Genomic DNA, 72,089 nt, shown 5'->3' on the forward strand with positions numbered 1-72,089 from the left:
GTTTGATGCTGTTCAACACTGTTACTGCTGATTTTCTGAGGTTAAGAAACATCAGACTGTTTGCACCACTTTTGAGGGCTGCCAAAGTGAAGATCTCACATGGGTTCCAAACTTCTGGCTGCTGTGTTACAGCACAAGCCCTTAGGCAAGAGTTCGTGCCAAGGCTGAACAAGTTTCACATATTAAATGCTCATTTGAGGATCTTCAAGGTGAGGTGAAACTGCTCTTTCTTCAAATGACTGCACATGTGCAGTAACGTTGATTTAATTGCATTTCTAGATTGTATTTGAAAATCATCAATGAAATCTTTTCCCCTCTTGGACCTGCTGTTAACTATCAGTGTCTGCTCCCAAAGGGGAATTCTTGACCTTCAATGTAGGCAGAATAATTTTGTGGATAATAATTTGCCATTATAACACAGTATTTCACTAAGGATTGACATGCACTTTACAAGACCTATTTTATCTAACAGTGCATCGGTGCTTTGCTTCCCTGCAATTTGCTGAGGTCTAAGCAGAAACCAAGAATGCTCACTGCCATTGCCCTGCCTTTTTCAGTAAACCATGCTTTCTTCTGCTTGACCTGTAACCATGTTTACCTTTCAGTTCTTCCTTCCAGCCTTTCCTGTATGGAGTCAACTGAGTTTTGTTCCCTGACCTCTTCTCCATTTGTTCTAAGTCTGTTCAAACAAAATCAGTCTCACGAAGACTTACATTACAAAATGAATCTTTGCCTCTTTACTACTTTTACTTCCTTTCACACTCCTGAAAATTACAGAGCTGATAAAGTCTGAGTCACTTTTATCACTTACCAGGGGTTAAAAAATTTCACACTTAATAAGCTTCTACCACCTCCTTTGGTTTCCTATTTCTCTCCCTTTACTCAAGCTGTCTTTGTATTAACTCTGAAGCTGTCCTTTATGTCTACCAGATTCTATTATGCCTACATACAAGGGCAAAACTTCAGTGGATCTGAATCTCTTCCCTTCCTGTTCAAGGTCTGCTCTACCGTTGTTACTGAATTTGGTACATTATCATTGTACACACACGTACAGGAGTGATTTCCAGCTGGGAAAGGCTTATCACTTCTCTTCCAGCATAGTCAGCGGAAGGTTTTTCTTTAGCACACCTTTATGAAGGATTTGCCTGCAAGGCCCCGAGGATCCTAACTTCACTTTTGTAATGGCTGCACATGTAGCTAATTAGGGCAATGACATCTGTACAGTGTCCAGCCACCATTCTGTCAGAAACACATCTGAACACAATCTACTAAACTTCACCAGTGCCTTCAGCTCCCATGCCAAGAAAAGTCTGGCTCTCCTGATAGCTAGTAGCAGACTTTCTTTATCCCTTAACCTTTCCTTTGCACAAATTTATACAACACACTCTGTTAACAGATCAGCTTTCAAGTATCTGCTCATCCCTGCTCACAGGCACCGCATTTCCTATTTTAGCACCCGTGATTCAGCAACTCTTTGATCCATAGTCATCTTCAGCACCTAAATGTTAAGTGGCATTAAGAGATTGAGTCAGAAACATCAGTCTGCGATGACTATGTGACCAGCTGGTCTCAGATGTCTCATATTTTTCTGAAGAGAATTTTTAGTTCATGGTTTCCTCTTTCTGCTTGCTCTGATCAACTAGAAAAAACAAACAAACAAACAAAAGAAAAACCAAAAAACAAAACCCAGGACATGGCTTAGCATGTAGGCATAGGTTACTGTGATTCACCAGATCTATTTATCTTATCACTCCTTTTTATGCATACCTGGGAAATAAAGGTATTTTGTGATGAGATAGGTATTATCACAGTTATTTATACTGACACAAATAAAATGCTACATGAAACACCATAGACCCCCCATGAATACATGCTGATTTCACACACATTTTCCACACGTTTCTATTGGCTCTGCTCGAGACCACATATTAAAACCCACCAATCTTCCCAGTACAGACTGATGAAAGCCTCAGCAGAAACAGCTGCATTTCACATGTGGTTTAAGTTAACGTCTCATCCTGAATATTTAACTCTATCTGGCCATGGTGCTTTTCAATATTCACAGTCCTCTTTAGCTTCACATTACAAGCAAGGCATTTCCCCCTGAAAAACATGGAAGAGTACAATGAGGCTGGCAGCACTTCATTTCAGGACTGTTCAAAATAACTTTATTTTTGTGCTTAATATGAAGAGTAGTTCATTTTTGATATCCTGTAAGCACATAAAACACCTGCATAGCACTGTTAAACAGTGTAAACAATAAAATCTGTCAACAATAAAACGTCTTTTCTATAAAAAATGAAGCATTACTAAAAGTAAGTAGCACTGCATATTTTTCGGCTTAAGTCTATTATTAAAAAGAAGAAAAGTAACATAAAATGCATCTTTTTCTACTCACTCTTCCTGGCTGGGCCAGAAAACAGAATCACAACTGTTTACTAGGAGCTAGAACATGCCTAAAACACAATAGCCCTATTTCCACTTATTTCATTAGGTGGGAAATATAAGTGTAGAAGACCCTTCTTTTTTTTTTTCCCCTCTTGAATCTAGAATTAGGTTAAAAGTCAGTAATAATCTTACACCAGCAAGCCTACACTTAAATGTATGTGTCTGCCACATGAATGACTGTCCCAGATAGAGACATCAATGCTACCATATTTTTCCAGCAATACACACTTCAGATGAGGGGATTCTTCTCTGCAGGTGACTTCATTGCAGGTTGTGCTAGCATCCTACAGATTGAAAGGTAACAACTTATAGTGATGACATCAGTTTATGTGTGTGGCACATACATGACACATTCTGGTCTGGTAAACGCATTGAACACATCAAGGAAAGAGATTATTTTCTTGTACACACTAATTGTTTAGGTTACTATGGCAGTGTTAAACAGGCTTTCAGGAGAATCCATCCTCCACCAAAACCAATGGCAAGAGTCCCTGAGTCAGGATTATTGACTCCAGTTTCTTCAGCTTTAAGACACTAATAACTTCATCTGCTTAGCAGGAAGCCCTCCTACTCTCTATTTACTTGCAAGAGCAGGAACAGAAACCATCAAATGCCTTTCACAATTCTAGATATTTTATCGTCAATCTGACATGACAGGCCTTATCACCTGAGAGGTTCACTTTTCAGTGAACACTACATGCCCATTACACCTAATGGATAAGACCCTTTCATTTCAAGAGAGCTGCAAAATCCTTTTCCCTAATATCACCAGCAAAATAGTAAAACAGCCTAGACTGTGTGCAGCTGAGAGTAGTGTAGAATAAGATGATAAGAAAGTACTTTCCAACTTTACAAAGTCAGCAGAAGTTAGTGGCACCAGCCCACAGCACCTATGTCAAACACGTTCTGCGGAACAGGACTTGGCTGAGACAAGAATGTGTTTCATTGCACATTACGCTATGGTAAATATAACACAGGCACCCGTTACTACTAGAGCTCTTCTATCTCAACATTTGTAGATAGCCAGCCAGCTTACATGAGTGCTTTGCAAATCCTAAGATAGAAGCAACTTCAAACTAAATGCTATACAAACTGCTAACAAAAAAAACCAAATGACGAAAGCACAAGGAAGGCCTCATTTTGAACTTTTATGTTAAAACAGTTTTGAGTAGGAGTAATGCCTAATTACGTGGGGCTTGGTTCTTTACCCTTACTTTCCCAAGTAACCGGTGTGAGCCATACCAGCAAAGCCCTGTTTGTGTATACTGTGCCCCTGCTAGAAAAGTCTAGCAATGCAGTGATTCCAGAAAGCCTCTTGCAGTGCAGACTGAGCCCTTCATAACATCAAAAGCCACTCTGAAATGGATCAGTCATAGACAGTAGTTACAGTTCTCCAGGTTCCCTGGGTGTTTTCAGATGTTGTTGACACTAAAGCAGAAAACACTTAGCAAAAAGGTGATTTCAGCTACAAGCTCTTATACCTTCCCTTTTCTTTCCTGTTTTTTTTTCTTTATTCTTTGCTTCAGTATGTGTCTGTTCTAGTCTATCTTCTTTTTAAAGGGGAACAGAAGGCCAGCATGTTTGCATGGGTGGGATTCCTCAGTCATTTTCACCCATGCCATTCTCATACCTCACACAGGAGAGGCTGCCTCAGTCCCCCTGCACAAGTCTCCAGGCATGGACAGCAAGGGAAGCACAGGATAACTATGGAGTACTTCCCCAGGACATGCCAGAAGCTCCCGATGCTGCAGTTTGGCAATTTCCTGATAAAGCTGCCAACTGCCTTTGATTGCCTTGATGCTTTTTTATTCCATTAATTTGCCTAATTTTTTTTGAATGTGTTGCAATCAACGAAGTGAATGGACAACAGGAGTAGCAAAAGATCACAGCTGATGACTAACTGACTCCTTCATGGGCAGAGGGAAAGAATTTAAGATTTTCCCTCTGTCCCTACTTCCCATGTATAAGAATAGATTAGGTCAGGTTCATTGCATCTTCCCCTTTTCCCTTCCTGTAAAGGTGTGTAATAACTAAAGGCAGTCAACCTTAAAGCCCAGGAAAACAGTGTGTCTGATTCTCAACTGATGTGTACTTATGCATACTAAAACTAACTCTGTTGTGCACAGTGGAATTATATAAGGATTAAACCAGCAGAGTCCCAAGGTCAGAGTTGCCAGCCAGTACCACTAAACTATGAAACCCATTTCCATGGAAACCAAAAATAGGAGAGGTCATTCCCTTAGCTGTCAAAATCTACTTTATTGTCATTTTAACAGCCAAAACAAAAAAGTGGCAGAGAACAAAAGAGAAAAAGAAAGAAGTGACATGGCCCTCCCAATGGACCTTTTCAAGCAAAAGAAGAAAGGCAGAAAGAGTAAGAGGTCACAAGGTACATGTAATTATCATAATCAGTGTAAGAGTGGTGTTAGCAAATTAAAAATAGAGTCCATAACACCCAGGAAATGCCATGAAGAGCAAGAAAATACGCAATATAAGCACTTTGGAATGAAGATGAGGTGAAAGGATTCCTAGTCACTGAAGAATGTATACACAGAATGTATGAAAAAATCCTGGATTTTAGTCATTAATAGTCAACCTCAACATCTTGCACACATTTATGGTATGCAAAGATAAATTCTAAAGACATTCAATGCTCCCTCCCTTTTCCTTCACCTTCCATGCACACTTCTCTTTCTAGGGAAAACGGTGCCCTTCCATGGGAAATTCTTTCAGAGAAGTCTTTAAAGTCAGGGGCTAAATTCCCACTTCTTCAATGGGAGCAGGATTCTCTCAATCCATTTGGTGAAGTAAAACTTTGGGTTGAAGGGCAATCCTTGGCTTGGAAAAAAATTATTTACCAGCACATAGAAGCACATAGATATATCATGCGAAGTAATTTTTAATTTTCAAGATATTTGGGATCAAGCAGGTTGTCCATTGATTTATTTGCCTTTCTTATCTATTTCTACCTAGCTACCATTGAGTCATCTGAGGAAGACACTAGTACATATTATTTTGTTCAGAGACTTAAATCTAAGATTAAAATTCTAAGAACATGTGAAACAGCCCTATCTCTGGTGCTCTTCTCCCTCATCCCTTCTTGGGTAGCAAATCAAAAACCTTTGTCTAAGAGGAAAAAGAAGAGTAGTATGTATGCACAAAAAGTAATTAGATGTCTTCACAGAACTCATGATGATCAAGGGTTACTGAGAAAGGTAAGTTTCAGGCAATTTCATATTTTCCAGAAGCTGGCAATATGAACAATTTTATATTCAGTGGGGGAGAATCAATTGAGCAGTTTACTTCAGCTCCTTTAACTTTGGCTGTAGAATTGACTCCACCTGCAGACCCTATGTGTGTTGGTCCAGGAGCCCCATTAAACTCATGGCCAGGCCCAGTTCCAGTTCAGAACTACACTGTACTTGTATACCTGCAGATATCTGTTAAATTCGGACCTGTCAAGTGCTCGGCTATGACAGGGCAAAGATGGATCAGTCTGAGCCACTGTCTGTTCCCTGGAAGTTGTGATCTCCACAAAAGGATGGCTGAGTAGGATGTAAAACAACCTGTGAATGCTGTGGCTTGATTTGCCGTATTAAGAATAAATTAAATTAGCAACTCAATAAACTCAGCTGTAAAATGTACCTGTTAAACCATTCTTGCCATAGGGACAGCAGCCTCAGGGAGAGCCAGCTTAGTAGTGCTTCAGCCCTTTCCACTGATACCTCTGCACCCAGCACACATAGGAAATATTCCCTCCATGGAGAATATGAAACCATTTCCCTCTACCCATTTTACTCATAGAAAGAGTAGAAAAAGCTGTCCTTATGCAGTGTTGGCCAATCCCCTAAAATTTCTCCTCTGCATTTTCAATGTTTCTTATTCTAAACATACTCTTGCAATATTACAGGTATTGCTACTTATGTTTCCTATTGTTTTTACCTGAAAAGTCACCTTTAAACTTCTGTCATAGTTTTCTCTCAGCCACACAAAAGCTTTCTACTCAATCTTCTCATACATCCTTAATGTGTTAACAAGACACAAAGAATCAAAACCTAAACATACCACCTTGAACAACAACATTTTGGATTTTCCAAGTTTCTGGAGTTTGGGAAATAAGCCAACAAAAGATTAAAAGTGACACAAGTTTCTTTATTAGCCTGACTTTTAAAACAAATAGTAAGTCTCCTGCACTGCCAGGGTACTCAGTGCCAGAATGTGCATGGTGCCTGGAATGGTTGTCCTAACTAACTGTATGCTCACAGCTTGTGCATGATGCCCTTTATCCTGTCCCCCAGCACAGCAGAAACAACAAACAACTCTCTCCCACTCTGCATATTCCAATCTACCATTTCAAACAGAGCTCTTTGCTTTTAATCGTAAAGTGGTACTTGTTAAAGGAGCTGTGACCACTCAGGCTATTTCCTTTGAGGGTGATAACACTGCTGCAGAAGCTTCATTATTATGCTAATCAAGCACAGTCTGAGCAGCTTTCATAACTGCCACATTAAATCATTCACCAAGGGGAGGCCTCAAGAGCCATTTACATTGCACTGTATGCATATTAATGAAGGCAGCAGCAGCAGAATTGTTTTTGAAGCAGTAGTCAGGTAAGAAGGAAAAAAAAAGACATTATTTTGAACGGTGTTAAAACTAGTGATGGCTAAACTTAACAAAGATTTTCCAAGTTCAGTACTGAGGCTCAGTTCTGTTGTCTGTAATTAAGACCAAATAACACAACAGAGCAGAAACCTGAAGCCACAGGAACCGTGATAGAGGTCTCTGTGACAGACTGCAACAGCTCCAAAATATCTGTGCTGTACAATACACAATCTCAGTCCTCCACCAAATGTATAGAGGAGTCCCTTTTTCCTCAATCTTCAGAAAGGACAAGAATGAAGACCTATGAAACTACAGGCCAGTCAGCCTCACCTCCATCCCTGGAAAGGTGATGGAACAGCTCATCCTGAATGCAGAGGAAAAGATGGCTATCAGGAGTAGTCAACATGGCTTCACCAAGGGGAAATCATGCTTGACCAATCTGATGGAATGACTGGCTGTGTAGATGGAAGGGAGAGCAGTGGATGTTGTCTACCTTGACTTTACCAAGGCTTTTTACAGTCTCCCACAGTACCCTCATAGGTAAGCTTAGGAAGTGTGGGTTAGATGAATGGACAGCAAGGCAGATAAAGTACTGGCTGAATGGAAGAGCTCAAAGGGTTGTGATCAGTGGTGCAGAGTCTAGTTGGAAGCCTGTAGCCACTGGTGTTACCCAGGGTTGGTACTAGGTCGAGACTTGTTCAACTTATTCATCAATGAGCTGGCTGAAAGTTTGCTGATGAGACAAAACTAGGAGGAGCGACAACAGGCACAAACTGGAACACAGGAAGTTCCATCTGAATATGAGGAAAAACTTCTTTGAAGGTGGCAGAGTCCTGCAACAGGCTGCCCAGAGAGGTTATGGAGTCTCATTCTGTGAAGATAATCAAAGCCTGCCTGGACATGACCCTGTGCAACCTGCTCTAGGTGAACCTGCTGGGGGGGGGGCTAGATGGTCTCCAGAGGTCCCTTCCAACCACAGCCATTCTGTGATTCTGTGATCCTGTCCTCTTAATGTCCCAGCTCCCTTCCTCTTGTCCCAAGTCACACAACCTGTGGTGCACCTACAGAAGCTAATGCCACTCTAAAATGAGATAAAGAACAGTACCTGATAGCATGCCCTCAGAATAATTCTAACGCATCTTTCAAGACCAAAGACATAAAAGCAAACAAGTGACATTTAGAGTGATCTTGGGCTGACAAGTGAATATAGATATATTTTTCCCAAAAGATAAACCACGTAGAAGCCACCACAGATGAAGGTCAATGATACAGACAGACAGGTTTGTTTGAAGAAATTGCAGGAGCAATAATCATGGCAACTCACCTGCCCAGTGTCACACTGCTTTATTTCACATATGTTCTAGAAAATGTGTATTATCAAGAGACAGTTTAAGGGCAGAGCAGTAGCATTCGTGACAGGAACTGTGAACTTTCCCCAGTTATATAAGAGTGCATAAAGGAAAGATCTCTATGTAAAATGCAGATGACATTGGCATTGTTATTGAAGCAGTCAGGACCTTTTTATCAGATCACAGTGTGTTTAGACAGTTAGGAATATTTTTAAATTATTTATAGGTGAATATTATGTGCTTTGTGAAAAGAGCATACACTTTAGAAATCTGGCATCTCAGGAAATGTTTTATTTTATGATTCAAGCCATGCACTCTTCCATCACCATATTCTATAATATCAACAATCCACTTCCCTATCTCCCTCCTGCTGCTCTCCTCCTCTCCTCTCTTGACATCTACCCTCCAGACACAAATAGTGCTTGGCAGCAATTCTTCATGTCCTCAAGACATCACCTTCTAATGCTCCCTCCTTCTCCACACCTCTTTATTCCAAAGGGATTCGATAAGCGCATTTGCAAGAGCAAGAATTCACCTGGAACCAGTAAAGAATTACTTTTCTGTGTGGTTAAGAAGTGTTTATCCACAATCTCAGCTGAAACCCATGAACATAACAACATTATCATTATGAATGAAGAGACTTTTCCCATACTATTGCTGCAAATGCCACAGTAAACCTTGCATATTGCGTATGTGCAAAAGATTGATACAAAGCCAGTCACACAACCTTCTGATTAAGCAAGTCTTTATGTGCCAAAAAAAAACTAGAATAACAAAAGTCTGCAATAATTTTCTCAATCTTATGAGCAACGAATAACTTGGGATAGAATAGGCCTTCAGAATAGTGACACTAGCCAAAAGGAAAAGCTCTGTATCGACTTGCCACAGTGCTGCAGAAAAGCATACACTTTGCGGCAGATGGCTTACCCCATCTTCCCCAACCTAAAAGAAGTTATTCTGTACTCCAATCTTTAACTGACTTCTGAAGATCCACAAATTGACTTCTGAAGCACCTTCCTAGTCTTATTTTCCAGTCATTTAAAAATATTTCCTGCCCAATTGATTTTTTTGACAACATATCACTCAACAAATAATGCTCACGTTCTCATAATAACTGCCCTCCCTACTGAAAGCTGGGAAGTTTCAGTTTTCCATTTTTGAGACTTTTCCTTCAAATGCCACTTTTTATATCTCAACTGAGCTGCCTGCATTGAAGGATAACCATATCATCACATAGAACTATACACATCTAAGTTTAATTGGACTCTCTTGAATATTTCAGTGCTGATTTTGATTCTGGGTCTCAATAACTTAAACAAAATAAATTAAAGGTAAGGTATAATCTTAAAAGAGATTAATTTGTGATTTGTCAGCCCCAGTCTGCTATAGAGGCTTTCCTAAACTAATTAGGTGTATAAACTGACACATACAGATATAATGTTTATCATGCGTGACTCATGAGATATTTCAAAATACCTAACTTCAAAGGGAATCTAACATATTTCACCCTTGAAAAGGAAATAAAGCATTTGCAATTATCTTATAACAACAAGCAATATTAACCTGATAATGCTGTGATAGAACAATGTAATACAATTTCATAAATACTCCCACAAAACCAGTGGTAATATAACCTTAATTTTGAGACAGAATACATACATAAAAGTAGATTTTTGTACTCCTAAAATTTACCAGCAACACATACAAAATATTTTGAATGACTGCCAAAGACCTTGGTTTAGCAAAAGGATAAAATATGTAGCATTTCAAGTATCTAATAGAAAATAAAGTACACACACTGTATTTGATTTGCTGTTTTGCATACCTTTCTCCTATTTTTGTCCAATAATCTGTTCAGCTTCAAAGCTTTGGGATGCACACTGATTTCTTCTGTATGTTTAGATAGTATCTCTCAACAGCACAACAGGGCTCACTCCTAAATGAGGTCTTAGCATACTACTACAATGCAATTATTGCTGCTGTTAATGATTATAGAAATTATTTTAATGTAACAATGTAAGAGGCACCAATAAACACTGGATACATGCATACCTTGCATGCATTCTGAGTTATAATTTCATTACCTAAGCAAGGCAAGTATGTCTTAAAAATGTGTTTGCTTGGCAGTTCTATGAAAGGGATTGGCTTGTGTTGTAAGAAAATTAATGAATCTTAACCTTTGAAATAGATACATATGGCAGAAGAGACTGAAATTCCATTGGCTAATAAGATAAAAAGTCTACTCAGCGAGGTAAAGTTCATATTCAAGAATCTAGTCATGTATATACACATAGAGCTCAGAAGATACCCAGAGAGCTCTGAATGGTTTTGATTTGTATGAAAGTCCCACAAATCTTCATTCCTAATCTCTGAAAGCCTGACATCAAATTAAAGCCTATATATGTGGTTTTACAGAGGGGTGGGATGACACTGGAACAACTACATGTATTTGTTAAGGTATTATCAACAGAGGGGATGCTTCCCACTGTTGATACCCAAGGATTCAACTTCATTGCTAGTCTGTGAATCACAAGTTCCTAAACCACTGCCTGTTTCATTTTAAGCACTATTTTAGCCAAGCCATTTAATGTCTACTAGATCACTGCAACATGCTGGGTTTGCCCTGTGTAACTTCTGATGTCTCTTCTAGAAATTATTTATTCTCTTTCACTTCCCCAGAGCTGTTCTGCACCCAATTACTGTGTCTTCATGAAGGTATTTTTCTGCAAAGTGGAGTTACAAGAGATTTCAGTGTTGCCACTGCAGAGTTGCTTTGTCAAGTACCACAGCCACTTGGGTCAGCTCAGCTAGCTGGAACACCATTAGAGGAATCAGGAGGGCTTCAAAAGAACATTCAAAAGAATGAACAAGATGCATAAGCATAACAGATGTGCCTGTGATACCAGCACTGCAACCCACCCAGCAGACTGGTTACTAAAGTGCAAGACAGCATCTGAGTCTGCAGGTAAGTCTGAACCACTTCTGGGTCCTGCTTTCCTTCATGAGAGTACATAAAACCAAAAGGACCAAAATGCTTTGTGGAAGCAGCTTCTGATTTTCAGATAGATTCATCACTCAGTAGTTAAGAAAAAAAAAACAGCCAAAACTCTACCCTTCATTACAGAATAACTGTCAAATCTTTTCTACACTGTAGGTGACAGTTTTGCAGCTTCAAACTCCATAAGAGGTCATATTTTGGATATCAGCCATCCTTATTTCTGTCTGGCAGGCAATGGCCTGCCAAAGAAGAGATGATAAACCTTCTCTTTCAGACTGGGGACACCAGCTATCATAAGCCAGCAGGGATGCTGTCCAGAGACCCTTAAAGCTGAAAACATGCAAGTTGCTCTTCTCTGACAGAGGCTGCTAGGAATGCCACAGGCAGGCAGACAGCCTAGGAAAGGGATTTTGCTCCCCTCCTTTCTTTCTTATCTTAATTCAAGGCCATCAGCTAGACATATTGGAATAAATATGTAGCCTGTGTTTATCTTAAAATACAACACTTGTAGCTCTTAGTTTGTTACCTCCAGTCAGACTATTTTTTAAAATTATATAGTTCAATTTGACTGTTTCCTTGTATTGCTAATTAACTATCAGAGCAAATCAGCTGGCACCTGGACTTCTTTGTTAGCTGAGCTAACAAATTGGCAATGTTCAAAGGAAAATCTATATTTACGAATGGACAGAATAAAACATATACCCAGGTTAGAGGAGCATGCACATGCGCAACACTTCCGAATTTTGAAAAGTGAGTTATTTCTCTGCAGGGGCAGCTTAATACAATAGAGTGCATAGACCTGGGCCTCTACCAGCACCTGTCTGTTCAGGAATTTCATATACTTTAATAAGCTGCTGCTCTCTGGATCAAAATTAACCAGACAAGCTGGTGCAATTGTAGAGAACTCAAAAATAAAAGAGGAGGTTTCACAGATTCTCCATCTGTAAGCATGACACATACAAACAGAACTTAATATTGTAGGTGACATCCTTAAAATTATGAATTACAGCAAGGCAATGAGAAGCTAGTAGAGAAACATCAGCATGAGGCCCCAGAACAAATGTTATTTTTCATGGCTTACTTCAATCATTGTCAACAGAAGTCAGCATCTATACTAACCACCTTATTGATACCACTGCTGTAGTGGAATCTGAGATCTGCCAGAGCTGCTAACTGCTCCATGAATAAAACTTAGCTCCAAGTAGGCAGAAGGGTTCACCAGCATGAATCTTATTACAGCACTGAGCCCGTATTTACACAATGACAATTTAACTACCATAATAATAATACATCAAAAGGCTTGAATAGCATAGTAAACCATGAGAACTTAAATTTCACTTTCTAAGAGTCTCACACTACTGTAAAGGAATGGAACCAATAGATTCCTAAAGAAATTACAATAAAATCCCATAATGTTTGCTAGGTAATTGTATCCTGTCCACACATAGTGTAACCTTAATATAGAGTTCCAGAGCAGGAATAAAAGTTTCCAGCAAATTATTTTTGCTTGCACGTATAGCCCAGAGATTCCTACTATAAATGTTATTAGATTGCTCACATGCACTTTATTTTTTAATAATAACATAAAATGCTGCTATGCTGCCCCATAAAGCAGCCTGTCATGTACTAGGCTCTATCTGTCTATTGGTATTGCATGCTCTTATGATGGGATCTTTCAGTGTTTATTGGTACTTTGCACAATATAGTTTTAACCAAGTTGCGGTGCTAAGATTTCATCATAATAATGCAGATTTTAACATTTCTTTATAGGGTATTATAGACAAGTTTTCTCCAAAATGTACCTTGTTGAATAGAGCTAGCAAAACTGTGATAAAAATCTTGTAATAGGAGATGTTTCTTCTATTCTAATGCAGGGCACATCAGAAGTACAAGTTATATTTATTTAAAACATTTGAGAAAGGGCAGGATGGACTGTGGATTAAAAGAAATGGAAATCAGCATGTTATACACCTTTTTTTTCAAAGCAAGTTACTGCAAATAGGAATCACAACATGTCTGGTGATTTACACTACTCATAAAACAATTCACTTCATCTCTACTACACCATCCTATGCATCACTTTCCAAAGTACTTAGAACATTATTAGAGATGATATAACCAGGTGTCAATTTACTGGTAAAATAACCAGAAGATACATATAAGCCAGGACCTGTTGCTACTCTCAGGGGTGTTCAGTCAACTTCTGCTGATTTCTTAGAATCTTATCTGTAGGCAACCTCAAACCATAAAAGACAGCTGAAAGTGGAAGATATGACCAATGTGTAAGGTAGGCAAATAAACATCAATGCTAAACTGGCATATGACAAGAAAACCACCAGACTGAAGATGGCAAGACAAAACATGTACAGATTTCATACCCCAATATCTTACTATTCAACAGGTCTATTCATATCCCAAGATTTTAATCAAGGCAACTTTCTCTGATGTGCTGTCTAATACAAAATGGATGCTGAAAAGAAAATAGACATACATGATACTACACAGAACACAGATTTTTAATTTACAAAACACTATTAACTACTTTCCAGAAGCTAGTCCAGTTCTGATCTTGGCCCAGATTTAACATCTATACCCCAAGGGGCTGAATATGAAAATTTGGCCTAAGGAAGAAATTCAGCAGGCAAACTTCAAGTCAAAACAAATAAAAGTTAACATAAGTTTTTAAGTAACTGACAGAGTTCCTTGTGATAGAAACTAGGGGCAATCTCACTCATGGGCAGGGCTGAGCCCCACCCTCATACTAACACAGGTTTTAAGATTCTAAGAAGACAAGTAGCAGAAGCCTTTAAACAGACGTGAACTTCCTTCAAGAAGAGTCTCTTATGGATGTACCACTATTCTTAATACAAACCAACCCATTTTTCTTCATTTCTTTTTCTCTTTTCCAAGTGTTAGAGGTTCAGCAATATGCATGTCTCCTGCCAATGTAGTAACAAATCTCAGATTGACAGAAAAATCATGGGCTCTCCTTTCAGCTGATCTTTATACTGTTTCACACTAAGTATACCTCTACTAATACACCATGGCCATATAATACTTACAGTCATCCCATAGAGCTGTGCCTCATTAGATTATCATACTCAATGACATAACATAACCTGATTCACACTGTAGATATTCAGTAGTAGACTGAAGTCAGGGTAAAATAAATTGCATCAGTGTTATTTGTGGGATCAATTGATTGCAAGGTCTAATATGGCTAAGTCTAAGAGAATATGTGAATGCTCCAGACAGGGCATTTTTTTGAAATCAATGACTGCTTGAAAGGCTTGGTAACTGGAGGCTTTGGACTATAAACACCAGCTGGTCACTAAATCCACACAAACTGTTACAGCTTTTACAACCTTTTCTTATGCAAAGAAAACAATTAAACATTTTAATTACATTACAAGGATGACAGAAGGTAATTGGAGTTATCAGGAAACTGTGTAGTCCTGTTAATGTACATTGAGTTACTATGTCATTTCCATTGCTTACCAATGTATTTGCCATATAGACAAAATAAAAGTATCTGCTCAATTAGGTCCATATTCAAACCACAAGGATGGAAGAATACAAAATAAGTAATACAAAACCAAAAAAGTTATCATATTAAGCTGGTATTGTTAGAAAAAGAGTGAAATTTCACGTTAAAATGATTATATAGAGCAAGAGAAATTACTATATTTGAAAAGTTTTAGAATCAGTAGTAGACTTCTGTATATTAAAAGAATGCTGTAACTTTGCTGTGGTAGCCTCAGCAGTAGAAACTAACATAACAACGAGAAGGATACAAGGTGCCTGGCCTAAGACCTTGTAGTTTAGAACAGGGAAGCCTTGTCTAACTGTGCATCTTGATAATACAGATGTTCATAATTTTTGTATTACTTACAAGAAAGCTTTGTCTAGAAATGGAAACCATGTATCTTAAGCAGCAGAAAGTTTCATCTCTGCAATATTGGTAGCTTTGTGAAATCATTGCAACATAGAAGGACAAGCCAAGCAAGAAAGTGAGAATGCTGGCATCCACATAACGGTTGGGGCCTGTCCAAAGAGCAGAAAGGTGAAAAGAATAAGGGGAGGAAGACTCCTTACTTCACCTGAGGAAGACTCCTTACTTTATTGGGACGACCACCAGAGGGGGGCTGCGCAAGCGTAGAAGAGGCTGATGTCGTAATGGACTAATGAAATAATCCTTGATGCATATGTATTAGTTATGAAATTTTAGTGTATAAATTGTGAACTTGATGTGACGGGGTCGAAGCCAGATTTGGGTGAGTGCCCCTGGTTTCCCAGCGCTGCAGTAAAGCACCTCATATAACCATTCCGGTGGTTATGTGTCAGTTCTTACGCTAACAGTATCATCTAATCTTCTAAGTATAGTTCTGGAGACAGGATATAATGAGGGAGCCTGAATTTAAACAGTGCAATTTCATCTGTGGAAACTATTTACTTTTTATACATACCTTTATTCTAAAACTTTGAAGTCCACAGAAGGATAAGAAAATTCTATGTCTATTATTGTTTCTGTGAACTATCGTGCCCCATTTACTTAAAAAATAATACTAATAGAGGACCACCTGCCAATAGGTGCACTTTGTATTACTTAATAAAGTGTTGGCCTCTTTAGACCTATTTTGCATAGGTGAGCCTTACAAAGCTCCTATTTCTGAAATATCAGGAGCTTTGCCCTGTATTTCAGTATATCACTTCTTCACTGGGATCAGGTTTTCATAGTGAGATTTGTATAGGACTTCATGTCTAAATGGGGTGCTTTTTACAGTATGACTCAGCTTGTTTGCAGCATGAAGAGTATGTGCAGGAATGTACTGTTTTATATTTTTGTTGCCATTCTTTTTTTGCATAAATTGCTGAGGCTGAACAGCAGGCACAACAGCAGCTGCATTACTTTCCAGGGAATTCCTGGACATGATGTGCCAGCCTGTTGGACTTTGAAGATTTACTGTTTTGCACTTAAGGGAAATGTATAAGAAAATATTTACAAGTGCTCATTAGGGCTAAATTGTATCCTTATCCTGTGCAGGTACACAGGGAATTAAGAAAATTCTACAATGAGAATGAATGTAAAACTGTAACACTTATGCAGGAATAGTCAGCTGGACAAGGGAAGGATGAAAAACTGTACTACAAATACAGTAAAGGGGCCACGGTTGGTAGGAATATTAGTCACCTCCATTATGGACACAGTCACACGGGGGTGCATAAACAGGAATATATTCTAAAAACATTATGTTATCTAGCTTTTTCTCACCTTCAGCCCTGAGGAGGCTTCAGTTGTAGCACTATGTCCAGGTTCTGTTCTTGTACCTGATCAGGTTGTAGAACAGATGCAATGCAGAAAACAGAAAACCCCAAAACCAGCCAACCAAACAAAAAACTAACCAAATAAAAAACAACCAAAAAATTCAACCAACCAACCAAAAAATCCACCCACACAAAGAAAAAAAACCCAAACAAACAAAAAACCCAAAACCAAAACCAAAGCAAGATTTATGTTCCATAATGTTTAGATGGTCCAAAAGGAAAGACTGGCCTGCAAGAGATATATATGCAGAGAACACATTTACAATTATCAATTACAGAAGTAATATACATGAAATTGGCATGTTCAAACTAGACAAAACTGTAGTTGAAAAGCCTTAGGTTGAACTAAAACATGGGAGTAGACTGGGAAATCTTACAGAGCATGTAAGTAATGGCAGGCACAGATGATCCTGCTATGAAGGGAGACAGGGACAGCCATGTGGGACTCACCCACATGAATTAATATGTTTTAATAGAGTCCTACTTCAGTTCCTCATTAGATTGCTAGGAACTGAAAGCCTACATGATGATGCTTATCAAGGAAGTAAATGAGTGAAAAATCCACATGGCTGTGTATGTCAGGATCGAAGTCTGCATACTAACCAGCAGAGCTAGCAGCTCAGGATGGGGAAAGAACAGCAGCTGCTTCTTAGCCAACACAGTACACATTGATTGGTGGCCAGTCCTGATTTATCAGGACTTTCACTGTACTAAACAAAAAAGAGGTTCCCTAGCTGGGGACTTGACAATCTCACTGGCTTTGTATGTAAGAAGAAGAGGATTTGTAATACACGATTTGGGGTTATTTATGCAGCATTGTGAAAGGAATAAAAGACATTGCTTCAAATTTGCATGACAGAAGAACCAGGAGATTCTGAATCAGATTCATAAGAGTTATTTAGATCGTGTCTTGCCTAGTAGAGCCATAATTTGACTTGTATCAAGTTTAACTCACCTCTTCTCTACCTAACATTCATTCCATTTTAGATGGTCACAATTTCTACTTGTTCCAGACCTTTGATTAATTGCCATAAGCGTCTTGCCATATTAGCATGATCTTAAACAGGCACTGGGGAGACCTAGTCATTACTGCCTAGGTTTTCTCTTTGCTAGAAAATGCCAAATAGGATAAAGATGTGACCACGAGAATCATCATTGTTGAGCAGGAATTAGCACCTATGCAAGTCTATAAGGTCAGGGCCTCCTAGCAAATCAGTATTTCCAAGTCTTCACTTGCAGGTCAGACTATAGCTTCTATAGGTACTTCAGCTTCTATGAGTACTTCAGGGATAAAAGGAAGACTAGGGAAAATGTGGGCCTTCTCTGGAAAGAAACAGGTTACATGGGACATGAAGAAGGCTGAGATACTCAAGGACTTTTTTGCCTCAGTCTTCACGAGCAAGAGTTGCCAGCCACACTGCCCAAGTCACAGAAGGCAAATGGATGTACTTGGAGAATGAATAACATCCTACTGTAAGAGAAGATCAGGTTCAAGACCATCTAAGAAACCTGAAGGGGCACAAGTTTATGGGACCTGATGAGATACATCTGCGGGTCCTGAAGGAGCTCACAGATGAAGTTGCCAAGCCATTATCCATCATATTAGATAAGTTGTGGCAGTTCAGTGAAGTTCCTGCTGACTGGAAAAGGGGAAATATACTCCCCATTAAAAAAAATAAAAAAATAAAAAATAAATAAAAATAAATAAAAATAAAAATTAAAAAGGAAGGCCTAGGGAACTACAAGCTGGTCAGTCTCACCTCAGCACCTTGCAAGATTATGGAGCAGATCCTCCTGGAAACTATGCTAAGGCACATAGAAAATAAGAAGGTGAGTGGTGACAGCCAACATGGCTTCAATAAGGGAAATCTTACCTGACAAATCTGGTGGCCTTCCATGACCACATTGGTGGATAAGGAAATAGCAACTGACATCATCAACCTGGACTTTTGCAAAGCATTTGACCCTGTCCTGCATAACACCCTTATCTCTAAACTGGAGAGGCACAGATTTGACACATGGACCACGTGGTGGATAAGGAATTGGCTGAATGGCAGAAAAAGGTTGTCAATGGCTCAAAGTTCACTAAGCGGGGTGGAACTCCATGATCTTTTAAGACCCCTTCCAATCCAAACTATTCTCACCTGAGGCTGCATTTTTCAGGACATAAATAACAGCATTTGAACCTTGCAAGAGAAAACTTGGCACACCTGAAGTTTAGGATAGCATGGAGACCAATTCAAATTAAAGTCTGTATGATTTAATTTCCAGGTGTTTTCACTGTGACCACTTGATTCCAGTACACTTTGGTTTCTAATCTAAATCTGTCTGGAAGTCTGCACACTTCCTACATCTACAGAGGAATTATTTGATTTGTCTCAGAGAAAGGGCTACTGAAGATGATGTGTGTTCCCTTAGATGGAAAACCACAAGGTTTTATGGTTTTTGATATTATCTAGTCAATTTTCCTATCTTTTCTGAAGTTTGGCACTGCACACAGATCACACTTACAGGTTTGTTTCCATTGACATATTTGCTGTTTGTAGAGATATAAAACTAGCCACATTTAGACTCATTTGTTTTTCTAGATAACTCAGCAGACTGCCTATAAACATAACAGATCCATCTATTGTAGCAGAGGAAATGTAACTTTCCTGATACCCAAATTTCTTCCTACCATACAGGCCCACATGCATCCAGTTGTAATATTATGTGACATGGAAAGACAGAAATGATGGCCTGGTTGCATGTTGTAGTGGTAGTTCACAGTACTATAATCCCTGCACTGATATTGTGCTCAATACCTTTAGAAAGTTTGGTACAGTTACACAAAGTCTCAGATGGTTGCATGCAAAAATAGGCACAAGCTGTTCATGAGGCAAATGCTAAATAAATCTTCATAGCAAAGCTGCTACTGTGGAAAAATTCTCATGTCTGAGACTTTTAAGTTTACCCTAATATGCCAACCTTAGTCCACTCATAACAAGCATTGCCTGCATGTCCAGTATCACTTTGACCTTGATTATCTGCTTACTTGCTTTTTAAATTCTTTTCCCCCGGGATGTATCATCTATACAAGTCTCCAGTGTTTTTCCACAAGGCCTCTGTGCAAATGTGGCCTTTGGGAGCAATCCACCATATTAAACAACTGCAAATAGTTCTCCTGATCTCCATGACAAACTATAGTGGACAAAATGGTGCTATAAGGGAAGAATTATTTGAATGTGAAAAGGGTTACAACTCACCAGAGAAAGCATGAAAGCAGACAATGGCCACAGTATCACTCATGATATTGAGAAAGTAGAACAGTATTATAATTATCTCTGTATCATGGTTGCCTTTCCTTAAATGAGCCATAAAGAATACCTGAGATAGATGTTTAAATGGAAAATAAAATTTCCAGGGGTTTGGGCGGGTTTTGGTTTGTTTGTTGTTTGGTTTTTTTTTTTTTTATTTGGTTAGTTGGTTGGTTTTTAAAGGTTTTTGGATCTTTGTGTTCATGTTCTGCTTTTGGGGGGAGCTTACATGTGGCCTTATACAATGATCCACCTTTACAAGGATGAGACATTTATAAGGACTCAATGTACTTTTATCATGTGAGACCCAGTATAAATTCTGCTTAATTTAACGAAGAAACCCAGAGCACATCCACTGGATATTTTATGAAACTAAACATGCTGCATGTAGGAAGGTCAAGTATGATGTACATCAAGAGCCCATAGAAGTGCAGACCAAGAACTGCGTCTTGATCTTAGATATTTTGTTTCTATTTACAAGGAAAAACATCCTGTGTCTTGTAAGGCATCTGTGGAGAGATCTGCTTAAATGAGTGGTGACAAATCTTTCATACACTAAAATAAAGGTGAAATAGGGTTGTCAATTGAGCAGTTATAATCTTGACAAAAATCGTATCAGCAGTTTTTGCTATTTTAAAGACTATCTAAAATACCAGCTTTCAGATAATTTTGGTTTTACGATGCATCTGAGGGAAATATGTGTTTCATATGAATTCATGGTTATTACACCACTGCTACAAGACTTTTGCTTGTGTTAGCATTTTCATAGTGAACCTTGTAGTACTAGATCTGTAACTTGTCCATAAATATTTGACCTAGGCAGGTACCTGATATAAAATCTAACACAGGTCCATTATTTTAAGTTGGGGAGGATAAAACATTCTGACCTTAGAAAAATATAAATGCAATTAACAATAACTAGATTTGGTTACTTCCTTGAATCAGATTGAATACTTAACACAATACCAAGTGTAATAAGTCAATTATTTATATCACCATACCCATATAATACTGAGATATCTTAAAAGACCTTCTTATTATGTAAATAGGGTGTCTCCATCATTTAAGGTGTTTTTGTAGTTCTTTATCTTAAGCCTGTTGCTTTATAAGCACGTGTTCAGAACACCTACCTTTCATGCAGAGTAACTATCTCCAGTTATAATAATATTGTAATAATAATAATGTAATAGTATATTACAGTATACTATTTCCACTTTATAGATAGGACTTACAGCTCAGAGGCTTGCTATAGGTCAGAAAGTATGCATCAGGGTGAAAAAAATCAACCTTCTACTCTAAACTTTTGGCCTTCACACCAATTATAAGAACACCAGCAACATTCTGATCTCTCCATCAGGGTGAATTTTGCACCAAGAGGGGTTGTTTTGGTGTTGCTTGCTTGTCTGTTTGTTTGTTTGTTTAAATTAAGATCTATTGGTTCCAAGTCTCTCACAGTAGCGACTATCACATCTATAACAACCAGACTAGGAATCAAATAAGAAACATTCTGAGATTGATTCCACATCATCATGAGTATCCTTTCAGGAACAAAATTACAGAATTTAAATGGAGATTATTCTGATCCCACACCTTTTGGATGACTCTGAGCACTGGTTATTGTGCTATGAACCTAGACTGAATGTTGGTATGAACTGAATATATTTATTTATGTTTCCATCTGGGAAGGGCTGTGTATCTTAATGATGATAACAACAGTTAGAAAATCAGTTTGCTTCCTCGTTCCACAGTTTATAGATTTGAAAGCAATTTGGAAAGCACATGACCTAAATTTGAAAAATATTAAGATTAGTCTATCAATGAAGAAGGCACAATGTTGGATGACCAAGATTGGAAAGAAAAGGTAAAAGCAACATCACAAAAACCTGTGCCATTATTCTCAATAAAAGTAGAAAACCCTTGAAATCCAACAAGTCAAAAACTTGAAGTCGACTTCTGCATTAACAGAGGGCTCTGGAGTCATATGCTGGGGATCAGAGTAAAGTCATTTTTGAAATTGTGCAATCTAGGTTGCAGTACTGTTTTGATACTGGCCATTTTGATAACACAAAAGAGTATGCTTTAATAATAATGTACCAATCATAATCGTGTTACTGTAGAAGTGTTTTAGAACATGTAATAGCATATAGAATATACTAATGTATTGTTTAAAATAAATAATCTAAACAATGTATATTATTTGGGGTCAAAGTGGGTAATTCCTTAGAGCTGCAGTTTCCAAGATAACAATTTAAATATCTGGGTCCCCATCATGTCTTGCCAGCAGTTCTTGTCTGTTTTATGTATTAAAGCATTACTTCAGTATAATTACCACATCATTTCAATGGCTACTGACCAGAAATAAAAACATTTGCATTATTACCTTTAAAAAGTGGAAAAGGTCCCTAATTGCCTTTAGCTTTCAAACAACAGAAATTTCATATTTTAAATTAGTGCAGTCAATGGGTATTAACAGTCTGACAGAGATAAACATGAAGATCCCACTCCAAAACCCCACTCCTTATTTATATGCTAGTTTCTAACATTATAGGAAAATTGCTATACAGTGTAGTATAACAGAGAAACATACATATATATGTCCTGAGTTCAGCAGTAACAGTCATTTTTCTCCTTCTTAGTAGCTGGTTCAGTGCTCTGGTTTTGACTTTCAGCCTGGGAACAGCACTGATAACACCGATGTTTTTAGTTGGTGCTCAGTAACATTTAGTCTGACCAAGGACTTTGTGAGTCTCATGCTCTGCCAGGGAGGAGGGGAAGCCAGGAGGAAGCAGAGACAGGACACCTGACCCAAACTAACCAAAGAGGTATTCCATACCACAGCACATCATGTCCAGGATCACGCTGGAAAGGCGAGATCACTGCTTGGTTGGGCTGGGTATCGGTCAGCGGGTGGTGAGCGGTTGTATTCTCTTCCCTTGTTATTTCCCTTATCATTATTATTATTGGTGGTAGCAGCAGCACCTTAGTTACTGGACTGTTCTTATCTCAACCTGTGGGAGTTACATTCTTCTGATTCTCCTCCCCATCCCTCTGGGAGCAGGGAGTAGGAAGGGGGGAGTGAGTGAGCCACTACATGGTTCTGAATTACTGACTGGACTTAAACCACTACAACGTATTATATACAAACTCAGATTTCATTCTCCTTGATTCACCACTCTAAGCAGGAAGAGGAATTGAGACTCAGTTAGAAAGGTGCATCAAGAAACAAAACACAGAGAAACTCAGTCAGACACTGAGACAACAGCTGATGCATACATTTATATTTTCAGTAGAGGGGAGTAGTACTGTATCATTCATCATGTGAGAGGCTTAGAACATTTGTAGTTCAAAAAAGGTTTCTCCTCACTTAGGTAAGTTAATTTGCAGATATTAAAACCTAATTTTACTTTGAAGCTCAACCTCAGAATTCTGTGCTACCAAAGACCACTATAGCACATCCCATCAATACCGTATTTCCAACCCATGAATCTGAAACAGATTTCCAAAAGGAAATGCACTCTGGCTCAGAGCAAGGCAGTGAAACTACAGGCCCTGGAGAAGGAAGGGCAGGTGCTTTGCTTCCTTAACAGAGAATAACTTTACAGGAACATTTTGTAAGCTTGGGAATTGCTCAGATCCCATGGTGTTGTGTGCCACAGGACCTCCAGAAGAAAACTAACCAAAGATGTGCACATGCAGGTATATTTACCATTAAATTATTTCTTCACATTGAACTTCTGTCTCACTTCCTTTTTTGAGTTTTATTTTTACACTGTAAAGGCTTTTCTGAAATACTAATGCTCATTTTCCAAGAAGTTTATCATAATGCTTCTCATGGAATATCCTGGAATCTCCTTCATGATACCCAAACACCAGAGAATTAGAATGAGAATCTCTGTTTTCTAGGGCATTTCTCAATGTAGTTCACACAATTTCAGTTGCCAGTTTCTGTTCATCAATAAAACTGCTTTGTTTTGGCAACCAGAAATTGTTTCTGAGACCTTTCCATCCTCAGTCCTCAAAGCATGAAGCAGCAGGAGTGGAAGTGAGAGTCTTTGGTCGTTAACAAAGATCAGCTCTGAGGGATGCCTCCAAGCTCTCAGTTTTCTCACCAAACTAGCCCCAGTACTGCTCGACAGATTATCTCTTGTTAAATCGCTCCAATTTGCAACAGGACATTTATATTCCTGGCTATTCCTGACACTCCTGTGTGCAACAGGCCCCAGTAAATATTGCCACCGCACCAATGCCATAGAAACATGAGACTCTGGAAGGCTCAATAGCAACTACAAAGTGACTATGCCGTGAAAACTTTTTTGCAGTCTAGTTGTCTCTGAATGATTTAACTGCCACACTGCTCTACAACCAGGTACATATTCTCAGACTGGTCTTACAGTTCCTTGTGTATGTCTGGCTTCAACCAACCTGCCAGAGGATTGGTATGATCCTACCTTTTGATGTAATAAGATTCCAAACATGTAACATTTAGACCAGACATAGTTCAAATAGTCTATGATCATTTGCAAAGCTGGTCAAATCAGATTGCTTCAGATAAAAATGTCTGAAGATCCATGGCAAAATTTATTTTATCATGCCAAACTGTTATGGTAATCATCTGAGACTGAAGAAATTGGGTTATGAGAGGAACATATCCTGAAACACATTTTGATTCTTTGTCAGAGTCAATATCACATGTGAAATGGGGGAAAAAATATCACATGTGAAATGGGGAAAAAAGCCTTCCTGTAGCCTTAAAGGGTACAAAAAATGGAAGCAATCCCACAGGAGGCTTCACATAATTTTATCTATACTGAATCATACTTCGCATCAGCAAATCCCTCCTCTTTGTACACAGGATCTGAAACTTTGTACAAATTGAACTCATATAAAACAAATCTTAAAGCCAATCGCTCCCTAGGTTCCATGGACATTTAATATGCCCATCCAGATAACCTGTTCTGACAAAAGCATTATTACCGTACTTTAACATAGGGATTTGAAAGTACAATTCCTTAAATGATGATCATTCAACCTATCATGTCCACATGCATTCACTTTCAAGAGTAAACCCTTAATGACACATAACTGGGAATTGCTTACTTTACTTTTACAAAGCTGAAAGCAGAACTGAAAGTGCACTGTGACCGATCACACTGAAAAGAATGCATCCTTGAAATGGCAGCTGAAGCAAATTATTCAAATTGTCTACTGGTTCAGAATGTCCGGCATGAAAGTAATTTAAATTTGTTTGTATAAGACCAGTGAGATTATAAATAAACTGTCAGAAAACATACTCTGTTGGCAAATCATCCTCAGTGGAAGTTTGCTTGATTTAGTTTTTTTTACTCTAAAACATCTCTCAGTCTTTAAGAGCACTGCAACACAGAGAGAGCTTTCTAAAAACATCCAAGAAAACCCAGACTTTTAACATCTGCCAACCAGCAAAACTGACCTTAAGGTGCTATGCCTCTGAGTGGCTCATTGGAATGCAACACTGAAGGAATCCTAACTTTAATGGTTTTCAAGGCAACTTCACACAGAGAAGAAAGTCACAAGCTCAAACATGGGAAAATAATAATGCCTCTGGATTTGTTGGCTTGGGTTTTAATTTTGCTAGAATGTGAATGCGTGAAGGGATAGAAGAAAATAAAAGCACTAAATCACATGCACTGGAGAGAAACTGCATATAGGATGTTGCAGAATATGCTCAGCCAGCCAGAAAAATGAAGCTTTATGACTGTATCTGTCTGCATGAGACCTCTACTCAGTATTATGTCCTTGTTTGACAAAATACCTTATCACAGGCTTAAAACTAAGCCTAGGCTTAAATTCCACTGAAGACAAGATAGCTTTTTTTAAGCTGTCAATCACTACAGAAGCTAAAGACTTTTTGAGTTCAAATATCTTAATTCTCACCTACAAACAGCAGGACTCCTGTAAGAGAGAACAATGTTCTGTACCATACCTCACTGTTTGAAGAAAACAGTTACTACAATTTTCAGACCTTGAAGTTCAGTATTTAAATCACAAGCTATGTACATAAATAATAAAGCTGCATGATTTTCAAACATGCTGAGATCCCATTGATTTTAATGAGAGCAGTACATGTTCAGATCCTCTTGAAGGAGTGATTGTTTAGATACACAAGTAGGAATGAAGAAGCTTGACTTTCAGATGTAAATGCTTTTATAAAAGCCAGCTGCAGTTTTTTACTTCATGTTGTACACCACTGATTAGAGATTCTGGCTCTGACTGATTATCAACCAGCACATTACACTTCTGTTTACAGCGTGATGATACCTGCAGTAGAAATAGACTGCTATCCAAGTACTAATGGTGAAGTTAAAAAATGTGCAATTTAAAACGAGTTTCTTCACTAATAGCTCCACGCATGCCTGGATTTCCAATTAGAAGAAAAGGAAGCTATAATATCACAAGGAAAGATTACAGCTTCATACTTACCAGAACATGGCAGGAGCAAGACATATTTCACTGTTCCTGCTTTGCTATAGGTCTTTTAGTATGCTTCTGACCTAAACCAAGTTCATTTCCATACCACAGTGAAAATGAGCATAATGGTTTCTCCTTTACAAGAAAGATAAGAGCTTGAAATCTGGGAATAGCTAAGCTGTTACGTACTTTGGCCAGCAAAGTTCAGAGTGTCATTGCCATTTGACCCTTCAGGTCTATTTACGAGGTAGTAGGAAGAAGCAACAGGCAACCAGCATGGATCCTGTTTCCATCAGGTTCTTGAAGTTTGGCAGGTGCAAGACTCCAGCTATTAAGCACTAATCCATACATTGATTCCTATCTCCAGTACCCTCTTTTGTCAATATATTCAGTGGTCAAAGCAAAATACTGTGCTTTACTTTGGAAGAGATCCTTTTACAGTGTCGGGGATACTGCTGACAGGAGATAGCTGCTTATTGGCACTCAGGCTATTAAAAAAATGTGTGGCACAATCTATCATCCACATTAAACATTAAGCAGTCTCTAATATCAATTACCAATTAAGACATGACAAACTAATTTTTGCAATTAACAGGAGGGTGAAATTATAGTCTGCTGGTAAGAGAACAATTTTACCTCCTTTTCTAGACTTTCTAATCTTATTTGCCTAGATAATTCTAAAATAAAGAGGAGAAAATCCAACTGTCTGAGCGAAAAACTGGGGAAATAAATTCTCCCTGGGATTTTCAGGTGCTTTTTCTAGATTTTTTTACTTTCCAAGATGATCACATTTCGCAGTGTCATATTGTATTTATTAGCATAAACATGACAGGTAAGACTGTACCAGCAAATCAACAGGCAAGAAAACATTTCATATTGCTGGCAGAGTTTAGATACCTGCTTGTTACTTTCAGGAAAGTAATGCTCATTACTTCCAGCATGCTGCTCATAAGGACACAGATTTGTCAAGAAGCTGTTTATTGAGCTGCTTAATGGATATTCTTGTTGCACTAGATCAAGAAAAATTGCATCAAAACCTTTGGCACATCACCTGGAGCTATTTTATGTTTTAAGAAATTTGGGACATATCACACTGCAGTGTGATGCATTAGTAAGTATCATTCTATGATATGAAATAATCAGAAAATTCCTTTGGGATCAAAAGAAACTGTATAACTGACATTTCTGCGGGGGGGGGGGGGGGGGGGAGGAAAAAAGTTCCCATTTGAGGAACAAACTGTTCAAAGAGACTTAATTATATCTCTTTCCCTTTTTCTCCTCATGAAGATTCCTAGTCAAGTCATATTTAGCTCTCAAATTTAAGGCCATTCCTCTGTCCAGTGCCTGATTTCCCACCACCTACATTGTGAATCCTGGAAAGTCATATAACACAGAGAAATTCTCCGTTAAGAATCTGATCATGTTACTCAGGCTGTTTCGCCTTGGGCTTACATTCATTACATGAAATGAAATGCTATGAAACACTATGAAAGCCAGTAACAGAGGGGATTAGGGAATCTCTTTATGTCACTGACATCCCACACCCTTCCCCTCTCGCTCTGTACTTGGCCAGGCTACTTTCCCATATCTGCCTCTGCGCATTTGAACAAAACGCAGACTGATGCAATACATTAAAGTAACTGAAACCCACTTTGGGGAAAATAAAAATTTTAAAAATGAAAAAAAATAAAGAAAAATTGATGTTTATCTGAAGCAATGCATACCTATTGTAATGGGTATAAATAGTCACAGCAAAAATTACTTTTGTGACCCGGTATATCAAAACTGGCATTTCTGTTTGGCATAGGCTTGGTAGCTTTAGCTCAGGAACAGTCCAGATTAGAAGAAGAACATGTCTATCACACATATGATGGCTGCTAGTGCTCTATATGGAAATAATTTATGAATACCAAGAGGGTTAGATTCTGCAAACGCGGTTTGAGAAAAGGAATATTACAATATATTTTATAACGTTTTTAATTCTTTCATTTCTTTAGCCATGAATGCCTCCCTTTGGTCATTTTTCATGTATTTTACAAGCCTACTAGCAAAAGAAGTAGTCAAAGAAGCACCTGTACACTTGGACAAAGACAACATTTTCCTGCTACATTTTATGTATAAAAAATACATTCACACAGAAATACTGGCAGTCAAGTGAAGCTCCCAAGGGCTGGAAAAGGGGAAATATAACCCCCATTTTCAAGAAGGAGAAAATGGATGACCCGGGGAATTACAGACCAGACAGTCTCACCTCTGTGCCTGGCAAAATCTTGGAGCAGATTCTCCTGGAAGGCATGCTAAGGCACATGAAAATCAACAAGGTGTTTGGTGACAGCCAGCATGCCTTCACTAAGGGGAAATCCTGCCTGACCAATGTGGTGGCCTTCTATGATGGGGCTACAGAACTGATGGACAGGGGTATTGCTGTTGACGTCATCTACCTGGACTTGTGCAAAGTGTTCGACACTGTCCCACACAACATCCTTGTCTCTAAATTGGAGAGACATCAATTTGATGGATGGACCACTCGGTGGATAAAGAACTGGCTGGATGGACGCACACAAAGAGTTGTGGTCAATGGCTCAATGTCCAGCTGGAGACCAGTAATGAGTGGTGTCCCTCAGGGATCGGTGTTGGGACCGGTCTTGCTCAACATCTTTGCTGCTGACATCGACAGTGGGATTGAGTGTGCCCTCAGCAAGTTTGCCGATGACACCAAGCTGTATGGTTCGGTTGATACCCTGGAGGGAAGGAATGCCATCCAGAGGGACCTTGACACGCTTGTGAGGTGGGCTGATGCCAACCTCATGAAGTTTAACCATGCCAAGTGCAAGGTCCTACACCTGGGTCGGAGCAATCCCAGGCACAGCTACAGGTTGGGCAGAGAAGAGATTCAAAGCAGCCCTAAGGAGAAGGACTTGGGGGTGTTGGTCAATGAGAAAATGAACATGAGCCGGCTTCAGTGTGCACTCGTAGCCCAGAAAGCCAACCATATCCTGGGCTGTATCAAAAAGCAGTGTGACCAGCAGGTCGAAGGAGGTGATCCTGCCCCTCTACTCTGCTCCTGTGAGACCTCACTTCGAGTATTGTGTGCAGTTCTGGTGTCCTCAATATAAAAAGGGCATGGAACAAGTCCAGAGGAGTTCCACGAGGATGATCAGGGGACTGGAGCACCTCCTGTATGAAGACAGGCTGAGGAAGTTGTGGCTGTTCAGCCTGGAGAAGAGAAGGCTGCGTGGAGACCTCATAGCAGCCTTCCAGTAGCTGAAGGGGGCCTATAGGGATGCTGAGGAGGGACTCTTCATTAGGGACTGTAGTGACAGGACAAGGGGGAGAGCGTTAAAACTTAAACAAGGGAAGTTTAGATTGGATATAAGGAAGAAGTTCTTTACTTTAAGGGTGGTGAGGCACTGGAATGGGTTGCTCCGGGAAGCTGTGAATGCTCCATTCCTGGCGGTATTCAAGGCCAGATTGGACAAAGCCTTGGGTGAGATGGTTTAGTGTGAGGTGTCCCTGCCCACAGCAGGGGGGTTGGAACTAGATAACCTTAAGGTCCTTTCCAACCCTAACTATTCTATGATTCTATGATTCTAAATGTCCAGTGAATTTATGACATAATTAAATTATGCCACTAACAATATTTCTTATCAGCATTTCTCCAGAATGTCTCACATCTCACATCTCAGAAAACAGCTTGTTTGATGATGAAACCGACATTTTAATAGCCGGTGTTTGATTCATTACCGTGTTAGCGATGTTATGACCTCTGCTGTACAGACAGGAAAGGGATTTTTGAAACCAGCTAACCTTAATTACTTTCAATTTACTAAACACATAAGATAACAGTAGGATGTTTAACAAAATTAAGAACTCTGTAATTATCTTTAACTAAGCAGCCAACCAGGGAGGTATGTTTAGAAGCAAGTGAAGGAATTGCTTATAAATCCCATAGAAGAATGGGATTTAGCAGGATGTCCATTCCTTTAGTAAGATGTACATTCCCTGCACCAGCTGCTGAAAAATATCACCTAAAATGTTGCATTTACCTGGCTGATCATGAAAAGACAGGGTCAGAAAGATCTGACATGAATGAGCAGAGGCGCCAAGGAGCAACCTAGTCAGAGAACTAAACGCAAGCCACAGTGCAGGTAATGCTTCTCTAGAGAAACCAAGTTCTTGCAGAGGCCTGCTGATAACTGCACAGCTTTTTTACACAGTGTCTGGGCCTTGCTATACAGTTTCTAAACTCAGCATTTTCCTTTTGGGAAACAAATAGTGTTTCCTTTGGGGAACAAATACCATATGCCAGTTGGGCATTACACACTGTTCTGCTCCTTGCATCTTCTCTCCACAGCACATTCGTGAGAAAAATCAAAGGCCTTTTTTCCCATCAGTGAGTGAGTAGACATTAGTTTCGAGAATTGCAGCATGCAAACAATGGGACAATTCAGGATGTTTGTTTTAATATGCTCATGACTTAAGTTATGTGCACAATTACAGTCTGCATATATTTATCAGAATGTGTACTAACACAGTAACACAATGTCGTATTCATAAAGACACACTTTGACCTATGTGAATATTTCAAGCCAAATCCAAGAGTCCTTCCTTGCTGGCACATGCAGGCCTACACCCATATTTCTACCAGCATCAGTCAGAATTTGGGCAGAAGAGAGAATGCAGAAGTAGAACTTCTACATGACTTCTACATGAGAAGGACTTGTGAGTAGCAAGCAGCACACGGCTTCGGCTGGGGAGTTGCATCTTGCTCACACACATCTAGAGGAAATCACAATTTCTACTAGGGTCCTCTTTTCTCCTCAATTTCATTCCAAAGACCTATGGTTCTCTTAAAGAGCCAGAGTGAAAGAGTGACTCAAGGAGAGCTGTTAAGCAGCAGTCACACTGTGTAACCTGTCTGAAGGTTTACCAGTACAGTTCAAAGGGAGATTGATTCTTTGAAGTACAGCTCCCCATGGTGTTTATTCCCATAAAGAACAAAACATATGCCATAAAACTTCATGCTCAAACTTACAGGCATCTGGCTGAGGGCCAGGGAGTACAAGGAAACTAATTAGTTCAAACCACCCCTTGTTGCCCTATTACCTCCCATCGAAACAGTAGCAAAACAAACAGAAGCTAAAAAGCCTTAATAGAACTATAGCCAGACCACAGGACAGCCATTTTAAGTGTTTGTTTTGTTGTGGTTTTTTTTTGGGGGGGGGGGGAGGGGTGTTGTTTAGTTGTTTCGCTGTTGTTGTTTTGGGGTTTTTTAAGACTCTAAAAGAACAAGACGACCATTAGAAAATGTACATTTACTCACCAGTGGTATATATGGGGAAAAAAGGGAAAGATTCCAGTTTTACTCAGGTATCAGTAACATAGTATTTTTACATATAGCTGTCTGTACCATTAGATCATGTGCAGTATTTCAGTGCTGCTTTCCAGCGTATTCTGTAATACTGCATGCACTTAACTAGAAAAGAAAAAAAGGTCAGAGCAGCAGCAGCATGCAACCTAGCCAAGGGCAAACCTGCTCACAGCAATTGAGACTTTTACATGAATATGTGAAAGATACTGTGGTCAGGTATTGCAAAATAATTGATTCCAACAAGACATGTTACAGCAACACTATGCTGTAAAGTGCTTTGCTGTGGATGTTACAGAACTGATGAAGGCAGGCATAAATCCAACAATCTGCCTGCTCAAACTGTACTATTAAGTTATGATAATGCTGACATTTCCACTGACTAAGAAACACAGGGAGTGACTGTATACTCTCACCTGATTATGTCACTGTGCAGCCTGAAAACTTAAATTCTGTTCTCTGCAAGCACAAACCAAGATAATGCAGCTGACAGTGCAGAGACTAGAGCCCACATATGCACTGTTTCAGTAACTGTGGCTAAGCTATATGTGGAATTTCAACATTTCCTATTCTGGGGGGAAGAGGAAGAGGGAACCCATTGTTCCCATCTTTTTTCCCCTAACATGTTTTCCCAAGCCCCTTCCTCTCTTACTTTACATTGTGTGAGTGAGCTGGTAGGGACATTTCACATAGGTTCCAAAGCACATTTACAAACTGTGACACCCACACAAATTAGCTAATGTCTCACTTCCTGATAGCTTCACTTATATTTTCAGCACTGTGCCATGAGCACATGAGCTGTGTGCTAAGACTTCACATATGCCAGAAGCAGACATCTAATTACATATGTGCCTTGTGGACCCCAAGAGCAGAAGAGAAACCAAGCACTGTGCCATAACTGTGCTGGATGCTCCTGGCCAAAGGAACCTACCTGGAACCTATAGCCCAGCATGCCTGTGGTATGAGTCCCAAATTGCACTGGATCCTTACCATTACTGATCACAGAGCACTTTTCTACACCAACAAGAATGAACTTACAAGGTTATGCTTGAGTGTGATCATTATCTTGTATAGTAAGCTAGCTAATTTTTGGAGACAGCAATCTAACCAAAAGAGCCATAAAACAATGACTAAGAACAGCTGCTAAGAGACCTATGGAAAAACTATACCCTGACATTTGCTTTCAGTTTCAGAAATCTTCCAGTTTTCTCTGAATAGTAGCATAAAATGAAGAAGTGTCACAAGATCTGGTCATGCAATAAAGGCACCAAAAATACTTCTGTGCGTGATCTGAGGATCATGAATAAGATTACACAAGATACTGTGAAATTCCTTGGAACTGAGATGAAGTGGTGGCAGCTAACATGCCTAGTTCTCTGCTGAGATGAGAGCTTTTGAGATCACTTTGGACAGGGGCCAAAAACCTGATCCCATTTCTCAATTGGAAAACCCAAGCTTCCGTTTGGAAATCCATATTCTGCATCATATTCAGTTTTACACATGACTAGAGTCATAGAAACCCATGTGACCACTTTAATTAGCAAGGGTTATTGACATGAATGTTTGAAAGCTCAGGACCTGAGAGCATAAACATTCACATCCTCTCACACAGTCATTTAATTTTTTGTATCACTTGTAGGGGAGAAAGAGCAATTTGCAAAGTAATATGCTTATTGCAGTGTGATTTGAATTTGCATAATAAAAGCATTTTCTTTTTAAAGCGTGTATTAATCCTTAGAAGGGAGAGAAAGTGAATGTTCTAATATAATTCAAGATAGCTACACACAGTTCCATTATTCTAATTTACATTTTGTTGGGATTTTGCTTTGCTAAAGAAACACGTTATAACTAATCACAGTTCTAATTACTGCCCGATTCTATCTTTTATTACTGTTAAAATTTCTATTAAGGGAATGAAAGAAATTAATAGGATCATTAAAAGATCAATAGGAAATATTGCTTACATAGAAGTTGTATTGTATAAACTTCAGCTGAACAGTTAGGATCAAAAGAATTCTTTGGAAACAGAAAATAATGAATTCATTCCACTTAGGAAAAAAAACATTAATTGATTTAAAGACTATCCACAAGAAGAATTCTTTTTCATTTTCATTCCTCTGAGAGCAATAAGCAAACTAAAAACACAACAAGAATTTTATTATCTTTCCACCTCCACACTTCTAATACTCTTCATAGAGAGTCTGAAGATCTTTAAAGTGCATCATTAAGATCTGGAATGCACGTAACATTCCTGAATATAAGCAACATAGGGATGTGACTCACTTTAAATTGTAGCCTCCTGGTGAAGACTCTCACTCTCAAAATGTTGCCCATTGACTTTCCAGTCTATCTAAATACTCTTTTTCACATAGTTTTGGCAGAAAACTAACTATTGCACTTAAAGTTGCTATTTCTGCCTAAAGTGGTTATTCCAGCATGAATACAATACATAAAAGTTTCAATATAGTCAGTGCCTTTTCCCATATGAGAATACCAACTTTGATACATTTTGCTATGGCTGCCACAGTCAAAAGTACAGGTCTACTGACATAAGTAACATGGTGGAATTAGAGCCGGATAACTTCTCCACCTGCTTGTTAATACTTTTAAATGTTCTTAAAACCTCAAATTCCACACCAATTTCAAACCTAAATGCAAAATTCAACAAGAAGCTGGTATAGCCTACCAGTGGGCAGCAGCATCAGCCCAGAAGTATCAAGTTCCAGAAAGTATAAGGAAAAACATAGCGGCAAGTGTGTTTCAAAGTGCAGCTCATGTAGACACAGTACCTGCCCCATGACACCAAGAAAAACAAAGAGCAGGTATTCAGTACAGACATATGAGTGATGCAGTTGCCCAAAATTAAAATCAAGAAACTTCCTGATCTGTTCAGACAATTACTTACCCCAAAATATCACTCTTCTTTTCTGGTAATCCAGTGAAATCTGTTCTCTTTCTTCAAAAGTCTTTGAAAAAACAACTCTGTAACACTGAAAACAGAACAAAACAAATTAATGCTCAAAATAATTTAGCCCCTCAAAGTCAGCTCATCTCTCTTGATTATTTGCTGTGATTGCGCCCTCCTCTTCCCACAGGTCAAAATGATAGTCTTGCTACCCTCTCATACATTGATTCGGTAATAAAACTTTGAGGGACATGTATCTGGGAACTCTGACACCACCCACACTAGTCAATCTCAGCATAATCAACCTGCCCAAGGTTAAGGATCTCAGAGGTAGATTTCAAAGCCTTCTTTATAAATGTTCCATGAATTATGGCTCAACACATTGCAGCATGGAACATTAAGAGATATTTTACTGCTCGCTGTCAAGGCATTTTTCAGTAGCTCATATAGTTAACTAAGGAACTGATGGGTAGTTGACTTGGCTGCAAGTTAGTTGTGTTAGAGAGACAAACTATATCCACAAAAAGCTAGCTCAGAGTGGCATATCAGTGCAGTCTACTTCCAAAGTAGGTCAACTGAAATCAAAAGGTGCCAGCACTGATGCTGTAGGTCTGTGTAACTCTAATTTACAGTACCTTACTGGGAGTCACAATGTAGAAACACATGGTCATACAAAAATAGCTGGAGTACTCCAGAGGGTGTAATACCTGATCCAGCTGCAGAGTCACCTGTATTTATGAGCATTTTCATGAGCTAGAATACTGCAAGAATGAGAAGAAACTCCAGTGGTTTTCCAGGAGACAAAGTGGAGGCAGCAATATCTGAGCAGAATGCAAGAATCTATGATTCTCTGAAGCATTTTGGAGGCAGCCCCGGGGTGCACTCACCAAAGCCTCCTTTGATGTCTTTTATTCAAGCTTTCTCACTACCTATGGTTTCCCAGCCCCCACTACCCCAGGTAATGGAACCTTGACAACACAGACCTTAAGAAAGGAAGGAAAAAAAACAACCAACCAAAAAAACAAAAAAACAAAAAACAAACCACCAAACTATCCAATACACATTGAAACTGAAAATGTTCAAGTACTTCAAGGTGAAATGGACTGAACTAGAAACAGTCCTGCCAGAAAGAGAGGCCTTTATGTTTCTGCTGCTGAGAGTACTAGCAATTCTGCTATTTTTAAAGAAAGACAGGATTAAAAGGATGCTGCAAGCCAGCACCCAGTTTGTAAAAATACAACCAAATTGGGGTGATATTCAACAGAAACTTAATTTCAAGTGGGTAAAAACTGATATGAGAACAGAGTGATTTCTCTACTGGAATGTTATAAGTGCCTACTTTCTATTTCCTGCAAGGAACTATGAAAACAGAGGTGCTCGTGCTCAAAGCAGGATTGATACTTAAAGTTGAAGACCTCCAATGTCCTCAAAAAATATATATTCTATGGCCTAGTAAACAAGTAATAATGAGTATTTTAGATAAGTATGTCACATCCATGAAGAAGTGGCACACAGCTGCCAAGTCCTAAATCAGAACATCTTCAAAAGCAAACACAGAAAAATTCATAAGACCACTCTAAGGGTGAAAGAAGATATTGAGGTCACAAACCTATCTGACTGAAAGCTTAGAATGAGTGAAAAGCATTTTATTTTTTTGCTTTTTACCATATTTTATTATATGGTAAAAATATTCCCAGCTACAGCATATATGCAGCACTGGTATATCATAAATTGTGTACATATTCATTTTAAATATTTGCCTGCATAAACAGTGTAATGATGTAGATGTTTTGGTTTACACTGGGTGTTGTCTTTTTTAAAATAGATCCATTGTGAATACACACTGAATTTCAGTAAATTTCTCTTTGAATTTCAAAAAGGATCGTTGCCTTCTTTCCTGAGCTGTTACTGTTTCTTGAATACTACACGACAGACAATCTGGAAAGCAATATCCCAAATTATATTTTGCAGTAAATTATGCTTTGCAGAGGTCAAAGGGATAGTTTTCACAGCGCTCTGATTGGAATATGCTTTTATACAGTCTCTTTTTTTACATCATGGTCTTTCTTCTCATATCATATTTAAAAACAAATCCCATTTTCTGATTGCAGATTATCAAGCGGACTAAATGCAATGTAAGGAGCCAATTAAAAGAAATCATCAACTGATTAACCTGAAGCCAGTAAAGAAGTTCATCAGAAAACTGATTAGTTTGAAAACAAAGAAATAGAACTTCGACAGTCTCAGGGCATCTCTTTTGGCCTGCCACAAAGCTGGAAAACGGAAGCAAAATGTTGTCATTTAAAAATCATATACTTTGCTTAATCTCTGCTCCAAAAGGACATTATATGGCTAAAAATACAAGCTAAACGTAACACAGTGGAACACAGTTTATAGCTACTTCAGAGGACTTTTCATCAAAGGAAAATAATGTTGTTATAAATGCAATCCATGCTTGGCACAAGGCACCAGCAGGTGTGAATGCAATTCAGCAAATACTGCCCTGAAACCATTTGTTACACTTGTTTATGCTTACTGTTTCCATACAGAATCTGTTCCTCCTGACACTGCCCCCAGTTTATAAGAACCAAGCAAATTATTGGCTTCTGTATGCAACTCTAAGACATCTGTTTTCTTCTTTTGTCGCTATATCTTTTTTCTTTTCATGATTCAGTTGCCTGGAACCAAGCCAAGATCTGGTATCAATCAAACCAGTGGATTAATTTACTCCAATAATAATTATAAAGGATTCCTTGAGGAGGGGGGAAGGGTAGAACATGAAGGGGATTGATTCAACATCACACAGTTTTTCAGGCAACGCCCTACTTTATTGGTGATCTTCATCTGCTAACATTTTATCATTGTCTAAAAAGTACTTCTATAAACCACTGGTTTTCTAGTAACAAAGAAACATATATGACAAATGAATACTTAAAATTATGACAATGACTGCAGTTCAGCCTCTTTGCATTCACTGGCATTTGCCAGTCTTTTAATAGTTATAACAAACTGAAGAGTATTACTTATGACCAAAACCTAGAGATTTCTTGACCATCTGCTTTTAGCTTTTGTGCCTTTAGCTGCTCCTTGTTTACTGTTCCACAGAAAACAAATCCCTGTTCTTGTTTTCTGTACCACATTTGGATTGTTAAGGGATTCTCCCTGCTGTACTGACTTTCATGCACTATCAGTTTGCCCTCCCCTCTTTCATGATTCTACCATATGCCTTGTCCACTTACTTGAGTCCACAGGTACAAACATGGCATCAGACACTTCATTACCATGAACTGCCACCAGTTATAGATGTTGCCCTACAGGAGGAAACCAGTAATGATGCTTTTCAGGCTATGTTTAAACGTTTGCAATTAAAAAAGCTATACAAGGAGCTATTGAGATTAAAATTGGGCATGACACGGTCCAAGACTCATCTGCACCGATGTCAGAAGGGATTCTCATGCATGGGTAGCTATTTTCAAGGGTTGTTTTGGTTTTGTTTAAATTTACGTGAATAGCAGAGATAATATTTTTACAAGAAAATGTTTCAATATCATGGATAATGTATGTTAACTACATAAATGTTGCATGTACAGCCCGAATGTTTTACATGGTTTCAATGGTCCACACTATAACAGCTTAAACAAATGCAATCACATGGGCTTAATAAAGTCAGTGGTAGTAAGAACAGCTTTACTTTAAGAGGAAAATATTTATATTGGAAGCAATAATTATATAGTACTTTTCATTCCCAGGAGTGCTTTTTAAGTGTCATCCGGTGGTTTGCTCAAACGACCAAGAGGCAGGATTAGATTTCTTCTCCTCATTGCCATCAACTTGCTGTGTGGCCCTGGACCAATCATTTATTGTTGGATTTCCAGCAATGCCAAGCACCCATCCTAGTGCCCCTGAAAAATCAGACCATCAATTTCCTTGGGTCTTATTTTTTCCACCTGTAAAATGAGATTAGGTACTCTCTTTTGCAAGGCTGTCAGGAACATTAATTGGTGTTTATAGGATGTCCGGAGATCCTCAGATAAGAGAGTTCTACAATAACCTGGATTTATTTATGGCAATGTAAGATACTCCCCATGCCAAAGATCTGAAGTTTCTCCCCAAGGTGGAGTGGAGCTGCCCATAAGTGTAGGAAAATGAAAGTGGGATAAAAGTAAATGAAAGTGGGATAAAAGTAAATGAATAGTGTTTCCCAGTTCTTATCAGCAATTATTATACCCGACCAGCTACATTGCAATAATTCCTGAGATTCACTGTGGGAAGCATGAAGAAAGTGTAAACCCTACCTCTTTTCCTCTCACTCGCCACCTCCAGCCTCCGTCGCTCTGTGATCAGTACAAAGTGGCAACAGTGAGTCAAGCAGCTGCTGCTTGTGACCACTTCACATTATTTTTAATTGGAACTACCCTGATTGTTACTTTGGTGTTTCTCAGACCAGCTCATGGAGCCACCACTTTCTTCGTCTTTACAATTTGCAAGGTGGGTTATCCTTTTACACTCTGAATGTGAAGAACTTGACAGCTCTCCAAGACAGCAGCCTCTAGATGCTGTTACCGTATTACTACATTCATGTGAAGTCCTTCTCGGCTGGCCACAATCCCTTTCCTCCTTCCCCTGCATCAGAAGCTTAGGCTCCACTAAGTGTGTTGTACCTACACCTGTCCCAACCCAGGAAACAGGCTGCAGAAATTGTGAGAGGAGTTCTTCCCACTCCTGAAAAAAACAGAAAAGGGAACACAACCCGTACATCATAGCAGAGAGTAGACAAAGCAAACTGAATACCTGCTATAAAGATCTGCCAGAGAGTTTATCTGCTGAGGAACACGGTACACTGCAGCTTCATTTCTTCAGGACCTCACAAATACACAGTTTTCCAGAAAAATGAAATTAAAATAAATAAAAACTGGAAAGGACAACAAGCCCTACAAGGTTAGAAGGAGGCTAAAGCTAACTCTCCAGCAGATTCCTCCAAGAACCCCTGCTCCACACATAAGGCAAGCTAGAAAGAGGACAATGTAAAAAAGCTAAATGGAATCTAATTAAAACAGAACTCACACACAAGGGCTGCTGGAATGCAAGGGATCAATTTGCATTGTCGTCACTATAGCACAGCCAGAAAACTTCAAAGGATTTTTATCAGATTCTCCAAAGCACATAAGAATTTGGTTCCGAAACCACCTCTCTTGAATCCCCTATCCTCCCAGGCAAAATTGGTATCTAATTATGGATCTGGCATAACCAAGTCTCTATTCAGTATGGAGATGTATCTGCTGGAGTCTCTTCTGCTCTTCCTCCAGGCACAGAAAGGCACCTGATTTGCTTAGGCTATTTAATCAACTTCCAAACGCTATCTTCTTCCAAGTTCTAATTCTCTATTTCCTCTTGTCTAAAGTTCAAACAATTAATTCCCACGTCCAATTTGCCTAGCCTTCTATCCTGAGCTTTTATCCCATTTCTTGATAACTACACAAGTTAACTTCCGTCTTGCCCTGAGCAACCATTAAATCCTCTCACCCCCAGCTTCTCAGCATTGTAGCATGTGACAGGAAGTTTCCAAGTTTAGCTTCTAGTGCCTGACCTACATATATGGAGAAGTTTGGAGTGGAAAATTGGTTTCTACAGCAGTTACTGGGGTTATTCAATAATATTCTCCATGAGAGTTTAATAGTCTGTCCTGGGTTCAGCAGTAGCAGTCATTTTTCTCCTTCTTGGTAGCTGGTCCAGTGCAGTGTTTTGACTTTCGGCCTGGGAACAGAGCTGATAACAATGATGTTTTGGTTTGGCCAAGGGCTTTGTGAGCCTCATGCTCTGCCAGGGAGGAGAGAAAGTCAGGAGGAAGCAGAGACAGGACACCTGACCCAAGCCAGCCAAAGAGGTATTACATACCACAGCACGTCATGCCCAGGAGGTAACGGAGAGGGACCCGGAAGGGCTGGGAGACTGCAGGGTTGGAGGAGGTATCAGTAGGTGGGGCTGGGGGGGGTGGGGGGGGAGACGAGTTATCTATTGGCTATCTATCGGCTGGTGCTGAGATGTTCCCTTGTTATTTCCTTTATCATCGTTATTATTGGTGGTAGCAGCAGTGATTTGTGTTATGCCTTAGTTATTAAACTGTTCTTATCTCAACCTGTGGGAGTTGCATTCTTTTCAAGTCTCCTCTCTGTCCCTCTGGGAGTAGGGCAGGGCAAGAAGGGGGGAAAGTGAGCGAACGAGCTGGCTGGCTGGGTTTAAACCACTACATAGTCATATATACACCTCTGTATTATTCTGATATCTTTAAGTTCATGATTCCTCCAAAAGAACTGACATGTTAAATAGCCCAGTTATTTAGCGCAAGATCTTTTGTATACAACAAAATGTATTTGAAACCACAATGATTTGAAATGACTGTAATAAAAGGGATACTTGGGGCTTAGGAGGCTTTGATTTTCATTTTCATTAAGGCCTTTCTCTACTCTGGCAGAATAAAATGAGAGTAAATGGAATATAGACATGCCTTATGCTCACTTTAACCTGCCATTACACAAATGAGAGGAGTCTTTCTGTCTGGTAAAAAGAGAAGCTGAACAGTTTATCACGTTATGACAAGAAGTCTTTTCTCCAGCAATGAAAGTCTATTATTCTGCTTCACCAGAACCTCTCAGTGTGACAGTAAAATTGCTGTAGACATGAAACTCATCTTTGAGTATACAGTATCACATATATATCACCCTCAGAATTTGTCTTATAAACTCATGAGCTATTTTCCCCACACCTAGTTTCTTTCTGTCCTTCACAGAAAGTAACTTGAAAAGGTCTTTTCTGGTTATTCTAGGAGATTTACAGCATTTTGTTACAGGCTGTTATACTTGCTTTTTCAGTTTGAGGGATGCTATTGGTATATTAAAAGATATCAACAATGAATGAGTTGGTATAACAGGCATAATCAGCTTAAAAAACTGAAAATGCAATATCTCTCAAAGATGAATCATGTAGTTTAATGTATACACAAAAACATCCAACACTTTTTTTGTTGTGGGTATGTGGAACCGCAGGCTTAGTCTTCGAGAGGTACCAGAAATCATAATTTCTAGTGGCCAAGAATAAATGGCCATTTACAAAGGACCATTTTTACAGGTTCACTTATAGATACAATGTAGAATACCCTCTTTATTTTTCCATTCAGATTCAGTTATAAATCATTGTATGAAATCTGACTGTTGGTTGGTAACTTCGGGAAAAGATTAATTTCTCTTTCATATCTCCACTTTTGGGAGGGGAACCTAGCTTAAAGAAAGCAAATAAACAATGATGTCAATGTTATTAAAAATATTTTTTTTCCACAGACAAGTATTTTAACAGGAACAGGCTGAAATCCCAGAGAACAATTTGACTTGTGTAATTAAAATTTCAATGTGGTCTTACAATTTCAATCCATGCCCACATCATCAGGACACTTCTAGGAAATTCCTATACTCCTGGGGTGATTATTCATCCCTGAAAGGTGCTCAGAATATGATGGTACAATCCAGTCAACATTAACTCGTCTGATTGTTGTATTCTTTCCATAGCACAGAATCAATTCAGCCTGATATTACAGGGTTGCAATTCTTTAAAGCCCAATAACCACATCCTCTTTCTGCCTCTTGCACTCATGAGTTCACAACCTCTCACAGCACCTCTTGGTGAAGAATAGGACCATCTTGTTTGAAGATAGAAGGAAGACTGTGACTTCTTACCCACAACATGCAATTTACGCCTTTCTGAACAAGACTTTCTTTGTTTCTTCCTATTCTGGACACACAGGTGAATGGCTGGCTTCCTTTTTCACTCAAATTTTACACCATTGACTGCAGTGGAATGACACATAAATGATACTATCTCAAGAAAGAAGAGAACAAATCCTTAATATTTCCGCTCCTCCTGATCACAGATATTCAAAAGATGCATTTCCTTGCATCCCTTTGAAACACAATTCAGTTGCTTTGTTAATTTCAGGAAGATCATATTTAAACTCTTTTTTTAACAGCTCAACACCTAACTGAGAGGTGATCAATGTAGCAACCATAAGACGAGTGAATTTTAAGCACTGTCCATTAGGCTTTATGGATTGCTTTAAATCATGCTTAAAAAAAAAAAAAAAACAAGGAAAGAAATTAAAAAATCCACACTGCCATTTTGTTTTTCACAATCTGTTATATGATTGTCATTTTGCAGAGCTAGGGGAGAATAAAAGCTCAACCTTTGAGACCTTAGAAACTGGAGAGTGCCTTAGACAGCTGGGCCCCTGGATGTCATACTGTCCCTCCATTTTAACTAATAGCTGTGCTTAGTTCTCAGACACCAACAGGGAAGTGAAATTATCTCCAAAGGGTACAAATTCAAACTTCTGCTGACACTCAAGGACAGAGCAAAGAGAGCTGAACCCTTACAGACAGTAACTCAACACAGTTGATTTATTCCCTGTTTAACTGTTATGAATTTCAAAATCTGACATATCAGAGAAGAACAGTTAGGAGCAAAAACAGAAGCTCTGAGCTGTTTATTTTGGAAGACAAAATTCCTCAGAACATGTGTTATTTAGGGATTCATCAAAAATGCTTCAGTGATCTTGATTTCACTTTGTAAGTGCCCCAGGTTTGCATCACCTGGGGCTACAGGGCTATATGAACAGAATCTCTTAATTGGATGTGTATGCTGGAATTGTACATATATAAAAGTGTGCATGAAAAAAAGATTGGCTTATTAAACCTTCCAATATATCATTAATACATATAATGAACTGTACTTTTGTGCAAATTTAAGTATTAATAAGGCCTTCTAGTTATGGTTAAGAATATAGTTTTGGGAAGCCATGTGTGAAATTAAAATGAACAAATCGCCTACAAGAAAAAAAAACAACAAACATCCCAATGTTTGCCAATCAAACTCAATTCATACTCAAGCTGTGTGATGACTTCAGAAATATCAGTGCAATGGTAAATCTGATGCTGCTTTGACAGTCTGATTCGGTACACTGAAACACAGCGTTAAAGAGCAGTTGCATTCCTACAGTCATTGCCCATAGAAATGCATGCTTTACCATCTGTTTAATTTCATTCTGAAAGAGAAAAGTCTGCAAGTAAAAGGTCTACATTTTCCACTCAGAATTGAGGCGTCTGGATGCTGTGTGTCCCCTAGCTCTGGTGTTGAAGGCATCCTCTCTGGAGCTACTCACCTTCCTCCTGTCACTGCAAAAACAGGATCTGTTTCAAGATAATTTGGCCTGAACTCTATGGTAGTCATTATTCGCCTTTTTAAAGGAAGAATTGAGTCATCTACGAAAAGAAAGAAAGAAAAATCCCACCTCAGAAAGCTGTGCTGTGAATCTAGTGTCAGTAAACAGCATACAGCTGCAGAGTAAGGCTGCCATGCATTGTTTCTTTGAGCCAGCCAGCAATGTGTGCAAAAAGCACGCTGATTTAAGGCTTAATACTTAAAAGTACTGTACAGATTCAGCTGCCAGATTTCAATTTGTAGATGATATATAGAATGTATATGTGAAGCAATCAGTTAAGATGCAGAACTAAGTGGCAATGTTAAGTACATGGGGAAAAGAATAGACAGCACTAATATAATGCTCAAGAGTCTGTTTCAAATTCAGTGGGTTCCTCTGATTTCAGTGACCTTTGCAATGAGACCAAGACACCAAGTTACCAAAACATAGAACCGAATTCAGTAATTGCTTTCTTGCTGATCTGCTTTATCCTCTCAGTTTCTAGATAATGAGGAATAAAGTGGTAAAAAAAACATTACTTTGCTATTAAAAGGAAATGTAAGCCTTATATTTTGTTGTTAAAGATGTAAGGATCTAAAGACATAATTTCCTATATCACTTCTGTTGACTGACCTAAATATTTTCCTTACTTTGGAAATATTTTCCTGTCTTCGGTCAGGCAAATTGACTTCTGTGCTTTCCTCTGTGATAAAGCCCTCACAGAGAAGCACTTAGTCACAGAGACCCTGTATGTGGTACAGTTTTTTAAGCATTCCATGTGCTTTCTGAGGGACATCACAAAATTGAGAAAATTTGTATCAAGTTTAGTTACATATTGATTTATCTGTACATACCTAGACCTGCATTGAAACACTGTTGGTGAATAATGTATCATGAAGGAAAACACTTTCCTATTTAGTATGTTGTTGTTTTGTTGGGTTTTTTTTTTAAATTGCATTATCCATACAGGTATATTTCACCCACAGAATATAATGAAAGATTTTCAACTCTTCTAACAGTGAGAACATATCAGATTTCATTGTATGTGGTCTTCATTATCAAAAAATACTGGAGGCATACAGCAAGATACTATAAAATCTATGAGTCTTCAATTGTTTTTACATGTCTGTTTTCTACTGCTTCTTCAGCCAGTATTCTCTTTGGGCACAGATACTCTCTCACCCTACATATCTACCACACTGGAACTGTGATTTCAGCTGCAGATGCATAGGTTTTAATGCAATAAAATAATAGTAATATAATAAAAGAGAAGTTGCTGATTAACATTTTAACAATTTGTAAATATAAGGTCCAATTAATCATAACCCAGTAATACTTCACTGAGATTTTGTGCAGTGTAGATTTAGTCTCTACAGCACCTACATCCAGATTACAAATCTAAAAATGGTGGATGTCAAGTTATCACAGTGATAGGCACTCTTTAAACACTAAGAACATAATTGAATAATTTGGGACTGGGACCAGGAAATTAACTATTTACTATGTTTACTATATTACCTTCAGTTGTTAAAATGTGCTGCAGTAAAAACAACCCAAAGAAATATGATGACTCACAGAAAAAAAGCCTTACATCTTCTGGAAGGACTGGTATATTGTAATTTCCTCATACAAACATCCAATTCTAATACTCCTGCATCAACTCTGATCCATCCAGTGACACAACGCTTTTCTTCTATTTGTTTCTCTCCTGTCCTCATTTATTTTGCACAATATGGCCCTTTCTATGTTCTATTATTATCTCTGCTCTCCTGGTTCATATCCACAGTTATTCTTGAAGTGTTAATGATGCATTTTTCTGATGAACTGACTTTAAAACAGACAGCAAGGGTGTATCTGTCACTGAGTGCTTAAAGCTTTCATACAGAATAACCAGCTGCTTTAGCAAAATATTCTTGCAGTTTATATAGGTTAGGACTTAACAGAAGTATCTCTTCCTATGTAAACCCTTCAACTATGACAAACAGGCAGTATTATCTAAGAGATCCTGTATGAAGAGTCACGCTCAATACTGAAAATAGTTACAGTTCTAACACTGCTTTTCAGAGACAGGAAACTCTTGCTGGTACAAGAAAGGCCTTTTTCCAAAAACATTAAAAGTGCTGTTATGCCTACAAAATCTGTTTCTGTTTGAAGAGGACCACAACACAATGAGTTGCATTACTAGGGGACCCACACGATGGCTGACATCCAAAATCCTCAACATCTGTTTGAACTTTTGGACCTTTGCTCTGGCAGTTCCTAGCAGTAACAATCACTTGCAAGATACAGTATTAGAAACAGTCACTGGTTTTAAAGGTATGAGTGATCAAAGATCTGTATTTTTAAAAATAGAAATTTCTTAAGAAGACAAGACAGTTGCTTCAGACTGAAAAATATAAAAGCTTGGTAAGCCTTATGTGCCCTAATAAAAAGCCTAGAAAGTTAGCTATGTATTCTGTCCATTACATATATCTGTATTAACATATTTTTCCAAGAAGGATATTAGGTAACATGAATTTTATTAACAGATATGGTGAATAAAAATCAAGCACTTTGAGAGATACAGCTATGCATCACCGGCACATAATTCAATGTTATGATGGATTGCTGTTTTTCATGCCTATTTCAAGACTTTTGAATCAGTAAAGTAATATAGTTGGTCAACATAATCTATTTCATAAATCAGAACTTGATAGATTAATCCATGTGGATTTATGAATCATATCAGCATATTCCCTCCTAAGCAGAGCTTGTTCTTTACCTATTTTTCTTCACGGATTCTGAAACAAAATACTATGAGCTTACATCTCCAAATGATGTGATAACCCTCCAGGGTTTTCCCAGAAAGCACTGCAAAATCACAAGAGCAAAGTGTGCAGTCTAGATGGATTTGGCAAACTCTCTCATAAGCTTACAGAGACGGGAACAAGTGCAAATATTAATGTAATTCACACGCCCTTAAAGAATGCACAACCAGAAGTTCATCTAGAGCTGAGAATCAGCACTCAAATCCTATTCAGTGTAGTCGTTGTCAGTAACAAGCTCCTTATAGATTTTTAAAGAATCATTAGTTTCATTAATTTCTCAAGTTTATCTGTTACTCAAAGAAGATGGATTTTCTTCAATATTTTTCCATAGGAGGAAAAAAAAAAAGCAATTCATTTACTTTGTACCAATAAGCTCTGCCAGACAGAGCTATGGTGAAGTATGTCACATTGTGTACTGGTCTTGCTTTACCTATTTGTTAAACACAAGACAAAAATGAAGCCACATTCAAGTATGTTTAAGAGAGACAAGGACACCTGACAGTAGAACTTCTGCACAAGTATCACTGGAAGACACTCTCAGGCCAGGTATAAGGAACATTAAGCCTAGCAGAGATCAGTCTCCTAGATTAATATTAGTTGTTGCAATGTTTTTTTGGCATTTAGCCACTCAGCAGGAACTGAGAGAAGCCTTTACTAAGCCTTTTCTCTATTGGTACAATTCTAGCTTTCATTTCTCCATTTTAATATCAATAAGAAAAAAGGATCAACAACCCTGAAATTCTCTGTACCAGACTCCTGACTGACAACAGCACCCCGAGTTGTTCTTGTTTAACCCCAATGATATCTGCAACAGTTTTGTGAAACTTTCTCTAGTCCGTGAAAAGACTTTTCATGAACTGTCAAATTCTACATCTTGAAGAACAAAAGCAACACTATATATCACAATATATCTGTACAAGCATATTTCCTTACCTTTAAAGACCTGAAAAATGTTTATGCTGACTTCTTCATCCCTGAAAGATATTTTAACTCTAGGTTACTGACTGTGCTGATTACAGTATTTGAGGTAACAGACACTGACTTTCTGTGAGACATCAGTTGTACTGTATATTTGAGGAAATAGCATGGGGCTTAGAAGCATATGCTACTGTGATTATTGTGGAGAAAAGAATCAATCAAATGTCCTTAAAATTGAATATGATAACTTTCCTAGACAAATTCTATAAGACTGAATTTGAGAAGCTCCACACAGCTTTGCACTTTATAATGGTTACGCAGACTCATAGAACAGTTAGGGTTAGAAAGGACCTTAAGATCATCTAGTTCCAACCCCCCTGCCATTGGCAGGAACACCTCACACTAAACCATCTCACCCAAGTCTCTGTCCAACCTGGCCTTGAACACTGCCAGAGATGGAGCATTCACAACTTCCCTGGGCAACCCATTCCAGTGCTTCACCACCCTTAAAGTAAAGAATTTCTTCCTTATATCCAATCTAAACTTCCCCTGTTTAAGTTTGAGCTCGTTACACTTTGTCCTGTCATTACAGTCCCTAATGAAGAGTCCCTCCCCAGCATCCCTATAGGCCCCCTTCAGCTACTGGAAGGCTGCTCTGAAGTCTCCATGCAGCCTTCTCTTCTCCAGCCTGAACAGCCCCAACTTCCTCAGCCTGTTTTCATACAGGAGGTGCTCCAGTCCCCTGATCATCCTCGTGGCCCTCCTCTGGACTTGTTCCAACAGTTCCATGTCCTTTTTATGTTGAGGACACCAGAACTGTACATAAACACTATGTAAAACTATTAGATCCTAAAGACTTAATATTCAGACAATTTTGCTCTATTTTATATAGGTATTTCTATAATTCTGGCCAAATAATGACTATCAGTAAGAATCAATATGACTTTTATGGCATTTTTGTTAGTGGATATTAATATACATACTCTGCCATATATCATCTCCTTCTTACTCTCCTAAAAAGTGTCAGGTTTTGAACACTTCCTCATATGAAATGATACTAAGAACAATAGTAATGGGAAAGAGGACATTAGGGGCATATTTTTCAGGTGGGGAAAAGAATGTGGGGACTGGCAGCAAACCAAAAACCACCCACTGGTGAACCCAGGCTTAATATTCAAGCAAGTTTTTGCTAGCACTATTTAATTAAAACTGGATTCCTTTTTAATTACAGGGTAATTTCCCTGAGACTTCTTGCATAGCCCTATTTTTAGAGCCAACATGAACCATTCTGGCGAACACTTTTCCAGTCTCGAAGTGCTATCATGAGGATGCACCTATCATCTCCAAGATATGAGTTATAATCCAGATGGCAGTTGGGGGAAATCCAGCTGTTATTTGGATCATCCAAAAGCTCTGATCCCTCCCTCCCTTTATGCCCTTGTGAGCTAAACAACAAACTCTTCCCTGTTCATCTGATTCTGAAACAAGTAGCATCAAGCAAAGCAAAGAAAAAAAGAAAAGTTAAAAAAAAAGAGTATCATTTACCCTTGCAGTTGTCTTTAATTAAATGTGTTTCCACTCTGCTCCTGGCACTCATTCTGAATCTTTTGCTATGCAAATTTCAAGGCTAACTTCTATTCAGAGAACAGCAAGTGTACACTTGAGAATGAGTTGGCATCCTTTCAGTGCTACTTGTGTTTAAGTGCACTCTCAGGTGTTTTTGTTATCTTTCACAATAGCCTCTTCTCTTCTCAATTAGAATAATTAGAGAAATGCCAGGAAGAAGATGCTTTGTTTCTTTTACCCACAATAGATCATAGAAGACTATTTAATTCTGAAAATTAAACCCCCTAATTTCCTGCCCCAGGCAGCCTCAGTACAGAATATATGATATTCTGGTCTTTTTATTTAGGAGACGTACCTAATATTGCTACGAGCTCAAGTTCATACACCTCCAGAAGATTACCAATCCTGCCCATACTGTTGCAGTTCTATAGAGCAGGGCATTTCAGGGGCTGTATCTTGACATCTTTAAAGGGGAGAAGGGATGGATATCTTTATAGATGGCAGCAAATTTGTCCCCAAAACTGAAAATAGCGTGTATGTGCAAGTACTGAGATCAGTTTCAAATCAACCTGAACGGTGTGAGACTGTTTTTGAACCAGCAGAAAGACAATCAATCTCTCTGATCACACAGGTCAGACCTCTGTCATGAATATTATTATATTCAAATAATAATATGAATGTCAGACCTCTGTCATGAATATTATTACTACCCAGAAAAGATGATGAGTTGCTCATTGAAGACCTAATATCCAGGAGGGGAAAAGTTAAGGAAGATGGTAGCTTTGCCTACTGCACAGTAAGTTCAACATACTTAAATCTGTTTTTAGACAGGAGCTATGAGGAGAATGACAAAATATTGAATGAAAAAAAAAATATTCCATCTTTGGGCTCGCTCCTAGTACCTGTGAGGATGAGGTAGAAATGGGAATCTTTCTACTGCCTCCAAACTGTGCTGCTTGTGCAAATATTGCTGAGCATGCAATTTGAAAAAGGAGTAAGGACTGAATTGCTGGATCAGTTGTACTAATTTAAATTATTTTCTCTAATCACTGCTTTTTCACAAAAACTTCCATTGTGAAAGAGATTCACCTGTTAGATGTTTCTGTGTGTAGACCAGTTTCTTCCAGTCCGGCCAATCACGTCCAATTTTGATCCAAAATCTTAGTGCTGTTTGTATTCCCCCACCTATTTTGACCTTCATATAGTTGATTCAAATCTATATCTTTAAAGACAGCATGCCGCCAGAGTTTGCATTATGAAAAAAATAGAGAAAAATATGTAACAAAGTACTCAAATATACAGTTGTTTTGGTAACTGAATTTACCCTGAAAATCAGAGCAGACAAAATGCAAAACAGACCACAATCATTTTCTCTCTGCAGTACTGCTGAAAAACACCATTTGGGTCAAGCAAAATATTATCTACATATTTACCTGGGATTTGCATTAGATTAAAGATTCTGATAGAAAAAAAAATAGATTTACATCACTGAGAGAAGATACAGCAATCCTGCATTTTGCTTAATAGGCTGGTGTTTATCCAAGTTCAACTTTAATTTTTACCTACATGAAGATCTGAAAGTCGGCCTCCCACTTTTCAGAAAGAAAAAAAGACTGCACTTGGGCTTACCACACCACTTAAGTGTTCTTAACATATAACGAAGGAAGGAAAGACACCATATCTATCATATTCTTGCATCTTACTCCCAGTGGAATTCAACAGTGTATTACAGGAAAGTTCCACATACCATACTGTTTCCCTGTAACAGTAGCAAAATCCAGATTTCACTGCACATTGTGCTATATTCAAAATGGAATCCAAAAGTTTCTACATACACCATTCCAGCTTGCAGCAGCCCTGAAGTCATCTGAAAGAGTTGGGGTTATTCAGCCTGGAGAAGAGAAGGCTGCATGGAGACTTCAAAGCAGCCTTCCAGTATCTGAAGAGGGGCTATCGGGATGCTGAGGATGGACTTTTCATTAGGGACTGTAGTGATAGGACATGGGGTAATGGGTTAAAACTTAAAGAGGGGAAGTTTAGATTGGATATAAGGAAGAAGTTCTTTACTGCAAGGGTGATGAGGCACTGGAATGGGTTGCCCAGGGAAGTTGCGAATGCTCCATCTCTGGCAGTGTCCAAAGCCAGGCTGGACAGAGCCTTGGGTGAGATGGTTTAGTGTGAGGTGTCGCTGCCCATGGCAGGGGGGTTGGAACTAGATGATCTTAAGGTCCTTTCCAACCTTAACTATACTATGATTCTATGTGCAAAGAGACAGATGAGTCAATACAATCTCTGAAGGGATTACTGGAACAGACTGAGCTATTTCAAAAGCATCAGGTCCAAATGCAGATTTACCAGCATCCCTCATGGTACCTGATTGTCATTCCTGTAGCAGTTCCAGAAGTCCCAGCCTGTGGCCTTGCACAGAGCCTGGGAGAGTATGTTTCACCCCATTTGGTGTTATGCCTGTCCCACATTGCAGTGTAGACATGTCTCCCTATTTGGTTTCAGCACAGAGATTCATGTTGTCGTAAAATAACATGACATAAGATGGAGGGGCCTGAGTGTCCCCACTGATATCTGGGCTGAGGTAATGATTTAGAATATAATACCACAAGTGTTCGAAGAAATGAAACTGAGACCATGTCAGGTAATGAAACTCAGAAAAATCTTTGGCACATAAAAATTGCTTTCACAAACATCCAAACCCACTAAATAAAATAAAAATCTGAAATGAAATAGGAGACTAGTATGACCTTGAGAACTGCAATCTTCCATGCTGTCAGACAGCTAGAGCAGCAAATAACAGAAACATGATCTGTATGTGGAAACTGTTCCATCTGCAAACAAAGACTGTCAGCAGGAGGGTCCCAAAAAAGTGAACGTGAGTCTTTAGCCTTTCTCTGTCAAACTCTTGCATTATTCTACATATATCTGAAAACCAAAGAAAACCATGTAGTATACTACAAGCTAGATATGCTACTAAAGGGATCTTCAGACATGATGAACCTTCCAAGAGGACAGTAGAGCATCATTACAGTGATGTTAAAGCTGAATATATAGTAATCCAAAAGAAGTGAGAATTTTCATCTTAATAACTAAAGCACTATACTGTTGTTTGTACTACCCTAGAGTTTAGCTCTAGTTGTGTCAATGTACACTTTTTGAGCTGCACATAGTTTGACTGGTTCATCTGTTTTCTGCCTTTCCCTCTACAGCAACATTTTTTCCACTACCCAGTGGAAAACACTCATAACCAAGTTTAAGGACTTCACACAGTTTTCAAGCAGAATTAAAAATATGACCCATAATTTTCCTGTTATCTTCTGCAGATATTCAAAGAGATATGAAAAGAGTACGGACACACTCAAAAATCAGAACCAAATCATATACACTGTTTTGCTGAAAAATTTAGTACACAAAGAATAGAACAATAGCTGAGATCCAGGCCCAGTAATGAAAATTTTTTAGTAAAAGCTTAAACTTGAGGACTCTTGAGCTGTCCATATAATACTTGTTTAAGCATCTGAATTGTCCCAACGTTATGCAACTATATTTGGTAACAAATGCTTTCTCCCTTCCAACAAATACAGAGGTATTTAACTTGGCAAAGTTGGTCTGAATGCTTGTTGTATTATCTGCACAAGTAGTGAAATAATTTAGAAACCCAGTATAAAAGAAAAGTGACTCCTTGAGCTTACATTACAAGGAACAATGTGTTGGTGGATACCTTTCAGTTTGATTTTTCTCATGATGAGGAAAGTGATGGTTGATCTCATTTCAGAATTAAGGTATAGTAAAATTGCTGTAACAGAATAACTCACTCCATTGATATTACATGTTCAAATGGTTTTAAAACATCAGGGGCCTGATTCTGGTGTCATTTACACCATCTATAATAATTAGGCTACAGTCTACTTCAACTCACATGAACATTTCGATATTCCGTAAGTACAACTACAGAGTTACACCACTGACTTGTGTAGGATTACCACTAATACGCACTTGTAAAAAGATGAGATATAGCTGTGGTGGATTTCTTTTTTTTTGTTTTTCCATAACATTCACTGTAAGAGTTCAGAAATATTACATATATGTCCTTTAAAGGTGATACCTCTTGCTGTTTTTATAACATGAAGCCACTTGCATTTGGATATTATTCTTCATGTACATGCATGCAAAAATTTTAACGATTTCACACATCAGACTATGAATTAATATTATCTCAAGTATATATTTATGAACATCAGTATCCTTTATAGAATGGACATATGAATTATAGACTCATAATACTGAACATAAAAAGCTTTTACAGAAGGCAATAATTCCTGTGCATTCACTGTAGCTGCTTTTCTAACCCAAGTCTATCCATCACTTTCAAGATGACTGAAACAAACAGATCTAGTTCCTGGCACTAACAGTTTTAATGGCAACAATTCTCTAAAATTCTAGAAGTCACCAAAATTTTTTAAAAAATGGTAGCACTTCACCTTTCTTTACTTTCTACTTCATTAAATAAACTTAAAAAGCATTTCAGAAACTGTTTTTAAACAACACAATGTCCCTATCCATATGCTGAGTCTGGCTCAGTAACTGTGATTGTCACCTCCTGTTTACTGCTGTACAATACTTCTTGACTAGTTATTCTGATGAGTCACTTCAGTCTATTAATAGTATTGTTATACTAAAAGAATCAGAAAACATTCCCACTTACTCAGACAATGGTCCATTCAGCCCAAACTGTCTTCAAGTTTCCTAAAATGGATAATCAGGGTAAAGCGTAAGATTAAAATGGGTATAAGAATATATTCTTACAGTCCCAGCAGCAGAGTTGAGGGACTTTGTAAGCTGGATAACACCTTTATATTTCTTCTTTAAAGATGTAAGGATGAACTTACTCTATAGTTATGTATGATGGTTTTAATATTAATATCATTGTTATAACAAAGTTTTCCTGTGAATTTCAACATGGAGTTGAGAGATGACCTGAGAATCTAAGCTTTCATCAGAGTAATTCTATGACACATTCACACAACCTGCTTTCAGTTTAACTAAGCAAGTCTCAGTTGTCTCCCTTCATAAGCAATAGAAAAAGAAAAGCATCTATACAGACTCTGAATAATAAGTTTAACTTCTGCTCCAAATCCTGCTTTGGAATTAGCCTTTGTGAATGGCTTGTGTGGATTGCTTGGAGATACATAGGAATGGCATGCAAGAATCCACTCTGAAGAAACCTATTTTCCATCACCCTCTCTCCCTAAAGAAAACATGAAGATACATTCATTTTTTTAGAACTGTCTAATACTTTTCAAACCAGCTTCATAAATTTTTCTGTTATGGGGCTGACAATACAAGCTTTCATGATTGATTCTGTTTGCATACGATCTATCTCTACCTTTATTTTCTCTCATTCTGATTTTTCTTCTTGTTGGGAATGACTGATAAAATATGAAGGTGAGCTACAACTGCCAATAAATAAAATTCACCATTTTATCATCCTACTGTAAAGTACTCTGGGGTGTAGGATTGTATCATTCCAGGGCAACGACCTTTATAATGAATATTACCAGAGCTTTAGGTACTGATTTATAGCCAACAGAACTCATCCTAAAAAGTATCTTCATTTTCTAATAAAAAGATATGAAACTTACTCCCCAGAAAACCTCACTAAAATCCTGGAAGTCCTGGAAGTAACTGGGACTCTTTCTGTGAAACATGAACTTTCAGAAAATGTTAACATTTCAGGGAGACCTTTCTTTCCTTCTTTCTCTCACAGAAACACTACCTATATAAAAAAAGACATTAGAGTACCTTAATGGGAAGCCTACCCATCAAGTCCTCATCAACTGTGCAATAGTTCCTTGATATGACACCTTAAACAGCTGTAAAAAAACTGTGGAATTTCAGTCCCTGAAAAAAACATTATATATCATTTCATCTTAAACTGGGGAGATCAAGGAAGAAGAAGTAACAAAAGAAATCATTATTACTAATTTTTCTGATGAGTCATAGATTCGGAGAAAACTCCAGGAACAAAACTCATCAACAGAGTTTCAAGTTGACATGCAGGTATATATTGCGGCACCGGGAGACATGGGGGATAGCTCCTCCTAACGTGTGTCCCCGAATTGCTATACAGGTCATCCTTATATGGTCACTGAGCATATTACATTATTTCCCAAAAAGTTTCCGGCATGCATACAAAAATGTGGTGGTCTTTAAGGGTCGTTTACTTTTCCCAACAAGCTTAATTAACTTTACAGACAGACATAGCAATCATCCTGCCCTTCTACTTATCAGTTAGTTTAACTGCTCTCATCCTGGACATCTGCTAGTCCAGGATACTCACTAGTAGATGCTTACACCAGCTTAATGGGTTTATTAATACCCCAAGCATAGCAACCATCCTGTCCTTTTACTTACCAGTTAGTTTATCTGTGCCCACCCTGGACATCTGCTAGTCCCAGATACTCCCCATCCCCAGGTCCTGTCCTTCTATTCTGCTTTTCTCACACCTTTTGTACTGAGGTCCTGAGGGCCTGAAACTATGTCAAGCACCGCAGTTATATTCCATTACAAAGCCATCAAACTTAACATTACTTAGAACTGATTACATTTTATACTTTTGTGCCTCCTTGTCTCAGTCATGAGTAAATTAGCAAGCAGAGAGAATGAGTTCATTTGTAAAATTAATGGATTTTCTTTCCCCTCAGTTCTATCCTATGAAGTTCCAGAGAAGACAATGTGTCTTTTCTACAGATGGGTCTTGTCACAATGGCTTTCTGAGCCAAAGTACTAAGTGGTGGGCAGATGAGGGGCAATGAGGGCAATCTGCCTCAGGAACAGAACTAGAGGCATACAGAGAATTACCAACTTCAAGGGAAATGGTTTTTGTTTCTTTGACTCTTGTCACAGCTTTTTTCAGCCCAGCCTTCAAAGATTTCACACCATCAGTTAAACATATCATGCTTTTCTAAATTATGTATCCCATCAGCCTACCTGCAGTCATGAAATGCCATTCCCAACATGCTCTAGTTGGCATGGCTGCATTCTTCTAGAATTAAACCAGAACTGCCTTATTAAAAGATAATACATTTAAGCTGGAACAGTGCAGTCTATCACCCAAGTGCTACAGAAGTGAGACCAAGAGGGGCATTCCTGAGAAATGTTCCATACTAAATTGAATTCCCAACTTGATCCCAGAAGTAAGACCCACTTAAAACCACCAGTTTGTTATGATTCATATATTAAGCATTTTAGCATTGTTTTTCATACACAACAGGATCTCTCTCTTTCCCTATTTATAAGACCCTTTGTCGAGAAAGGGTGTAGAATGAGCTTCCAGGACAAATTCTTTAAATCCTCAGCACTTTATCTTTGGCATGGGAATGACAGTAAACAGAGAAAAGTAGTTGCTAAGAGAGGAATTTCTCAGGTATTTAACTGCCAAATATTTGGTGCCCTAGGGCTAACTTTATACAGGCTTCTTTTCCTACAAAACTACAGCTGTATGGAATGTTCCTGTTTAATAAAATATGAATGCAGGTAAAAACTCCACCGGCAAAACTCTGTGGGAAAAAGGTACTGAAACTGTAACACTGAGTTCTCTGATTTAAACTCTGTGATTTTCATGTCTTCTTCACCTTTGTTGCCAATGCCTGATCCTGTACATGCAAAACATTTTGTGTTCCAGGACACAGCAGTCCTGGAATTTTTAGTCATTAAAACTCTAAAATTCCCATATCCTGAGAAAAGAAAGTGGAATAGAAGATGACTTTTAGTAAGAGAAATTCAGCTAAGTACTGTTATTTTTCTGCTACACAGTATCATTCATAAAAATAAGCCAAGAATTAACAGGTTTTTCTAATATCCCAATATAACCTCCCATTCTAAGGCCAGTGAGAGCAAACAAAGGTAACATAGGGTTCTACAACTAGGTAGAAGTCCTACAAGATCTTTGAGCTATGTGCAAAATTCATTTCAAATAGCAATAGATTTTCATGTCTCAGTTACCATTATCAGATTCCTAGAAATAGCCTATGGACCACTGTGGTCCATTAAACAGAGACTGAAGAGCACTTATCTAAAATTATGTACAAGTTTTGTTACTGGGAAGCTGACAACTAGATTCTCCATTACCTAAATTATTTCTTATATTGAACTCTAGTGTCCAGTCACTGACCCAGCATACCAAAAAATGTGTTCAGAGCTGCAATGAGGCAGCCAAAAATTCTAGTCCATCAGTACAGACTAATTCCTAGTTCCTTCAGTTGTCACTTGTAGAAGACGTGTAAACACATAGACAAGGCATGAAGAAAATCATCTTCCACCTCTGCCACAAATGAGATCTTGGAAAACAGAAGAGCACTGAGAAACATTCCCAGGTACATGTATATGGGAATGTTCAGTCTTACTAAAGGTAAAAGGTTTCTTTTCTTTACCTTCCCAGAAAGCAGGCATCCCCCCTGTGCTAATGATAGAAAACAGTAAATCAAAACCAAAGTCTTTATGGAACTGGAAACAATTGTGCTGGGTAGAAAATCCAGTAACAGAGAAATCATGAACAACAAGGTTTTCTTAGAAACTTCACTTAGGTTGATACAATATTTTATATATTGAACATAAGTTAAACAAAAGAATCCTACTGTACTGCTAGGAGAGTTTAAATAATTCCATATCAAAAGTACTGAATATCAACAAATTCTGAAAAACATCCCAATTTTACCTGTAAAAGATGAGATTTTACAACACTTAGGAATATCAATGTATTTTAATGATTAATAGAACATGTTTTCCTGTACCTCCATAATTTTCCTGTATTCATTTTTTAAGTATGTGTCAAACATTCAGCATGGCAGATTATGTGATAATAAATGGCATACAGTAACTGCACAGCACGCGAATTTCATCAGAACTTGGCCAACAGAACTGAAAGCATCTACAAACGAAACATCAAGGGAAAGATTGCAAGCAGAAGCTACTTGGTATAACCTTTGAAAACAATAGTGCACTACTAATTTATACCATATGGGAATCCACAGGGAAAGAGAAACAGTGGTGGGAATTAAAATATATATAGACAAGCAATAAAACTGATGTAAGGTTTTGTCTATCCTCATGGAATCCTTCAGAAAATGTGAGAATGTGCTGAGTTTCTTGTCTATGTTTTCTCAGATTTGGTGCTTGGGTGCGAGACACATATAAATACATCGATGTACCATGAGTACAGACAAAGATACTGTTTTTTAAGACTTGACTATGCTCAGGCTTTATTAGTAAAAGGTAAAGTATTGAAGGCATCATGATATGAGAATACACAAGAATTCTTTGATTTTTTTTTAATTTTTATAGCAATAGCAATAGTTCTGTAAACATTCATGTCTATAAAATTAAAATTTAGATCTGTGTGTATCTCCCAAGACCTGTGCTCCTAGTTAGTTTGGTTGGGTTTTTTTATTATTGTCCTTTAGCAGTTATCAACAATTCTTGGATGCAGTTCACAACAGCATGGGAGCACTTCCGAAAGGCTTTTCTTTCAGCAAGGAGGTGGTTACACCAGCTCATTGTGATAAAGAATCCCTTCTTCCCTCCTCTTGAACTAGTCTGAATATTATTTAATTTTAGTGTTCATCACCTAAAGTTTTATTTTTATATCAACAACATTGAGAACAGCACAGACAATGCTGCTGCCTGTGTTTGTACTCTACTGCAAAATTCTCTTAGAGTCCAGTTCCTCTAAGCTGAGATTTAAGATAGCACCAGGTCACAAAAAATTATCTATTTGAGAAACCAAACACAAAGTGTTTAGTCCTCTCCTAGGTCAACAAATGCAAATAATAAAAAACACTATTTGGGCAAGAATAGAGCAGAATTTTCAATTACATAGGGGTTACCAGACATAAAGCCCAAAGTATAATCCTTAATCACCTATTTGTATCCTATTAGTGGAAGAATTGTACGTTAGCTCTCCCTCTAGCATTGAATTTAAAATGGCTGTGGACAGTTGTCCAGAAAATAAAACAGTAAAATAAAATTGAGGTGAGGTGGAGGGAAGTCTCTCTTCAGAAGGTCTCAAGATTCTGCTGATGTAAAGACCATTCTATGTATTGGTAATGAGCCCAAGGTTTTTGAATGTTCTCAGAACCTGTTGGCTAAACGCTTAGATGTTCTCAGGATATTTGTAGTGGTCTTGTGATAGAGAGGTGGTGTAAAAATAAACCAGAGGAAGATAACTGTCAGTATCTCTATTTAACATGTTTTCAAAATTTATATAATGTAGAATGTAGAACTGTTAGTAATAGGTGAAACTGTGCATTGAAACAATAGTACAAGGAGAAAAGATGATTATATTTGAAAATCTGTTAATCAGTAGAGGGTTTCTTTTGTATTAAGAACGAGTTGAAATTCTGCTATTGCGTATCTTAGTTACTTTATAACTAAATATTACAATGGTAGCTATAATGATAAGCAATTAACATAGCCATATATGGGGAAGTGTATATGGGTGGATTTAGGGGAGTATTGTGAAACTCTACCAAAGCAGAACTCACGAAAGTACAAGGAGTAGTCAAGTGAAAATAAGAGAATGCTGGCGTCCACATAATGACTGGGACATGTCCAAGGAACAGAAAGGTGAACAGGACAACCTGAGGAAGACTTCTTACTTCATCAGGACGACCACCAGAGGGGGGCTGCGCAAGCGCAAAAGAGGCTTATGTCGTAATAGACTGATGTGGCAATCCTTGATACATATGTATTAGTCAATGATGTAATCTGTGTTGAATATGTATTAGTGACGACATTTTCAGTGTATAAATTGCAAGCACGATGTGACGGGGTTGAAGCCAGATTTGGGCGCGTGCCCTTGGTTTCCCAGCGCTGCAATAAAGCACCTCATACAACCATTCCGGTGGTTATGTGTCAGTTCTTACGCTAACATTTTGGTGACCCAGATGGGACCTCGCGGGCATTGCTGAGGCGGATCGTGTCTTGATCCTGCTCCAGCTGGCACCGAGAGCTTCTCGAGGAGCCATCAGCCGCGACCGACCTCTGCTGCTCACTACGGACCACTGATACAGTAAGAAGGTGCTTTTTTTAATTTGGTTACGGTACCAATATTCGATAGCGTGTAGTGTACCGACTTCTGATAAGCCTGCCTGTTAGACGCGGTGAAAGCTGCATTCGGTTTGGCGAAGTCTGTCTGGTAAAGCCTGCCTGTTAGATGCGGCGAAAGCTGTGCTTGGTTGGGCAGGGAGCTCCCAGGGTAAGCCTAGGCACCGTCCGTTAGACAGTAGCGAAAGCTCTGCCGGTTCGGCAAATCTGGTCTGTTTTTTGGTTTGGTTTTGTGCTGCAGGATCAGGATCTGTCTAGCTAGACATTGTAACTCAGTGGTGGAAGAAACTTGTTTTAGAGATCTCTTTGTATTTATAAAATGTCGTCGATCCCTAAGTCATCCCCGTTAGGCTGTCTTTTAAGCCACTGGAAGGAGGGTCAATTCAGGCAGAGTATGAAAAAAAGTAAACTAGTTGATTACTGTAATGTATGGTGGACACAGTATGAACTAGAGGATCAGGAGAAATGGCTTGAAAATGGGACTTTACAGTACAATACTATATTGCAGTTGATGTTATATTGTAAAAGGGAAGGAAAATGGGATGAGGTACCATATGTGGATCTATTCTTTGCTTTAAGAAATAATGAGGAATGGCAAAAATCTTGCGGACTTATGGTTGTTAAAATGAGTACAAATGAACAACGTAAGGGGTGTGTTGCGGGAAAAAGGTGTATTGGGTGTCTTGCCTTAGAAAATAGTTGCAGCACCAGAGGGATGATGAAAATCTTGATTTAGTAACAGCTCCGACAGCCCTGCTGGCAACAAATGGAGGGAAGAGGAAGGAGGACGATAGTGATAGTGATAGTGAGAGCGACTATGAATGTAAAGAAGGTCAGAGGGCAGATCTCCCTGCTACTCCAGTTTCACACCGAACTCATCAGAGGGGAGGATGGGAAAGAAAGGTACAGGCTCAGGCGCCCAATGCAGTGCTTGCACCCTTAAGACAGGGAGTAGGAAGGGAAGGACCAGTACATGTTAAGGTACACTTTTCCCCAGGGGATTTGGTTATCTGGAAACAGTCAGCAGGGACATATAGAGAAAACCCTGATAAAGTAGCTCCAGTAATGAAAATGATTATGAAACCCCAGAATCCAGACTGGGATGACATCCAAGTACTTTTAGATACTCTTATGGATTCAACAGAAAAGGAAATGGTATTGCGAACAGCTAGGGAGAGGGTTTGGGAGGATATCAGACAGGGGCTAGTCATGGGAAATCTAGATCAGAACTTTCCGATGGAAGATCCAATATGGGATTATAACTCACCAGGGGGAATGAGGAATTTACGAAGGTACCAAGATTGGGTAATCATTGGGGTATGGAATGCGATGCCCAAAACAATAAATTGGTCAAAATTATATAATGTTAGGCAGGAAAAGACGGAATCACCATCTACCTTTCTAGAAAGGCTTAAAGAAACTGCAAAGAAGTATATGGATTTGGATGTAGAAACTGAATAGGCTAGAGCTCAATTGGCTTTAATTTTCTTAGGACAATCATAAGATGATATCAGGAAAAAGCTGAAGAAGCTGGAGGGAGCAGACCTGCGAAACTTGGATTAGAGGTGGCTTGGAAAGTGTATAATAATCGGGAAAAAGAGAGCTCCCGGAGACAGCAACAAAATTTACTGGCAGTGATACAGGAAAGAGAACAGTCTCTCTAATCCTAGGGGAAGGAGTCGAGGAAATATATGAGGACGAGGCCGGGGAAGAGGATTCTATAATCCTAGGACCGGAATGAATACAGGAAGGTTAGGATATAATCAGTGTGCAAATTGCAAACAAGGACATTGGAAAAATGAATTTCCATTGAGGGGAGGACAATTTACGTCCCCCAGGAATCCTTTTGCAGGATCAGAGGCAGCTAAAGTGATGTTATTGGGAGAGTATGATAATCAAAGCTGACTAGGTGGAGTGGGAAACGAGGAGCCCCTTGTAAAAATTCAATTGGGAAATAAAGAAGTAAAGTTTCTAGTAGATACAGGGGCCACATATTCAGTTTTAAATAACTTACATGGAAGATTAGGGAAAAAGACAACAGTTGTAGGAGCCACAGGGAAGGAAGAAGTACGGCCGTTCTTGCAGCCCCTAGACTTGCGATTCAGAGGGAAGGAATTAACACACGAATTTTTACATGTGCCTGAATGCCCTATTTCCCTTCTGGGACGGGACTTACTAGCTAAATTAGATACAACAATCATTTTTGAAAATGGTGAGTTAATAATGCAAATTCCGGAATCAAAAACAGGACAAATTTTGGTCCTTAAAGATAAGCCTATTGCTCAAATCCCAGAGGAGGTAGAACAGGCTGTGATACCGACAGTCTGGGAGACAGAAATTCTGGGGAAATCAAAAGCAGCTCAACCAGTAACAGTGGAACTTAAGGATGGAGCTAGACCAGTAACAATTAAACAATACCCATTGAAACTAGAAGCAAGATATGGAATTATAAAAACAATTGAGAAATTTCTAAAATATAAAATTTTGGAAGAGTGTGAATCAGAATACAATGCACCAATATTTCCAGTAAAAAAGCCAAATGGCGAGTATAGGTTAGTACAAGATCTGAGGGCTATAAATGAAATAACAAAGGATATCCACCCAGTAGTAGCAAATCCCTATACATTGCTAACATCTGTGAAGGAAAAGTGGTTTACAGTAATTGATTTAAAAGATGCCTTCTTCTGCATTCCCCTTGACAAAAGTAGTAGGAAATTATTTGCGTTTGAATGGGAAAATCCACAGAATGGATGAAAGACACAACTAACATGGACCAGACTTCCACAAGGATTCAAGAACAGTCCAACCTTATTCGGGAACCAACTAGCCAAGGAATTGGAAGCATGGACCACTCAAGGAAAAATACAGGTACCAAGATCACAATACCTTTTGCTGCAGTATGTGGATGACATTTTTATTGCAACAGAGCAAGAGTCCCTGTGCATAAAGATAACAATTGAAATTCTGAATCAGTTAGGCTTGAGTGGTTATAAGGTCTCAAAAGAAAAGGCACAAATTGCATGCATGACTGTACTGTATCTGGGATGTGAAATTTCGCAGGGGCAGCGAAAACTGGGAATAAATCGTATAGAGGCAATTTGTGCCATTCCAGAACCACGGAATCTACACAAGTTAAGAACCTTTCTGAGCATGGCAGGGTGGTGCAGATTGTGGATAATGGGCTATGGACTTATTGCTAAACCCCTATATGAAGCCCAGAAAGCACCTGGTTTTGTTTGGGATAAACCACAGAAAGAGGCCTTTAAAAAACTGAAGGAGGCATTAATGAAATCCCCGGCACTGGGACTCCCGGACTTGACAAAGGACTTTCAGTTATTTGTCCATGAGAGACAGAGATTAGCACTGGGAGTATTAACCCAGAAACTGGGAAGCTGGAAGAGACCAGTGGGATATTTTTCGAAACAGCTGCATCCGGTAAGTGTGGGATGGCCTTCATGTTTAAGAGCAGTAGCAGCAACTGTTGTTCTGATACAGGAGGGCAGAAAATTGACTTTGGGAAAACATATTGAAGTGTTTGTACCACACATGGTAACGACTGTTTTAGAACAAAAAGGGGGGTATTGGTTATCCCCCAGTAGAATGATGAAGTATCAAGCAATCTTAACAGAACAAGATGATGTGAGTTTAAAAACCACTAACCTGCTGAACCCAGCAGCTTTTCTAGGAACTGATCTAGAAGAAGGAACCCTTGAACATAACTGTATAGAGGTTATCGAACATACATATGCAACCAGGACAGACTTGAAAGATGTACCTCTTGAGCAACCAGACTGGGAACTTTTCACAGATGGAAGCACTTTTGTGGAGAACGGGACACGGTATGCAGGATATGCTGTGACAATGCAACAGGAGGTAATTGAAGCAAAAGCATTGCCTCCTGGAACATCAGCTCAATGGGTGGAACTGATAGCTCTCATAAGAGCATTAGAACTGAGTAATGACAAAAAGGTAAATGTATGGACTGATTCAAAATATGCATTTGGTGTAGTACACATACACCGAGCATTATGTAAGGAACAAGGACTGTTGTCTTCACAAGGAACTAATATAAAATATCAAAAGGAAATTTGGAATTAATAACTGCTGTACAAAAGCCTAAACAGGTGGCTATTATGCATTGCAAAGCACACCAAGGAGGAACGTCAAAGATACCAGAAGGAAATACACTGGCCGATCGGACAGCTTGGCAAATAGCTCGGAAGGTATAGAACACGATGGCCTTGATACCTCTTAAGGTAAGCCCACTCCATACGTATCTTTCAGAACACCCAAAATACTCAAAAGAAGATGAAAAGTTGGCAGGACTTTTAAAGGCTCAAAAGAATTCTGAAGGGCGGTATACGACAACAACTGGACAAGTAATAGTACCCCCAGCAATAATGCGAAAAATTCTGCAAACTGAACATCAGAAATGCCATTGGGGTGCAGAAGCACTGGTAACTTATTTAAGATGAGGAATAACTTCCACACAGATGTTAACTATGGCAAAATCAGTAGGATCAAAATGTGAAATTTGTTTGAAAAATAATCCAGTGGTAAAAAGACAAGTGGAAATGGGAAGGATCAGGATAGGGGCAGAACCAGGAGATTATTGGCAGGTTGACTTTGTGGAATTACCAAAGGTACAAGGGTACAGATATCTGTTGGTAGGGGTTGACACCTTTTCTGGATGGCCGGAAGCCCTTTCCTGTCGCACCAATAAAGCAAAGGAGACAGTAAAATGGTTACTCAAAGAAATCATTCCACGGTTTGGAGTTCCTTTAGGAATATCATCAGACAGAGGTCCACACTTTATTGCAACAATAGTACAGGAAGTAAGTAAATTGTTGGGAATATCATGGAATTTACATACCCCTTAGAGACCCCAGTCTAGCAGGCAAGTAGAAAGAATGAACCAAACGATAAAAAGACAGATTAGTAAAATATGTCAGGAGGCCAAAATAAGACAGCCACAAGCACTACCTATAGATTTATTGCAAATCAGGATAAAACCCAGAAGTGGAATGACAGTGAGCCCCTATGAGATCCTCTATGGAAAACCATATGAGGCACCGGGACCTAATCCTAGTACCCACATTAAAGGAGATCAGGATGTTTATAATTATGTGTTGTCTCTAGGCAAAACATTAACCAGATTGAGAAGTACTCTGGTATGGAACAGACCATTGTCTCCAGAGAATCCAGTGCATGATATTCAACCGGGAGATCAAGCATACATCTGAATCTGGAGTGAAGAACCATTAAAAGAACGGTGGGACGGACCTTACCAAGTGCTATTAACAACATTTACTGCAGTAAAGGTAGAAGGAATAAATTCTTGGATACATTATACACGAGTGAAGAAAGTTCCAAAGGTTTGGGAAACACAGGTACTATGCCCTACAAAGTTGAAACTGAAATGTAAATAAGATGTCTGGGTTCATTTACAAAACTTTAATTGTTGTCTGGTCATTAACACAGTTGATGGTTGTCCCCTTTATAGAAATTCCTCAAGAGAAAAATATTTCGACATGGCTCATAGGACAAGATGCCATTGTGACCTGCAAGTTCACAGACACCATTCCGGTAGGATCAATGTCAATAAGGGTAATTTGGGAAAACGTAAATAATCCTCCCCAATATCCAGACCTTATCTTTGACAGTAAGAAACATAAGACTCAACTACAGGGTAAATGGCAGTTGAAAGGTAAAGTTAAAAATAGACTCAATGGACAGAACCAAAATACAGGGGAAGTAGAATTAAAATTATCAAACTTAACTTTTGAGAACCAGGGCAAATATAGATGTGTTATAAAAACAAATGAAAGTGTAGATTATGCAGAAAAAACATTAATCGTCAGCTATGCAGAAAACTATGGAGTAAAAGCAAATTATGAATCTGCAATTGACTACAATGAAATTGAAGTTACAGGAAAAAGAATTAAAAGATCAGTGGATCCAACACAAATAGTCCAGATATCCCACCAAGATCCTGAAGAAAACTTAATGATAGGCCTAATCAGAGATTTTGCAAGAATGTAAAATACAAGTAAAATAACGGCATGTTTACCAACACCAAAAGCAGACGGAGAACTGATTGAATTGGGAATAATAACGTTCTCACTTCCAGAAATTAATAAAACAATTACATGTCAGGAGAAGGAAATGACAAAGAACATAACGGCGACAGAATATCATAAGGAAGGTATTCTGGGTACTTCCATAACAAAGTCATTATGTGAAAAGAAACTAAACTCTCAGTTTACCTCTTATGAAGGAGGAGTTGGGAGATGTATTTATGATAAAGAAACTAAAGTAAAGAGACAAGTAAAGATGTGGGAATGCCAAAAGGTGAATGATTCAAAACAAAGTTGGGATATGATCTGGTCAATGAGTATCCTGGAAAAATTTCAATATGGTGGAGATACACCCTGGTGTCTTAGATGGACGGGGAAACAAAGTACAACAGGGGACATAAAGAATTTACTATCAATGAACGGAGTTAGTTGGGAAATTATTAAAAATGTTCCCTGATGGAATTGTACAAGAATTCTGGATTGTAATACTGACCCTGAAAAGATTGCAATACTTCCAGTTAAAGTTGCCTTGATGGCTGGGTGTGCATGTGGAGGACTAAAAATAAGAGGAAGAACAATTAATGTTCCAGACAAGACTGTAGGCTGTAAATACTCAACAGTACACAGTATGGGACATTTTGTTTGGGCAATCAGTGATGGGACCTGGACTACCCACTTACCTATGGAAGGTCCAGTTGAAGAAATTACTTTAGGATTACCCACACTCTATCCAATTTGGAAGAAATCACCATTTAAAGGTAAGCTAGAAACCCTACAAATTCGAAAAAAAAGGGATATAGATGATGATGAAGATACTTGGCAAGAACCCTCCACGGGAGTCAAAGTAGGATGGGCTTTAGAATCCCTATTTGCCCAGGTTGCAACCTACCGAAACAGAGAAATGATTTATAATCTGATTGGTCAAACAGAAAGACTAGCCAGAATAACAAAGAAAGGATTTAGAGATTTGAATTTACATCTACAAGCAACAACAAAAATGACCTTGCAGAACAGAATGGCATTGGATATGTTACTGATTAAAAAACATGGTGTTTGTGAATATTTGAAAGACAGAATAGATCATTGTTGTATTCATACTCCTAACGTAACTGTGAATATAGAATAAGATATTTCCCAACTGACCAAAATAGAACAGGAAGAAGAAAAAGAGAAGGAGTATATTGAACAAAGTTGGATTGGAGCACTCTTCGATAGTTTGGGCCTTCACCTTACAGGATGGATTCGTTCCCTCTTGCAAACTGTAATTGTGATACTGATTGTATTCATAATGCTATATCTAATGTATCTTTGTGTCCGAAAGGAGATAGCCTGGAGCAGTGCATGGACTCATCAAATAATAGGAGCAGTGACAAGAGAATATCCAAAGTATCCAACACCCCCGCCTACCTATCGGGGGACGGAAACTTAAAATCAAGGATGAAAATACTTGCTGAAATGAAGTATTTTCAAAGGCGGGAAATGTTAGTAATAGGTGAAACTGTGCATTGAAACAATAGTACAAAGAGAAAAGATGATTATATTTGAAAATCTGTTAATCAGTAGAGGGTTTCTTTTGTATTAAGAACAAGTTGAAATTCTGCTATTGCGTATCTTAGTTACTTTATAACTAACTATTACAATGGTAGCTATAATGATAAGCAATTAACATAGCCATATATGAGGAAGTGTATATGGGTGGATTTAGGGGAGTATTGTGAAACTCTACCAAAGCAGAACTCACGAAAGTACAAGGAGTAGTCAAGTGAAAATAAGAGAATGCTGGCGTCCACATAATGACTGGGACATGTCCAAGGAACAGAAAGGTGAACAGGACAACCTGAGGAAGACTTCTTACTTCATCAGGACGACCACCAGAGGGGGGCTGCGCAAGCGCAAAAGAGGCTGATGTCGTAATAGACTGATGTGGCAATCCTTGATACATATGTATTAGTCAATGATGTAATCTGTGTTGAATATGTATTAGTGACGACAATTTTAGTGTATAAATTGCGAGCATGATGTGACGGGATTGAAGCCAGATTTAGGCGCGTGCCCCTGGTTTCCCAGCGCTGCAATAAAGCACCTCATACAACCATTCCGGTGGTTATGTGTCAGTTCTTACGCTGATCTTTCTCTTAGTTTCCAAAAATTCACAATTTTGCAGTCACATTTGCCAGTGAAACTATCGTGGAATCTTCTTCACAAACGTGACTCCGTACTTCCCTAAATATTTCTTCCCACAATGGTAACAACATCAAGACTGAATAATTATCTCTATCACACTGAGATGTACAACCTAACTAGAGCACCACCCTCAAACAGAACATCCTGCAGGTTCTATTTTTTTTTTTTTTCCCCACAACATGATAACGATTTTAGACTTATTAGAACCAAATACAGTTTAAAGACCTTGGTAGAGATTTACCCAGAGTTCCTGCTTAAGAACCCAAACTTCTGAACAGATGCCTACATCTCTATATACCTCAATTTCCCTGTAGAAGTAGGATAGCAACACACACCTCACAAGTGCTTTGTAAAGGGAAAGCTTTAGAAGCTGCAAGACCTTCACATACCATGATAAGAATTATAAAAATATTGAGAAAAATGGTGTTTACCTAAATCTGTTTAAGGGTAATGATGAAGCCATTGAGTAGTGCGCACACTTTAGCATAACAATGAAGTGTTAATTCAGAAAATAAAATCAGAGATGCTACAATCATTTTGGAAAAATCCATTCACTTTTTAATTCAAGCATTTTGATTATCTCTCATCAGGCTTTTCCCATTTCCTGGCAGACATAATGACTGCATTACTTTATCTTTTGCTTTCTCCATTGTCAGAGAAAGTCCTAATGACTTTCATCAGTTTGACCTGAGTTAATTCAGACTTTGTTGCTGATCAGTGAGTGTTCATATTGAAAGGGGACACTAACTTTAGTGTGCCATTATGGTGAGCAAAGCCTGCATAAACCTGGCCCCTGTTATGTAATGTCATTAATATGTTTGGTAAGCTCATTCCCCCAAACTGCAGCTAAACTCACTTTCAAAATCTAAAGGGACACTGTACAGGGCAGAATGTCTGGTGACTGATTCCATTCAACCTGACTCATGCAATGAATCCTTTAGTCTAATCTGCAGCAAGGATGTCAACTGGGAGAGGCCATTGGAAACTTGCTTACCTGACCAACATTCTTCATCCTCTTTTATAATTTTCTTTCAAGTACTGGACTCCATCAGCAGGTTTTCAGCTCTGCTGGTTTAATCTTTGGCAACTAAAAAGATGCAAAATAAGTTTCACAAACATCAAGCTTTTACACTGAGACAAGGAGGCACAAAAATACAAAATGTAATCAGTTCTAAGTAATGTTAAGTTTGATGGCTTTGCAATGGAAAATAACTGCGGTGCTTTAAGGTAGTTGACATAGTTTCAGGCCCTCAGGACCTCAGTACAAAAGGTGTGAGAAAAGCAGAATACAAGGACAGGACCTGGGGATGGGGAGTATCTGGGACTAGCAGATGTCCAGGATGGGCACAGATATACTAACTGGTAAGTAAAAGGACAGGATGATTGCTATGCTTGGGGTGTTAATAAACCCATTAAGCTGGTGTAAGCATCTACTAGGGAGTATCTGGAACTAGCAGATGTCCAGGATGAGAGCAGTTAAACTAACTGATAAGTAGAAGGGCAGGATGATTGCTATGTCTGTCTGTAAAGTTAATTAAGCTTGTTGGGAAAAGTAAACGACCCTTAAAGACCACCACATTTTGTATGCATGCCGGAAACCTTTTGGGAAATGATGTAATATGCTCGGTGACCATATAAGGATGACCTGTATAGCAATTCGGGGACACACGTTAGGAGGAGCTATCCCCCATGTCTCCCGGTGCTGCAATTAAGAATACCTGCTTGTCAACTTGAAACTCTGCTGGCAAGTTTGTTCCTGGAGTTTTCTCCGAGTCAACACAGAATCGATCTTGATCTCATACCAAGATAGAACTGAACTCTGCTGTAGTTCAGTTTTGCTATTTTCTTCAGTACCAGCCCTTTTAATAAGAATAGAAGATTCCCCTAGCATTCATCCTTTAATTGCAGTTTACTCAAACCTCAGGGAAAAACCAAAAGTTTCCTGAGGCTCCTTCTTCCACATTAACTATCCTCCTTCTGGTCCTTCACAAACCATTTATTAAAATTTACAAACTTCACAGCATGATGGATCTTACCTTCTTTCAAAATTACAGGTGCAGCAAGCATCTGTTTTAACTTTACTTTTAACTTCTACTATTATTATAACTAGGCTAACAAACAAACCAAGTAGCAGAATAAAACTTGATCTCCCTTTGACTTAGGAAGTACTAATATGAACTGTGCAACAATACAGGATTTCTTTTTTCTTTGCCTAATGATTATTTTGCTTTTGCTTTCTTTGTAAAATTTCAAGTCTTTAAAACTGCATTAGGAGATAAACATGATACATATATTCAAAAATAAAGAAAAAAGCCTCGTGCAAAATTAGAATTTATAATGATGGAAAACAGAGTTTATCTTAAAGTTCTCAGATCTTTGTATTTAATGCTCGTAAAAACCCGGGGGGGGGGGGGTGTGTCTCAATTTTCCATTGCAATTTATTCTTTAGAATTGTCTCAAGTATTTTCAAACTGAATTAACTTGAAAGCAAAAGCATACAATCGATGAAATGATTTGAAATCAGTCGTCAGAGATTTATCTATGCTGAAAGCGTTAACAAACCTCCAGAGACTGAACCCTTCAGTGACAAAAATATAAGTAGAAGATTTCAACTTTAGTTTTCTCTGCCAGCATCCGCACACTGTGTGAGATACTCAGTAAATACGAAGTACTCAAGAGTCAAACTGGATGAAGGAGCTGCAGCTCACAGATGCTTTTCGCACAATCCCTGGAAGAAAAAGGTGAATCATGGCTGGCTCAGATCAGCAGGAAAAGGCTGAATTATAGGCTATTTCTTCTCAAACCAAGATAAATACCAGCCTCTGGCATTTGGTCTGTCTGGGACTCTGATGCTTGTAATTAATTAAACTAATTTGTTCACAATAGGCCTCCAGCCCTTCACCAGTGAATTGTGAGGAAGTAAGAGAAACAAGAAGATGCCTTCTGTTTTCACATTACAGGCCTCAGCTGAGACATTCCTTTTTAATGACAGAGCTTAAGTTTAGTTTTTCGGTTTTGTTGGGTTTTTTTTTCCCTTTTCTTGTAAAAGATGCTTCTTTTTCTAACACATCCTGGGAAAAACTCTCAGATTCAAAGACTATTTCACTCTTTCGTTAGAGCGTCTTCTCAGGAAGCAACAAGTCAAGAGACTACATGCAAATGTAGCTTCAGTAAATAAGGATAACTCAAAAAGTGAAAATTACTGTTCACTTAAAACCAGTACCAAGATGAAGGATGAATGCTCAAAACCAGCAGAGAAGATACCAGCTGAATGAATGAAAGACGTTAGCTAGCAAGTGCCCACAGACAGCATTCAAAAATTTTTTCACATCCTACAACTGTGGATTCAATAGCACTAGCAATACAGACCATAATATACGAGGCAGTTCGTTGTATTTTTTCAGGGCAGTCTTAGCAAAGAGATAGACTGCACAGATAATTTG

General features: G+C 38.6%; 1 protein-coding gene, 1 long non-coding RNA gene and 1 pseudogene across 2 annotated transcripts; 2 read left to right on the plus strand and 1 right to left on the minus strand.

Annotated features, from left to right (window-relative positions):
* Positions 1-1,797: 1,797 nt before the first annotated feature.
* On the minus strand, positions 1,798-34,826 carry LOC133268231 (uncharacterized). The gene is made up of 3 exons (XR_009743017.1): positions 34,739-34,826; positions 6,094-6,245; positions 1,798-2,103 (listed from the first exon to the last, which is right to left on the minus strand). It is a non-coding gene; the product is annotated as an uncharacterized LOC133268231 (long non-coding RNA).
* A 28,583-nt stretch (positions 34,827-63,409) lies between these two features.
* On the plus strand, positions 63,410-64,614 carry LOC133269058 (uncharacterized). The gene is given in 2 exon segments (XM_061453070.1): positions 63,410-64,469; positions 64,472-64,614. Coding segments are annotated over 2 exon segments (1,203 nt in total).
* Positions 64,615-64,887: 273 nt separating this feature from the next.
* LOC133269059 (uncharacterized) lies at positions 64,888-65,628 on the plus strand (annotated as a pseudogene).
* The last annotated feature ends 6,461 nt before the right edge of the window (positions 65,629-72,089 follow it).

The sequence above is a fragment of the Pezoporus flaviventris genome, unplaced genomic scaffold (assembly GCF_033815535.1).
Source record: "Pezoporus flaviventris isolate CSIRO_AGI_PZ_B2104156 unplaced genomic scaffold, CSIRO_AGI_Pfla_v1 ptg000013l, whole genome shotgun sequence".
NCBI lineage: Eukaryota > Metazoa > Chordata > Aves > Psittaciformes > Psittacidae > Pezoporus > Pezoporus flaviventris.